General features: G+C 41.8%; 2 protein-coding genes across 2 annotated transcripts; both read right to left on the bottom strand.

Annotated features, from left to right (window-relative positions):
• Positions 1-29,485: 29,485 nt before the first annotated feature.
• On the bottom strand, positions 29,486-39,923 carry LOC124276711 (snaclec VP12 subunit B-like). The gene is made up of 4 exons (XM_046712355.1): positions 39,898-39,923; positions 36,301-36,476; positions 33,246-33,431; positions 29,486-29,700 (listed from the first exon to the last, which is right to left on the bottom strand). Exons 1-4 carry the CDS (start codon positions 39,921-39,923, stop codon positions 29,486-29,488), a joined length of 603 nt encoding a protein of 200 aa, XP_046568311.1.
• Positions 39,924-48,066: 8,143 nt separating this feature from the next.
• Positions 48,067-59,719, bottom strand: LOC124276710 (solute carrier family 28 member 3-like). Its single transcript, XM_046712354.1, has 11 exons — positions 59,260-59,719; positions 57,896-58,314; positions 57,314-57,458; positions 56,243-56,434; positions 55,392-55,553; positions 54,531-54,656; positions 52,819-52,949; positions 52,185-52,353; positions 51,013-51,270; positions 48,760-48,940; positions 48,067-48,144 (listed from the first exon to the last, which is right to left on the bottom strand). Exons 1-11 carry the CDS (start codon positions 59,371-59,373, stop codon positions 48,110-48,112), a joined length of 1,932 nt encoding a protein of 643 aa, XP_046568310.1. The 5' UTR covers positions 59,374-59,719; the 3' UTR covers positions 48,067-48,109.
• Between the last annotated feature and the right edge of the window lie 4,930 nt (positions 59,720-64,649).

Here is a 64,649-nt window from a genome sequence, read left to right as displayed (position 1 = left end):
TGCCGCCACAAAGTCAACGTCAACGAAAAGCGACTGATTCGACGCATATGCCGTTTCAGGTGAAGGGCGTCCGTTTCCGGCATCGACAGTGTTGAAGATATGTTTGGTCATTATCTTCGAATAAACGCCGTCGTTAAACGAACATTTAACGAAACAATAGAAACCGAAATAACTGTAGCATTTTCGTTGATTAACCGAGACAACCGTAATCAGCGCAAGTTGAACCATCTGATCAACATGCAGTTCAAAGAAAGCATATTTCAAATCATGTATTCGGCGAATACTTTGGTAAAGCACAGAATCAGCAACGACATCAGGTTGTCGGTTCGCCAGCAGGCAAGACTGGAAACGCTATTCATTAAAGTTGCCACCGATAGTTGCGGATAAAACCACCAGAGAAATAACGACGGTATTAAAGAATCGCGATGCCAACAGGAATAAACATGCATCCCGGTATCGACACGGCAGTGACGCAGAAGATGCCATAATTCCGTGTTGACGATAGGGCAATGGAGACAGCATATTTACCGGGAGCAGCATTTTGTTTCATCATTTTGTGCCTGACATAATGACTTTCGGTGACATCAGCATTTGGAAGAAACATAAAATCATTAATGGGGACAGCGATTTTAATACATTTTATTTGCCTTTATCATTTTCTGCCGAGGCACCACCAGTTAAGTCGTCTCGAAGAGTATACGTAGAATGCTTGCTGACTAATAATACGGTTTGTTGCCGAATCGCCCGGAGCCGTTTCAGAATCGCAACATCGGTATTGTTTGATAACGCATCTTCATCAGTATCAGGTACAACCAGTGTCGGTACTGATATCGTTCGATTAAACTCACACGCACGGGGCCTGCGTTATCATAACGAAATTCGATCAGTAGGGTAGCCCGAATTGTCAACATGCCGAAGAAATCAGCCCAATGAAACACTTTGTTCGCCTTCATCACTTCCGTTATCATTACCCAGAATGCAAGCATGTTAAAACACTTCGACCTCCATCAAACTCCGAAATTGATGGTGCTTTCCATCAACATACCGTCATCAATAGCCTGCAGTTCGTCTTATTTGATGGAACAAAGTTAACAGCAGCCAGACCGAAGATTACCGTTCGCCGTCGCCGGTAGCAGTTCATCATCGCCGTCCTTCATCAATTTCAAACAGCCGACAAAGATCATAGCAGCGTCTTCAGCAGATAATTTGATCAATATCACCATCGTTTGGTTATCCTCAGATTTCGTGACAACACGGCTCATCTTACCGAAATCAACGGACCACGAATTTCAGCCTATGCACCCGCAGTTTCGAAAGCCGATGTCCGAAAGGTTTATCATATTTCATAAAAACATCTTCGCAAAGCAGTTGACGGACCATATCATGAGCCAGCATTTGTTTCGTTAGTTTCCACAGCGTAATGGCGTCAATTGGTAAACGAAATGAGCCCGACCAGTATCATCCGGTGAATTACGCGAGCACATATTGCATACGCCACACTGGCTCTGGAATAGCGACATCATTCAGTGCTCATGAAAGATTTCGGTCTCGTCACCGACACGTCAGCAAACATGCAGAAAGTCATCGTTCCAGCCATACCGAGCCTGAACGCGCGAAAAACAAGAATGTTGTTCACCGATGCAACAGAAGCGTTACCGAGATTGTCGATGTTCATGCGCGTGGCACCAATTCAGTCACACGCGATTTTAAAATCGCTCACTCGAAAATGTCGCTGTTCGTTGATTAACAACGGTAACGTACGTCAAGAAATGAATAATCGGTTCCCGAAAGCCGTTCATAGTGACATTCGAGTCACATCACCGCGAAAACAACAACATTTACGCTGAATGGATCACCAGTTGGTTCACGTCGTCAATGTCGAGCGCGAGGAAGACGAAAGGGCAGACACGCATGCGGCACCGAGCAGTTCTTCGTTAATGCCTCGTAACAGCAAGAAAAGTTCCCAGACAACACTAAATGAACCGTTAACGATAATAAACCTTCAAGATTGTTCAGAAGGTGCACTGGTAAACACCGGCGTAGAACAGGTCCCTTCGAAGTTATCAAGAGAAAGTTGAAGCTCGTGTCGATCATTCAGCACAACACTGTTAACGTTCGATATAGTCGTCTGAAACTGCTTCATGCGCATGCATGTTCGGTACCGACATGATCGTTCGTTCGTAAACCGTTAAACAGTCTGCAAGATTTGTGTTCAAGTCCGACATGACGGTACCCCGCAGTTCAAATTGTTTAGTTCAGCATACCGTTCGACTGTTTTTTATTCACCAGTACGCAGCAAAGTCAGCAAATTGAGCCGCGTGACGTTTGTACCGCAAAAGTTCGAATATCTTCCTTCAGTCTGCGATGCTTCACCATTGTTCATCTGTCTGTTGTAAACGCGCATCAGACCGACCACGCATGCGATAACGTGGCAGCGAAGCTGACGGTTAACTGATGACGAGTGCGGGTTTATCGCTTGTTTCGTCCCATATCTATCGTCAGATTTTCGACGAAAACGAACAGTCCTCCATTTGCAAGCAAGAAGTCATTCACGGTTCAATTGCCGTACGGTACGTTGACGACGAGTCGTTCATCTTCATCATCATCATCAATCCGCTGATTACGGTTTTGCGAAAATGACAAATGGTGGCCTTCGTACAGACAAGAAATAAGGAAGGGATTTTAGAGAAAGGAAAGTTTCAGTCGCTACTGCCGACGACACCAATTCTGTCATCTATCACCGAATAATAACCGATTGTCAGCATACGAAGAAATTTCGCAAAATCGCCAGATAATGCCGGTGGAAAGCACCAGCTCTTCAGCCATAACAACCACCGTAAATAGACTTCCCCCAAAAGGTTTTTCATGTTCATTTTGAAACATCACGTAAGCTTTTGTTTCGGTCGAATATGCTAAAAATACCACCGGACGCAGATTTATCCGTCATTGTTCAACCGAGGAGTACATGGAGAGGGTGGTCTTCAGGTCTTTGTTGCTCAATGTCAGGTAAACAGATATTGCCGAAGAAGCCCGGCTGAGACATATGCTCTGGTTCAACCACGATGTTCCATCGGGTTTAAGTCCGGCGATCTTTAAGTCAGGAAGTTAATATCGAGCGTTGCGGTTTCGATGTGACGTGCCGCGGGGCTCAACTTCCGTTGAAATTGCAACTTCGGCGTTGAAAGGAGGCGTATGCAGGCTGTCGTTACTGGTTGAGCCGCTCAGGTTCCGGATCATCACCATTTCCCATGGCAGATCGCTCGTCATCATGTAACATCAAAGTCGGTATGTTCAATTCGCAAAGCGCGGAAGAAATGCTCACGACGTACCAGCACCGCAGCTCATCGTGTCGTTCAATATGACTATCACGAAATCATTCCATGCCAAATTCGGTATATCAACGTAAAGAGCAACATTGAAATTTATTGTCGACGATGACAGCCGTCGAAGACAGGTCAGTGTTCTTCGGCTATCAAACCGTGCCTTCGCCCCAGCCCGACGGTTCGTACAATCACGAAGATGGTAGTTGCTCGGATGACGAAGGTGACGTTCGACGTGGCGATCTCGGTGCCGCAGCATTGATACCTGCCGTCAGCGAGCGTCTTCTCCCAGAGCCGCGAAATGGCTTAAGTAAATACCATGTCGGCACCGCACCGCTGAGACGGGCCAGCTTCAAGCACCGCGGTTTCAAAGATGCAGCATGCCGCGCCCGCCAATAAACACAGTGACGGCATCAGCGACCCGTGACAGTTCATCGCCGAGACTGGCCTGATCCCCACCACGCGTACGCATGCATTCGTAGCCTTCGGTGACCATTGTCGCTTCCAGCTCGAAACATGCCACGGGTACGGGACGGTGTTTCGTCGGTGACGTTCTCAAACATGAGCTAAAGTCCCTTGCAATCACGCTCTTAATTCATCGTCATACGAAACCGCCACTTCAATACGCGCCCTGCTACATGTCATTCCAGCACCATCAACAAGCGGTTTCACCGACCTATTCCGCTCTGGTATTAGCAAAGTTTACTCGACAGATACGCAGACAAAACGCATTTATATCAGAATGTCAACACCAACGCGAACAACAACAATAATCAATTCATTTTCAGCGCCTAATCAACTGATGTCCTATCGCAACGTACCTGGTTAATGGTTAATGCATTTAAAAGATTTAGAGAGCGACAGTGCCGGAGCCGTTCCTTCCTCACCGATCCGTTCAACAAACAGCGCAAAGCGCGAAAGTCAATGTTCAACTAAACACACCGCAATCTTCGCAGCAACAGCAGCATCAAATTTGAATATGTCCTCCGTATACGCTCCGTTCTAAAACATTGACTTCAAGCACGTCATTGCCGGGGATTCGATCTGCACACACGATGGTTTTCATAACAAGCGGGTAGATTGTTTTCAGATAAGACTAAAATTCTCGCCTGTAAATGTACTCTATTTGTTAATACAACATATATTCCTTCTATGTCGGGGAGTCGCACTGACTAAGCAACCCGATGCTTCATCGTAAAAGGTACAGATATCGGATGGTTCGCACCGCGACTTCAACAATACGGCAATTCCGCAGACGACACCACAAGCCGACATTGAATAGTTCAGACCGACATACAGATCGCCGCGAAGAAGCCGGAATATTGCTGAGCGCGGCGTAAACAATGAATAAACATGCCCAGGCCAGTGTTTGTCATCAGTGCCGTCGGTTTTACTGCGGCGGGTCATTTGTTACAGCCACTCGTCTTATTGGCCTCCCGCAGTTACGGCGAAACACCGGCATTGATAAGTTTGAGCATTGCGGCAGTAAATAGTGTGTGCGTAATGCGCGTGTGCGTTCATTCGTTTGTTTATCACTGACGTCGTCATAACCCGTCGTCGTCATTGCAATATTGAAGGAAAGGTTATTGCAACGTCACGGCAATGGTCAAAAGATTAGAAATAACGGCCGAAGTCGAGGAAAGTACGATCAATTAGCGACCGATGCCCGGACCTCTGTGCTTCGTCATTGCCCAGAGTTCGTAAGGTTAAATTCAGGTAAAATAGATCACAAGAATGCGCCGACAGATAGGCAGCGAATTTCATTGCTTTTGTCGATCAGTTTCGATGTTGAACAACGAAGCCAGCAAGGAATGAGCAGCAGCCGCCAGGCTTCGACATTTCTTTCCAGTGACGGTAGTCGACGCGCCATGACAATGCGTTTCAAGAAAGCGGGAATGACGCACGTCATTCGTTTGAACTCGTGATCGTCCAGAGAATTGCAAGATCACAGTTCATGACGCTGACAGCATCGTCATGATATATGCAATCGCCGATCAAAATACCTTTGATGAAAGAAGATGAAGTATTAGAACGATGTTAATACCTGGTTATAAATCCTCATCTTCGAAATCTTTGTTACCATCTGTTAAAGTACGAAGCAAAGGAACAGTTCTGCAGCAAGGCGTCCAACAATCTTCGATTGTGCAGGAATGTTTTGGAATCGTCACGGGCAACTGACCATATCAGACCCTATACAACTTTCGTCATACGGTCTCACAAAGTCACCAGCCACGAGAAGTGGATCGAAGGCGAACATTCGTTGCCGTTTCAAAGGTCATTCGATTCAGGTCGTCAAATGATATTTGGTAAAATATTTCAGATATATTATCAATCTTTATTTTCATGTTCCAAGACCACAGAAGCAAAATCATCCTTAATATCGTTAATAGCGTCGAATCAATCGGTCAGTCGTTAGTGTTCCGCTGAACGTCAGGGTTGCCGTTGACGGTCGCGATTTCGATTTAACTTCGATTCACTGCCGAAGTTTGTTAATTTCAAAAGAAAACTGCTTTGAGTAAAACATATCTATTGATCCCCTTTCTACCGTTGAATACGACATATGAATGAATATCGTTTCAGCATTAACGAAACCATTTAAGACCAGGAATGCGTCGATCACGCATAATTAACGTTCATGATTTATCAATAAAAGCAATTTGTTAACCACAGAATACTGACGAGTAATTGATCATACGATCAAAGGTATCACCATTCAACACAGATCCGACAGACATTGGCGAAGAACTCAATACACAAACAATTGAAAGTCGAACCTAACATGATCAAAGACGATGACGGTTAACACAGGTCATTGATGAATCAAAGTTAAGCAACATTTCACAGTAATCTTCGTCGCCATCAGCCGTTGGTTCGATAAGACGATTTCTCTATCTAGCGTCAGCCGCCGGTCATGATCACGCTTCCGTTCGGCGTCATCAATGGTTTCTACCACTCGACAGTATTCAACCCTCTTACGCGAGGGCTGGAACATCGCAATGTAAAAATATGAAGCTCTGGCGGAAATGTAATTGTATTTGATCATCTCAGAATAGAATTCATCAAAGCGCGTATTGCCGCAAAAGTAGAGCATGTTGAAACGTTACTAAATCTGAAGTTCATATAACATCCTCACGCAGCAATTTCAGTTTGCGTCCATGGCCTGCACGGCGCATACCAGACGCAGCGATAAGATTCGAATCGTCAGTTTTATACCCTGACCATGATCCACGCATTTGGCCAATGTTTCGTCGAGCGTCGTATAATGATTCGTCAAACAGCACCTCTTCGTTATGCAACACTGCGTTGTCGCCGATGACGTCCTAATCCTGAAATGGAAGAAAACCACTTCCGTCTACCTTCGATAAGGGATGTCGATCTTCCTTCGTTCACCAAACACCGCACAAGTTCGAAAGCAAGTGCCGCGATCAACGCAGCAAGGGCGGTAGGGTAGTCGCCACGTCGAGTTCGCTGCTCATTTCATTACCTGTCACGATCTTCGCGTTTTTAACAAAGTTTGCCAGCCAGTCCCGCACAGCACATGCTCAAATCATCACGCATGTTCGTTCAGAAAGTATATTTAATAACCATCTTCGTCGATCGTCGCCATATTTAAGCCGAAATAAACCGATAACGTCAATGGTAAGCGACCCTTTCGTGACCGGTTTTGCGTTATCGCCTTTAGTAGCATGCTCTTTTATTTTAAAGCCGCGATTTAATGGACAAGCGCATGCTTTGGTTGTGCTGAATCAGTCAGTATTGTTTCGTCATTAACAGCAAACATTTAAATGAGAAAATCATCAATAAGCAAACCGAAAAACATCGTACCAATTTAAACAGTAAATAACCAGAGCTTCATTGGCTCAATTCGCGACAAAACTGCAATCGCTGCAGTTGAACTTCATCATCTAATAGATCAACATGAAGTCGAAGTGGTTATTGTTTTAAATCGCCCGGCGAATACCAATAGAACCAAGCAAATGAAGAATATCGCTGATGAGCAGATCAATCAACCGTTCACCACTGTCATCAATAAAGTTGGAGAAACCACCTGCAGAAAACAGATGCCGTTCGTGATGATTGATCTACCAGAGTAGACTTCAATCATACGGTGAACTCCAGACACGGCAGCGAATGCAGAAGATTTACATTATACTCTGCGCCGACATAGAAATCGTGAGATAAAGCATAATGGGGACAGTAGCGGTCATTACTCGTCGTTCATAATGACTTCGTCGCTGGGTATATCCTGAGAAACATTTGAAATTCGCCACGGGGATTGAAGCGCATTTTGCTTGTTAATAACATATTCATTTTCGACATCAATTCTTCACAGTGATGACTTCCGGGGCCAAGTTTGAAACCAGTTGTTTGTTGAAGACGGCGTTTATAGCATTAATGAGGCGAGGCATCGCATATTTTCATCTGATGCGCATGCGTATGCGTAAGCAGTGCCGTTAGAACAAAGCTCAGACCGAAGTTGCCGCGTTACCATGTCGCAGCACACCGCGATCACCGACCGGAACAAAGTTCCTGTACCTGGTACGAACGCCAGCGGTATATATCAGCACCATGGTTTTGCCCAAACTTTGAGATGTCGGGGACAGAACCTCGCATCAAAGCCTGGCGACGTTCTAACATCATGTCGACTATCGTCGTCATCATACAAACACAATAGTTTTGCGTTCCCTTCAGATGGGAACAGTACTGCGTTTGGGGACTGAAAGGCCACGTTGGCAGCCACGTTGTCCCGACATTACCTTTCCTTCGCGTTTATCAAAGATCAGCAGCGTGAAGTCAAAGCTCAGCAGATACTTCGATCATCACCTGACGTTTGAGCATTCGTACGAACGTTTTAAACACGGTTCATTCAACCGAAATCAACGACGCATTATGCGCACCAAACAACGAAAAGCCATCATTACCAAAAACAACTCGCCAAAACAATAAGTTACCGACCAAAATCACGGTCGTTATTAGCTTCAGCCTTCAGCAGTTCAGTTGCTCGACCAGACAATCAGCAATACCATGCGACAACAGAGCATGCGTTTGAGCGAATCACTTGAAATAGTGACGATCAATTAGTGTTTTGAAAGGCGCAAGCGTATTCACTGGTGACACGCCATAACATGCGCAAAGTCAAAGTCGTTCGTTCATTCGAAATACCCGGCGAAAATAAGCGAACTGCATATCGTATCATGAACTTACCGTAAACAGAAGCGACATGCCCGATTAACGAGACTTAACATGTTTATTCAAATACATTGCGATTGTACCGTTAATCACCTCTTCAAGGACCAAGTTCGCGTACCGCGTTACCAGCCGATTAATCAACGGCAAACGTATTGAAGCCCAGCCCCACCAGCAGTCACCATAGTGACGATAACCATAATCTCTGCGAAGACCAATGCCTGTCAACGTTGAATGGATCAATTACCGACAATAGTGGTGATATCGGTTACGCCGAACATCAATACCTGAAAGCGCAGAGCGCGGCGGTTCGTAAAAGCTCACGGAATGAGTTATGCTGTCATTACAATGCTCGGCAACAGCAAGGTCTGTTCGCATCAAAGAACGCCAGAATGACTCGATTGTTCGACTGGTACAAACGTTCAATTGTTCGCACGTTCGCCCGATGAAAACGAGTCTCTGTTCGCGCCTGCCCGTGCGTTCAATATCTCTCGTTCGCGCAGCCGCATTGTTCACCTGGTTCCGTTCGACCGTTGTAAACGCGACCAGACTGTTCCACGTGACAATGAGCGAACATTGAGTGGGGCCGACAACGCTGTTTTGTCTCATCAAGCACTAACGGCATTTGCCATCTTGCCAGGAGACATCTGAAGCTCAAAGTAACATTGAATGCCAAGACATTGACATGGCATGCTGACGAGACGCCAGCCGTTCATAGTTTGCGAACAGTTATAGCAGCCTGTTACGCCGAATCGTACGATTGGATGCCCTTTATAGCTTTCGACTGGTATAGCGGTATGAAGCATTCAGTCAGTCTGGTCGCCGCAATTTCGCAAGCTGAGCTCTCTTGTAAGAACGCCAGGAAAGCCGAGAGTTCCATCCAAACATGCCGAGATTTGCCAGCATCGTACCGGCATCCAAGAGTGTTGCCAGACCCGCACCACTGGTCATCATCAGCGCCACGATATAACCGAAAATGTCTGATGTTCAACCGATCACTTCCAGAAACCAGAATCAGCGAAAGTTAAAACTAAAAGAGCCGTCCGGTGATTTGGGATTTGAACAGATGACTTCCCGGAGGCACCAAAATATCAAAACTGAATATCGAAAGAAACTGATTCGTCGTTAGTCAATTACGGTGAAATATCTTATTCGACTAGATCAGAGTTCCCACTTAACGTAAAGTTACGCACGCAGCACACATAGAGCTAACATAATAAGAGTTAAAGAACACATTGCTGAATCAAAGATGAATAACAGCTCATCATTACGATTCACCACAACCACTATTATGGTCATACGGCAATGAAGTATCAAAACAACAGGAACAACATTCAGGAGAACGACCAATCGCCGACGACACGCTCATTGCTCCCATGACGATAACACCGAATAATACCATCGTACATACAGCTTACCGCACAACTACCGCGAGATACCAGATTCCGGGATCCTTCAGGCTATTAAATCAACCACCGGGTCAGCGGTTATTAGCATATGCTCAAGCGAAGTTGATCGACGACTTCATTGTCAAATCAATTAATAACGACAATACCACGCCCATGCGTTTCCACGATTAGATTTACGTTTAGAAAGTCGGCGTTCTTCCGTCGGTCGTCATTGAAACAACGATCACCAAATCATCACCTTCACGTTATAATAGTCAATTTCCGGAATCAGCCCTCCAGTGGACCGAAGCGACCGCTGGTACTAATCAACCGATGCCCGTCGAAGAGGCATCAAAGGATCGAATAAATTGCCGACTTCGGTTGATCATCGTCAATCATTCTCAACAATTAACACCGCCACGGTGCCATCATCCGAAGACAAAGCACACGCGTGCGTGTGCGTGTGCGCAGTAAATTGTTCGTTCGTTCGTTCGTTCAGTTCAACTGCAGAAATCGTTACTTCCGCAAACAAGTCGTCACGGTTAACGGTTTGTCAAAAGATTGTGAACAAAATACGAGCAATATCAGCTGAAGACCGACGCCCGTTCGAAAGCTTCGTCAACAACGACGAAACCGCATGGTTACCGGTCAGTAAGAACGCAAGCGAAATAGTTGTTAAATTGATTTATTTGTTTGCCGATTGATTGTCTTCAGCGACGTTAGCGACAATGTAACTCTTTAAATAGCGGGTATGATAATAGTTCGGTTGATTAAACCACGACGTTCCCGAATATAAATTAAAAATATTAGTTCATTAAAGACGGGTCACGATATACGTGGGATCAACAAGCGATGCAAAATACTATTTTGAACAATATTTAAGCGATTGCCAATAAAGAAAGCTCGACCATCGGTAGCAGTTATTTCAAATCCTCGTATTTTACGTGACTTCAAATGAAAGCCATTCTGATTACGCATCGTATCCGGTGTCACGTATACATAAAGAAGTTCGGCACCACGGTACAGTTCCCCGACGAGCGAATGCTGAATCATATATAATCAGATTGCGCGCCATCAACTATCGCGGGTCAAATTAGTAAGTGAAGCGTAGATTGTTGTTTGTTAAAATCAAGCCCGATTTCAGAAATTTCACCGATTGGTAGTGCCATCAATCTTTACTTTAATGCCAATCAATTTACCAGAAGCGAAGAAAGCATCTCTGAATACAAATATGTCGAATTCAAACGGTACCATCAGTTGCCTTTGAAAGCCGCTTTCGGAAATTTCAGTGCGTCTCCGGGAAGCGTGAAAGGATCACCGTCAGTTTCAGCGTTCAACTCCGGCAAAATGCGCCAGATGTTTAAAAACGTTTGCTCGTGTTTAACGGAAAGATTTACGCACCTTGATTCCATCATTAAAGCTTATACTTTGAAAGAAATTGCCTTCGGTGCTACGCACTATTGACGCCATATGAACTGAATTGTTTCAAACTTGTTATTCAAAGAATTAAATTTAACAGCGGCTTGCGCCTTCATCAGCCCATTGGTGATTCGATACGAGTTGCGAATCAACTCATCACGAATAATGATTAGCCATCACGATTGAGTCGAATAAAGTCAGCATCGATAAATAATGAAGAATAGTGTCATTACGACCGTTAAGTAACGTTCTTTGCTGGCAATTGGGTAAAGCCACCAGCATAACGCTATTGACGTAATGCCATCGGTATCTGATAACAACGACAATTTATCACAAATTTTCCACCATAAATTTCGACATAATTGCCCTGCGCGAGGGTTAATGTTCATCGGCAATGCAACAGCGACCATCCCCAGAAATAGAATCACTGTAAAGGCAATAGCTGTACCGAAAAATTCAGGCGCTCGCTGAAGTGAAAGACAGCCACCTTAATCTTAATGATGCGAACGAGAACATTCAAGCAGTATTTCGTAGGTAGTTTGCCTAGTATGCGCATGAGACGAAGATAAGATTCGAACACGTCGCCTGATCATGATTCCATTGAGTAATTTCGGCAATGTGCTCGTTTTCGTTTACGACGAGGCGCTCGTATAATGTCGACCTTTGGTCGTGACTACGGGCGATCTCCTTTGTCAGTTCATGCCACTGTTCGCCATCAAGCGTTCGACTTGTTGAGAAGCATCGTTTGCTTGAAGATGTCTCAACTTCGAAATGTACCGATGAGAAACCATTTCAGCATTCTTACCTCCATTACTGGAAATTGTTCCGATCTTCCGTCTGATTTCAAACCGATCGCTATCTAAAGTTCGAATTCGTCGCGACCAATCGCAGCCAGTAAGGAATTATTGGTAGCATCTTCGCTCGTCAATGCCGAAGTCACGGGTTTGCATTTGTTAATTCCGACACCGAATTGTTTCGTTCGCTTCATTCAACGCATCGCGCACCGTCGGGTCCCCCATGTCGTTTTCAAATCATCACGTACGTTCGTCTGTATATATTTACCGGTTCACCACTGATCGTCGCCATATGGCTGAAATAAACCGGATACGTCGGAAGTTGAAAGTTAATTATCGTATTTATCGTTCATTTTAAAGGCGGATTTTACCGGAATAAGAAGCGTTGTCAGTTACGGCAATGCTCAATATAAACATTAAATGAGAAAACATATCAGAGCAAACCCGTAAAACAGCTGCGTTCACTTAAATGGTATTAACTAGAAGAGGCCTTTAGATTTCAAGATAAACCGGCATCAGCGTAGTTGAACTATTCATCATCGAAAGCATTTAAATTACGTATATTCGGCATTTTGCGTTACCAGCGGTTCCGAAGTTGCAGAATGTTCCGAACTGCTCAATCATTCCAAAGTCATGTCGAATAGTTATAATTTGTGAGAACAGATGCTGCCATGATTGACGGCTTCAAAGACGCTAGACGATTCTTTTCAACATTGCGATCGATAATAAGAAGTGAATGTTGAAGATTTATATTCTGCGTACACTATAAAACCAACTTCAGTCTGGGCTGGTACAAGCAGCCGCACTTACACACACACGCATGCACGTCGTCATATGAGCGAAATATTCTCAAGCACGACGTTAAATCCAATTTCACCTCACCTCACCATGTATTAAGTATATAAACGCCGTCTCTATACAATAACCATCTCTTTGAGACAAACTTAACCCCAGAATCTTACCAACAGACAAATCACAATGTCAAAGAAAAATAAAATATGTATGTAATAAAATTCGCACTTTCTGTCCCATTAAGTAATTTTATGTTTTCTCCAAATGCTGGTATCTTAGCAACAGAAAGTCATTATGTAAAACAACAAAATGTGTGTAACAAAATGCACACTTTCTGTCCCATTAAATATGCTATGTCAACACAGAATTATATGCATCTTCTGCATTCACTGCCATTATTATCAGTCTGGGGTTCACCGTAACATTCCCATGTTGAAGAATCTGTTCTTTGTCCCCAGCCGTCAATCATACAACAGCATCTGTTATTTCTCACAAATTGGTTTCCTCCACAAACTATCAGGCGCCTGTTCTTAGCTGTGGGTAATAAGGACAGTGGGCAGAGTTCCGATTCCAGTCTGCCTGCTCTATCAGAACCGACAACCTATTCTTCATTTGCTTGAAGTTCTGTAAAAACACAAAATATTCACCGAATATACATGATTTAAGAAATATGCTTCCTTGGACTTCACATGTTGTCTATTAGATGATAGTTCAACTACGCTGATTGCAGTTTGTCACGAAGTTGAAATCAACCCCAAAATGCCTAGTTATTTTCATTTAAATTAATTTTAATGTTTTTACAGGTTTGCTCTGGTATTGATTTTTCTCATTTAAATGTTTATATTGTAACGTTAAGGCAGTACCGTTTATTTGATTCAAGGAATGTAACAACCAAAAAGCATATACTCTCAACTTACTGTCCATTAAATCAGTTTACCTTTTAAATAAGACGTATACCTAAAACGATAATTAACACAAAAAAATACATCAATCAGAGAAAGGGTCACTTACCATTTGACGTTGTATCAGGTTTATTTCAGCCATATAGCGACAATCAGTGAATGGATTATTAAATATACTCTAGACAGACATACGTGATGATTTGAAAACTGACACATGGGGGTTAACCCAGAACGGTTACGGTACGTGCAGAACTAAGGTGTAAAAATAGGAAAAAAACACACACACAAGATCAGTGTCAAATTAACAAATACGAACCCGTGACTTCGGCGTGACAGGCGAATGCCTTAACCAATAGGCTACCCCCACCGCCCCTTAACACATTGAATGCGGCACTTGCTTCGAACTTTCGTGCAGGAATCAGTGTTTGAAATGGACAGGAAGGTCGGTGATTTGGACAGGCATTTCCAGCGTAATGGGGAAGTAGATTGCAAAATTAAGTTTTCTCCATCGAGACATTTCCAGAAGTTAGGACATCTGTAAGCAAGCAGTAAAGAACCTTCTCAAACAAGTCAAGCACTTGATGTAGTGTGCGCATAGACAACAAAAAAGGAGGTCACTACAAGGTCACGACCAAGGTCGACATTATACGAGCGCCTCGATCATCAGCAAGAAACGAGAACACACATTGCCAAATTACTAAATACGTAAAGGATCCATAGTCCAAGAATATAAACGGCAGTGTTCAGATCTTATCACTGCATCTGGGTATGCACTGCATACCTAGGCCATAGACACCAAACTGCTTGCAAGTACTGCTTGAGATGTTCTCGTTCACTGGAGACATCATTAAGATTTAAGTGAAAGTTTCCAACATGCTCACCCTTTCAGCGAACACCTGGTGTCATCACTGATTTTCACTGGACAATCATTTGTGCAGCTATTTTGCCCTTTATACCAAGTGGATTCAATTTCTGGGGATGGTCAAATCTGGGTATTCCTTTGCACTTAGGCTTCATAATTTTACGTACGTGGAACATTTAGCCCCCACGCAGGAGGGTTGAATTAGTGTCAAAGTGGTAGAAACATTGTGATTGGATTGACTTATGACGGAAAAAATTTGTGATCATGGCCAGCCGCTGTTACCTAGATAAATCGTCGTTGTTATCAAGATACAAATGTACGTACGTCAATAGCGTTGTATTGAAAGGCGGCACGGACCTTGTAAACGTTACTTAACTTTGATTCATGTGGCCTGTGATTAGCCATTGTTTATCGATGCTGACCCCATGATAGGTTCGACTCAATCATTTGTGTATCGTAGTGTGTGGGGTTGTTCACTTTAATGTCTATCAGATCAGATCTGTGAGATACCTTTGATGGTGAGCCAGCCATGACCAAATTGATCAGATATCTGTGGTTAACAAACACACGTTTATTAGATGCATCAAATTCCCAAATTCCGACGCGGTAACCATATGAATCTTAAATGAGTTTGGTTTTAACGCTGAAACAGTAATTCAGTTCATATGTCATATTCAGCAGTTAGAAAAGGGATCAATAGTGCATGCTTTATAAAGAAACAATTTTCTTTTCAAAGTATAGAAACTGTGAGTAAAGATCAAAGTGCATCGAAATCTCTTTCCGTTAAATATCTTAACGCCCCTGAGCGTAAAGAACGTTTTTAAACATCTAACACTATTTTGCTGGAGTTGAACGCTGTAGGAAACTGACAGTGATTGACTTTCCTTTCACAGCCTTTGTTCCAAGGAACGCACACAAATTCCGAAAAATAACAAACAACTTGTGAGTGAACACCGTTTGTGTTGAATTCGACGCCACGTTGACTTAGTAGCAATATTAGAGAGATGATTCTTGCTTCTGGTAAGTGAATGATCATAAAAAATAAGGTGAGTAATATATCTGAAAATGACACTACCATCTATTTGAGGGTACCGCAAATCAGATGACCTTTAAACAACAACAAATGTTCACTTCAGTCCACTTACCTCATTAACAAAATTTGACTTATATCTTAAAGACCAACACCTGATAGAAAGTTGAGAACATAAGCGCATAGTCTGATTACTATATGACGATTCCAAAAACATTCCTCACAATCAGAAGATTGTTCGGACGCCTTGTTTTTCTTACCGTGAACATGTTCCAGATTCTTTTGCTCGTACTTTAGCCACATTGACACCAGTTACGGGCGTAATCAAAGAATGGTAACTCTGGCCTGTTTAGTTCAGAAGATCACATCATTACAGTGGGATTTAGAATATACTACCGATGTGAGATGAACTCTGTAAATTTATTAACATCCACTTTAACAAGTTCTAATACTTCATCTTGTTTCAAAAATAAAGGTATTTTGCGTCAACTTTATTTGATTACATATATCATGACAATCTTTAATGGTGCATCCATGAGGCTGTAATCGCACAATTTCATCTCTGTTCAGGACGATCATGGGTTTTCAACCCAACCAGAATGTGTGTATCGTACCCACTCTTTAAAGAGTTACATTGTCGCTAACGTCACTGGAGAAAGTTTCAGTGCGTAAATTCAACGTAATTCCAATTACTTTGAAGCTTCACGTTTTGTTCAACATCAAAGAGCCAATTAAAAACTAATGAGAATTTAAGCTGCCTATTTGCACAATCAGCGTTCTTGTATTGCCTATTCCCCCTGGAGCAACCGTACAGGTTTCCGATGGAACCTCATGTAAAGTATTTGACAGAAAGCAGACAGGTGGGAGTCTTTGGGCGTCAGTCGCTAATTTGATCATGCTCATCACGCTGGCCATTTTTGTTTCTAATCTTTTTTGATAAACCATTGCCATGACAACTGTTTGCAAATGGCACGTCCATCAATATCGCAATGACATTTTTGAAGTGACACGTTTCCTACTATTTCACTGCAGACAGACAGACAGACAGACAGACAGACAGACACACACACACACACACACACACACACACACACACACACACACACACACACACACACACACACACACGTGTGCTTGTCGCTTATCAAAGGATGCAGTAAAGCACCATGGCAGTGTTAATTGTTGAAATGATTGACGTGAATCAACCAAATCAGCGAGCCTGAACACCCGATCCCTTTATTCGCCTCTTACGACAGGCATGAGTTGCTGAGGACCAAATCTAGCTCGGATCTTTACGGGTCGCTCAGTTACACTTTCCCAAGAGTTAAGTTCAAAATTGACTATTATAACTTGCATGAAAGGTTTCAGTGTTTTATTCAGTGGACCAATTGATCTGAATTTGCATGCGTTTGTGACGGTTCCTATTGACGGAAAAGGATTTGCCGGCTTTTTCCTAAACGCCCATCTATTATCATTAAACACATGACGTAGTAAGTTTTTGTCGGTTATTAGTTGGTTGTGAAGGCGCTAAGTCGGTCAGTGCAGCCACTTGGGGCATAGCCTTTAATAACCTTATATTTACAGTGGTTGATTTATGCCTGAAGGGACCGGTGCTTCCAGGAATCTGCTTCACCGGCATTATCATCTGGTAGTTGTGCAGTAAACATACATGTGCTTCTGACAATCAGTTATTATTCAGTGATATGTCATAGAATTGTAGGCATTATCGTCAGCAGTAGTGATTTAAAACTTTCCCTTTCCTAGAATGTTATGTTTATTTCCTGTCTGTTTTTGAGAAATACCATTTGCCATTTTCACAAAATGTTCATAATAGTGGATTGTGGTGAATCAGTGTGGTAGGCTGTTATTCATCTGAGTTCAGCACAATGATTATGTTCTTTGCTCTTTGGTATGATTTATCTATGGTGTGCACACGTGCACATTAACTGCATTAAGTAGGGCTTTCTAATCCTAGTGGAACAATAAGATATTTCACAAATGAATTATTCTTGACGAAGATCCAGTTTCTTTCGAATGAAGTAGTTTTAATATTTTGGTACCTCAACTACAGGAGGGTCATGTGTTCAAATCCCAAATCACCCTGGACATGCTTTTAGTTTTAAGTCAGTAACTTTTCACTGATTCTGGTTTCACCAAACAGAGTGAGTGAGTGAGTCAGTCAGTCTGTTTGAAACATCTTGTTATTTTCAGTTATATCATGGCTTGCTTTCTTGGTGTGTGAGGAAAATGGTGCAGGTCTGAGACTTACAGCACTCTTGGGATACCTATGAGTACAGGTATGTCCCTGATAAAACTGGCAAAATTCTCTCGACGTATTTGGATTAGAACTCTCGAGCTCCTGGCGTGCCTAAGGGGCTCAACACTACACGCTGAATTGCGAAGCATTAGACGACTGAACATGCTTCATATATATATACAATCCAAAGAAACTCTCAGGAGTCGCATCCAACTACAATCAGCCACCGTACAAACGATTCGAACATGTAAAATGCCTCTTGTTTCACTCAGCCTATGAAACGATAGCGTCTCGTCGTATCAACGTACCGTATCAATATCTTAACATTCAATGTTACTTTGAGCTATTGTGAAGTCTCTCCTGAGGCCATGGAGTAGTAGATGAAGCGTCTGCCTAAAGGGTGGAAGGTTGGTTCGATCCTCGTTTTCGTCAAACCAAATACGTTAGAAGATGATACTTGATGGGACAAAACAAGCGTTGGTCGGCCCCGCTTGTGCATGAGTTGTTCATCAATGTTCAACTCCCGCATTGTGTCACATTCGTGAAGGCCAGTCTAGTGCACAGACAGACAGACAGACAAATGCATACACAGACAGAGAGATATTCAGACACACACACAGAGGTAGACACAAATAAATGCATACACAGACAGAAAGTCACTCAGACACTGACGCACACATGCAGACAGATAATCAGACCCAGACACACATGCACAGACAGACAGACAGACACAGACGCACACAGTCAGACAATCAGGTTTACAATACCATTCTTGAGTTCATTTAAGCGTTCTTGTCATAGACCGTTCTTAGCTGTTGCAGGCATTGTAATGACCAAGAATAGCTCAGTTGCCACATGCGTGCTATCTGCTTTCCGTGAAGGAACTTACAGACCGTCTCCCTCTCTGCACTCAGGTATTGATGTTGGCGTGACCGATCCAGACTATCTACCCTGTATCAGTGAGAGTGATCCATTCCAAGCGTTGACAAATGACATTGGTTTCACAGTTATAGTGCTGACATATCGAATGTCCACTATGAACAACTTTCTTCAGGTCAGGTTGATGTTTCTTGGCAATACGACACCGTTGATTAATCAACAGGTAGCATTTGCCCAGTACCAGCAGACAGGTCTTCTTGAAGAATTGGACTTGTTACACATCGCAATGTGATTTGGAGGCGGATTGCCTGTAGCACGCACACTCTAAACATGTCTAAGAATCCTCATTAATCGAGCATGTCCTTCCTTCTGTTTACAGTGATGCATCAGTGACAAAAGTTATGTCCGATGCAATTCCTTATTTTCACTTGCGTTCCCGAATTATTTCAGGTGAACAGATGACTTGACTTTGCACATGTTTATGACGCGTGTCACCAGTGGGGCAGGATACGCGCACCTTTCCGCAAACACCTAGTGTCATCACTATTTCAAAGTGATTCATAAACACATGCTCTGTTATCGTATCGCATGGTGACATTCACTGGATTGTCTGGTCCAGACTCGATTTGTTTACAAACAACGCCGTACAGCTGTAAGACTGCTGAAACAAATATATGCTTGGCTCATGATTTAGTCCAATCAACTCTATCATGATTTTAGCAGAGATTGTTTTATAAATATGTCGCTTTTATTTCGAGACCATGTGAGCTCAAGTACAGGTGCACATAAACAAAATTCGTATAGAAATAAGTCCGTTGATTTCAGTTAGATGAAACCATGTTTAAAACGTTCATTGCATCACGAATCCTGAAGGATGCTCAAAACGATGAGTGATGTGATCAAATTATCTGCTAGAGACTGACTTCACACTGCCATGATATTGTCAGTTGACAGGGAAGGGTAATGTCAAGGACAAGCGTGTAGTAGAGCTGCCAACATTTGTAGACAGTAATCACTCAGTCTAACCTTAATTGCTGTTCCATCATCATGACGGAGAAACAAAATATGTTTATGCTGATATTGTGTGTCGTCGAGGAGAAGCGCCATCTATTTCCGGAAGGTTCTGGAAGGTCAGAACAACCACATGCTTGCATTCTGTTCATGATAATATCTTGGAAATTAGTAAAGGAAAATGACTTTGAACCAAAGAAGTGTTTATTTAATTTGAGGAATGGACATCTGACAACTTATTTTCTTCGGCGTGACGAGCGAACGTTTTAACCATTAGGCTACCCATCGAACCTACCTGGTCAGATTTCATCCTGTGTTAGCACATACCGTACGTGTGGGTTTAATTAAGGCAGATATCCCAGACCTGTAACACTGAGACATACCTGAAATACTGATGAAAGATGCGTTGAATCAAACTCACAAATACCCGTGTGCAGTTCTGACAATTCAGACATTCAACCTTAAGCCATGTATTAAGTGACCGCCTCCGTGGTGTAGTGGTTAGAACGTCCGCCCGGAGCGCTGAAGGTCGCGGGTTCGATCCCCGACCGCGTCATACCAAAAGACGTTAAAATATGGTACTTGGTCTCTGCCTGGCGTTCGGCATTAACGGGTACAAGAAGGACTGGTCGGCTCGGAGTCAGTATAATGTGTCTGAGTGGCGTATTCATGCTTCACTGCGGCATGGTATCTTAGTGGGCTAGCACTATAAAACCAACTTCAGTCTGGGCTAGTACAAGCAGCTGCACTTACACATACACACGCATGCACGTCGTCATATGAGCGAAATATTCTCAAGCACGACGTTAAACCTAATTTCACCTCACCTCACCATGCATTAAGTATATAAACGCCGTCTCTATACAATAACCATCTCTTGAGACAAACTTAACCCCAGAATCTTACCAACAGAAAATTACAATGTCAAAGAAAAATAAAATATGTATGTAATAAAATTCGCACTTTCTGTCCCATTAAGTAATTTTATGTTTTCTCCAAATGCTGGTATCTTAGCAACAGAAAGTCATTATGTCAAACAACAAAATGTGTGTAACAAAATGCACACTTTCTGTCCCATTAAATATGCTATCTCCCATTTCCTATGTCAACACAGAATTATAATATGCATCTTCTGCATTCACTGCCATTATTATCAGTCTGGGGTTCACCGTAACATTCCCTTGTTGAAGAATCTGTTCTTTTGTCCCCAGCCGTCAATCATACAACAGCATCTGTTATTTCTCACAAATTGGTTTCCTCCAAAAAACTATTCGGCGCCTGTTCTGAGCTGTGGGTAATTAGGACAGTGGGCAGAGTTCCGATTCCAGTCTGCCTGCTCTATCAGAACCGACAACCTATTCTTCATTTGCTTGAAGTTCTGTGAAAACAAAATATTCACCGAATATACATGATTTAAAAAATATGCTTCCTTCGACTTCACATGTTGTCTATTAGATGATAGTTCAACTACGCTGATTGCAGTTTGTCACGAAGTTGAAACCAACCCCAAAATGCCTAGTTATTTTCATTTAAATTAATTTTAATGTTTTTTCCGGTTTGCCCTGGTATTGATTTTCTCATTTAAATGTTTATATTGTAACGTTAAGCAATACCGTTTATTTGATTCAAGGACTGTTACAACCAAAAGCATATACTCTCAACTTACTGTCCATTAAATCAGTTTAGCTTTTAAATAAGACATATACCTAAAACGATAATTAACACCAAAAAATACTTCAATCACAGAAAGGGTCACTTACCATTTGACGTTGTATCAGGTTTATTTCAGCCATATAGCGACAATCAATGAATGGATTATTAAATATACTCTAGACAGACATACGTGATGATTTGAAAACTGACACATGAGGGTTAACCCAGAACGGTACTGTACGTGCAGGACTAAGCTGTAAAACTTTATTAAAAAACACACAAGATCAGTGACAAATTAACAAATAGGAACCCGTGACTTCGGCGTGACAGGCGAATGCCTTAACCAATAGGCTACCCCTACCGCCCCTTAACACATTGAATGCGGCACTTGCTTCGAACTTTCGTGCAGGAATCAGTGTTTGAAATGGACAGGAAGGTCGGTGATTTGGGCAGGCATTTCCAGCGTAATGGGGAAGTAGATTGCAAAATTAAGTTTTCTCCATCGAGACATTTCCAGAAGTTAGGACATCTGTAAGCAAGCAGTAAAGAACCTTCTCACACAAGTCAAGCACTTGATGTAGTGTGCACATAGACAACAAAGGGAGGTCACTCAAAGTCACGACCAAGGTCGACATTATACGAGCGCCTCGATCATCAGCAAGAAACGAGAACACACATTGCCAAATTACTCAATACGTAAAGGATCCATAGTCCAAGAATATAAACGGCAGTGTTCAGATCTTATCACTGCATCTGGGTATGCACTGCATACCTAGGCCATAGACACCAAACTGCTTGCAAGTACTGCTTGAGATGTTCTCGTTCACTGGAGACATCATTAAGATTTAAGTGAAAGTTTCCAACATGCTCACCCTTTCAGCGAACAACCCTGGTGTCATGACTGATTTTCAGTGGACAATCATTTTCGCACCTATTTTGCCCTTTATACCAAGTGGATTCTATTTCTGGGGATGGTCAAATCTGGGTATTCCTTTGCACTTAGTCTTCATATCTTTTCGTACCTGGAACATTTAGCCCTCACGTAGGAGGGTTGTATTCCTCTCAAATTGCTAGAAACATTGTGATTGAATTGACTTATGACGGAAAAGATTTGTGATCATGGCCAACCGCTGTTGCCTAGATAAATCGTGGTTGTTATCAAGATAAAAATGTACGTACGTCAAAAGCGTTGTATTGAATGGCGGCACGGACCTTGTAGAACGTTACTTAACTTTGATTCATGTGGCCTGTGATTAGCCATTGTCTATCGATGCTGACCCCATGATAGCCTCGACTCAATTATTTGTGTATCGTAGTGTGTGGGTTGTTCACTTTAAAGTCTATCAGATCTGTGTTAGATGGTGAGAGACGCCTTTGATGTATCTGCCAGCCATGACCAAATTGCCATCAGATATTTCAGGTGGTTAACAAACACTTTTATTAGATGCATCATGAACGTTAATTATGCGTACTGCATATTCCGACGCGGTAACCATATGAATCTTGAATGAGTTTGGTTTAACGCTGAAACAGTAATTCAGTTCATATGTCATCTTCAGCAGTTAGAAAAGGGATCAATAGTGCATGCTTTATAAAGAAACAGTTTTCTTTTCAAAGTATAGAAACTGTGAGTAAAGATCAAAGTGCATCGAAATCTCTTTCCGTTAAATGTCTCAACGCCCCTGAGCGTAAATAACGTTCTTAAACATCTAACACTATTTTACTGGAGTTGAAACTGTAGGAAACTGACAGTGATTGACTTTCCTTTCACAGCCTTTGTTCCAAGGAACGCACACAAATTCCGAAAAATAACAAACAACTTGTGAGTGAATACCGTTTGTGTTGGATTCGACGCCACGTTGACTTAGTAGCAATATTAGAAGGATGATTTTTGCTTCTAGTAAGTGCTTGAACATAAAAAATAAGGTGAGTAATATATCTGAAAATGACACTACCATCTATTTGACGGTACCGCAAATCAGATGACCTTTAAACAACAACAAATGTTCACCTCAGTCCACTTACCTCATTAACAAAATTTGACTTGTATCTTAAAGACCAGCACCTGATAGAAAGTTGAGAACATAAGTCTGATATAGTCAGATTACTACATGACGATTCCAAAAACATTCCTCACAATCAGAAGATTGTTTGGACGCCTTGTTTTCTTACCGTGAACATGTTCCGGATTCTTTTGCTCGTACTTTAGCCACCTTGACACCAGTTACGTCGTAATCAAAGAATGGTAACTCTGGCCTTTTTAGTTCAGAAGATCACATCATTACAGGGATTTAGAATATACTACCGATGTGAGATGAACTCTGTAAATTTATTAACATCCACTTTAACCAGTTCTAATACTTCATCTTGTTTCAAAAAATAAAGGTATTTTGCGTCAACTTTTATTTGATTACATATATCATGACAATCTTTAATGGTGCATCCATGAGGCTGTGATCGCACAATTTCATCTCTGTTCAGGACGATCACGGGTTTCAACCAAACCTGAATGTGTGCATCGTTCCCACTCTTTAAAGAGTAACATTGTCGCTAACGTCAACCGCCGTCACTGGAGAAAATGTCAAAGCCTTAGCATGCGTTAAGACTTCAACGTCATTCCACTTACTTTGAAGCTTCACGTTTTGTTCAACATCAAAGAGCCAATCAGTAAAAACTAATGGGAATTTAAGCTGCCTATCTGCACAATCAGCGTTCTTGTATTGTCTATTCCCCCTGGAGCAACCTTACAGGTTTCGGATGGAATCTCACGTAAAGTATTTGACAGAAAGCATACAGGTGGGAGTCTTTGGGCGTCAGTCGCTAATTTGATCATGCTCCTCAGGCTGGCCATTTTTGTTTCTAATCTTTTTTGATAAACCATTGCCATGACAACTGTTTGCAAATGGCACTTCCTTCAATATTGCAATGACATTTTTAAACTGACGGGTTGCCTACTATTTGACGTCAAAATTGATGTCTGCAACAAACAGATAGACACACACACACACGCGCGCACGTACGCACACGCACGCACACACACACGCAAGCACACACGCAGACATGCTTGTCGCTTATCAAAGTATGCAGTGAGGCACCATGGCACAGGGTTAATAGTTGAAATGGCTATGTAACCAAATATGAAATGATTACCACAAGTAAAAACCGGTAACTTTGCAATGACAAACGCAACAAAGACATGTTTTATTCATTGTTTTACGCCGCACTCAGCAATATTCCAGCTTCTTCGCGGCGATCTGTAAATAATCGAGTCTGAACCAGACAATTCAATGTCAACAGCATGAGTATCGATCTGCCTAATTGGGATAGGATGCCATGTGTCAATCAAGTCACCGAGCCTGACCATCCGATCTCCTTAGTTGCCTTTTACGACAAGCATGGGTTGCTGAAGATCAATTCTGACTCTGACCTCTCGAGGGTCGCGTCTGTATTAACGTATGCTAAATAAGAATACACAGTGCACATTTACACAGGCGAAGTGTGAAGATTTTAGTCTTATCTGAAAAGCAAGAAATATCTACCCTTATTACAAAGCCATCGTGTATACGGATCGAATCCCAGCTAACTGTCACGTACTTAAAAGTATCGCTCAGTCAATGTTTTAGGGTAGATATACGGAGGACATATTCAAATTTGATGCTATAATTTGCATGCAAAGTTGCAGTGTGTTTTTAGTTGAACAATTGACTTGCCTTTGCATGTGTTTGTGACGGATGCTATCGGTGGAGAAGGATTATCCGGCTTTTTCTAATCGCTCTCCTACCATCTTTTAAATACATGCTCATGCTGTAGTACGTTTTGTCGGACATCAGTTGGATATAAGGGCGCTGAAAAAATGAATTGTTGTTGTTGTTGTTGCTGTTGTTGTTGGCATCCTTCTGTCTCATGCGACAATGGTGAATCTGCACGAAAATGAATATCCTGTCAGAAACAAACTTGCCCCTAACTTATCTCTCCTGGTAGGTCGGTCAGTGAAACCACTTGTTGATGGCCTTGAATAACCTTATATACTTTCCCAAAAAAGAAACGCATAATGAAAATAGCAATTTCATGTAGCAATGAATTAAAACGTGATTCATTTTACAAAAGGTTTTGCTCTGTTTATGAGTCCTATGGGGTTTATGTTTTGAAACATCACAACAAAACACACCATCCCTAAAATACCCGTATCAAACAGCATGATTTTCAATTTCGACGTGTAGTGTCACAGAATACACAATTCACATGCAATGCACGTGAAAGTTGGGGATCAGATAGTCTCAATGATGGGTATCACAGGTTGATCGCTGTCTGTCGATTATTCACTGTATTTGAAATATTGTTGACGAACGCAACATGCCACGTCTAAGTGAAGCCAACCGTCATATCGCCATTGGTTTGCTTGAAGCTGGCCAGTCTCAACGTGCAGTTGCCCGACGCATGAATGTTCACCAAAGCACCATTTCACGGCTCTGGGAGAGATATCGCTGGCAGAATGCGGTAGCAGATGACCCTCGTAGTGGGCGACCTCAAGCGACCACTGCGGCGCAGGATCGCTACATCCGGGAACATCACCTTCGTCATCGAACAGCTACGGCGACCAGAACCGCTCGACAAATACCCGGATTGAGGAGGCTTTCTCCACAGACCGTCAGGAACAGGTTGAGAGAGGCTGGTTTACGTGCCAGAAGACCTTAATTTGGCCCTGTGCTTCGACAACAATATCGTCGATATCGAGTTCAATGGTGCACCAACGTTCAGGCCTGGAACCTACCGAACTGGCATAGAATGTGGTTCAGTGATGAATCACGATTTCTATTGGAACGACGCGATGGAAGAATGCGGGTGTACAGACGTCGACGTGAACGTTTCGCCGACGCTTGCATTCCCCAGGTGGACATATTCGGCTGGGGAAGTGTTATGATGTAGGGAGCGATCACCTGCCGTAGGAGAAGTGATTTGGTGATGATCCAGGGCAACCTGACAGCTCAACGGTACTGTGACGAAATCCTACGCCCACACCTCCTTCCAATCATTGATCGCCAGAGGGAGTTGTACAGTTTCAACAGGACAATGCCAGGCCCCACACAGCACGTCACACTAAAGATTTCCTCCAGAACCACAACATCAATGTGCTCCCCTGGGCCCTCAAGATCACCGGACTTAAACCCGATGGAACATCTGTGGGATGCCCTGGACAGACGGGTGCGACGCCGTAACCCTCAGCCCCAGACTCTTCAGCAACTCGCACAGGCACTACAGGCAGATAGGGCTGCGATTGGGCAACAAGAGATTCTGAGACCACCACACGTCTCCATGTGACACTCAAACTGACTTTCCTCGAGTTGGTGCCAATGACGGATAAGTCTGCATTCCCAGTGTGCAATTTTGCTATATTTCATTGGCTCATAAAGCCTACATGATGTTTCAAAATGAACATAAAAATACAGTTGAAATTCCTATATGCGTTTCTTTTTTTGGGAGAGTATATTTACAGTGGTTGATTTATGGCTGAAGGAGCTGGTGCTTCCAGGAATCTGCTCCACCGGCATTATCATCTGGCAGTTTTGCAGAAAACATACATATGCTTCTGACAATCAGTTATTATTCAGTGATAGATGACAGAATTGTAGGTATTATCGTCAGCAGTAGCGATTTAAAACTTTCCCTTTTTCCTCTTTTCCTAAAATGTTATACTTATTTCTTGTCTATTTTTGAGAAATACCATTTGTCATTTTCACAAAATGTTCATAATAGCGGATTGTGGTGAGTGAGTGAGTGAAACGGTGGCGTCTCGTCGTGTCAACGTACCGTATAAATATTTTAACATTCAATGTTACTTTGGAGCTATTGTGAAGTCTCTGCTGAGGCCATGGAGTAGTAGATGAAGCTTCTGCCTAGAGGGTGGAAGGTTCGATCCTCGTTTTCGTCAAATCCAAATACATTATAAGATGCTACTTGATGGGACGAAACAAGCGTTGGTCGGCCACGCTCGTGCATGAGTTGTTCATCAATGTTCAACTGCCGCATTGTATCACATACGTGAAGGTCAGTCTGGTGCACGTTTACAAACAGACAGACAGACAGACAGACAAGAGCATACACAGACAGAGAGATATTCAGACACACACAGAGAGGCAGACACAAACACACACGCACAGGCAGAAAGCCACTCAGACACTGACGCACACATGCAGACAGATAAAAAAACAAATCAGACCCAGACACACATGCACAGACAAACAGACAGACACAGAGGCACACAGTCAGACAATCAGACCCAGACACAAATGCACAGACAGACAGACAGACACAGACGCAGACAGTCAGACAATCAGACACAGACATACATGCACACGCAAACAGACAGACACATTTATATGAACGTTGCTTTTAGTGGTATTATAATGAATCCGACGTTGAACTCAACTCTCTTGTCTTCAGAAGGAACCCTGTTTAACAGAATTTATCTACATAATTGTTTACCAAGTACACCTTCTGAACAATCTTTTGAAGGTTTACAATATCATTCTTGAGTTCATTTAAGTGTTCTTGTCACAGACTTTTCTTAGCTGTTGCAGGCATTGTAATGACCAAGAATAGCTCAGTTGCCACATGCGTGCTATCTGCCTTCCGTGAAGGAACTTAAAGACCGTCTCCCTCTCTGCACTCAGGTATTGATGTTGGCGTGACCGATCCAGACTATCTACCCTGTATCAGTGAGAGTGATCCATTCCAAGCGTGGCAAATGACATTGTTTTCACAGTGATAGTGCTGACATATCGAATGTCCACTATGGACAACTTTTTTTCAGGTCAGGTTGGTGTTTCTTGGCAATACGATACCGTTGATTAATCAACAGGTAGCATTTGCCCAGTACCAGCAGACAGGTCTCCTTGAAGAATTGGACTTGTTACAAATCGCAATGTGATTTGGAGGTGGATTGCCTGTAGCACGCACACTCTAGACATGTCTGAGAAATCCTCATTAATCGAGCATGTACTTCCTTCTGTTTACAGTGATGCATCAGTGACAAAAGTTATGTCCGATGCAATTCCTTATTTTCACTTGCGTTCCCGAATTATTTCAGGTAAACAGATGACTTGACTCTGCACATGTTTATGACGCGTGTGTCCAGTGGGGCAGGATACGCGCATCTTTCCGCAAACACCTAGTGTCATCACTATTTCAAATTGATTAATAAACACATGCTCTGTTATCGTATCGCATGGTGACATTCACGGATTGTCTGGTCCAGACTCGATTTGTTTACAAACAACGCCGTACAGCTGTAAGACTGCTGAAACAAATAAATGCTTGGCTCATGATATAGTCCAATCAACTCTGCTTTTCGCAGAGATTGTTTTTATAAATATGTCGCTTTTATTTCGAGACCATGTGAGCTCAAGTACAGGTGCACATAAACAAAATTCGTATAGAAATAAGTCCGTTGATTTCAGTTAGATGAAACCATGTTTAAAACGTTCATTGCATCACGAATCCTGAAGGATGCTCAAAACGATGAGTGATGTGATCAAATTATCTGCTAGAGACTGACTTCACACTGCCATGATCTTGTCAGCTGACAGGGAAGGGTAATGTCAAGGACAAGCGTGAAGTAGACCTGCCAACATTTGTAGACAGTAATCACTCAGTCTAACCTTAATTGCTGTTCCATCATCATGACGGAGACACAAAATATGTTTATGCTGATATTGTGTGTCGTCGAGGGCGTCCTGATCATTATTTAGAAGCAAACCTAAACTTTTATATTGTGCGAGAAATGTAAAACCTGTTTCAGTCACGAAATTAAATGTACGATATTTTCGATAACACAATTTTCACATCGATAATCATAAATATTTTTCTTATTTTCGATTATCGATACTTTTAGCCAGCCCTACAAATGATGTGAGAATGACACAGTTGCCACCAAAAAAGCAAACGAACAAACTGGGTTTTTTAAACTAAAAGTTGTGATAGACAGGAACACCTTAAAAACCTTTTTCGCAGATGAATTGGTTATCCGAATCGCAGTCATGCCCCTCGTACACCAGCCTATTATCTGCGAATGTGATTCCCAAGCAGTTGGCGTTATCCGATGCTATGTCCGCTGCCCAGGATATGGACGAATTGTCGTTGATCCATCTCCATGTGCCATCACCATTATAGTCTCTGCCGCCAAGGTACAAGACATTATCAGAATCACCTGAAAAAATATATACAGTATGAATCTACAACCAAAACAATATTTCGACATTTTACAGTTTGGAGTTTCATTGCTTACCGTCATAGTGATATCTGTGTAGTGATTTGCTGTTTGGTACATCACATTGCTATGTTGTTTCTTGGTTTCCGCCTGGTTCTTTTATGGACTGATTCCCGGTTCACAATTGAGATTGTACACGAGATTGGAAGGTCGGTTTATCATTATACTGTTTGGCATGAAGTTGACCATCATGGCATCCAGTTGGTATCAATTCATGGAAACTGGGTAACTTAGTTTCCTAATAGAATCCATAATAGATACTGTAAACTTATAGTTCCGGAAATGGAAACCATACTTCATACTTCAAAATGAATATGCCTGGGGAAGGAATAGCAGATTTTCATTTGAAAGAGTACATAATTTGTAAGATTGCTTAGATGAACAAGATGAAATGTACAACACTGCATAATAAATTTATAAATGTTGTATCAAGCACCATGCCTCAAAGTCGAAGATATGATGTTAATACATATACTGATTATTCACTGCTGTCCGATATCTCAAGAAAGAAGTTACATTACTTTATACAATATAAATGCCACTCAAAGAAGATGAAACACGATATTAGAAAGGCCACTCATTGTTAAGAGGCATACATGGACATGATGGGGGAACTAAAAAGGGGCTGAACTGATGGTTCTGATCATCTGGTGCAAGAAGGGTTGAGGGTTCAAAGACATTTAGGGAAGATCTATGCATCCTCTTATGCACGAATGGTGCTCCATGTCTTTCTCGACTGTTTGTTTATCGGTCGGAATTTCGGTATTGCAAAGTCGAAACGAGGTAAATTGGCCAGGACGTTCAACTTGAAGTGAAGGTATACTTATTACCTGGTTCAGTAACCATTTCCTTTCCATTGCTTCTCCCACCTGAACCAGAAACAAAGGTCACTAGTAAGACCACCTCGTCTGTTTCATATTGTAGATCTAAAACTGGATTTACTCATTAAATCCGGCTATTGAGGGAGTTTGGAATTAACAGTACTTTTAACGGTTCTATACGGTTCTCATACCACAGAGCGGATGTTGTAGACTTCTGTAACTTTGGTGAAGCCTACGTGAACGAAACTTAGAAACAGTCGGAAAGTAATGGCGTCGAAACCGGCAATCACAGGATTCAGCGAATTGCGGCGCCGTAGACGAATATGCCAACAGTATCTCTCGTTATTCCCTAAATAGTTAGGAAGGAGCTGGAGGTCTTGAAAAATCTGACAAAAGTATGGGAAGCCTAAGGGAACAGAAGACCATCCGTCTAAAACCACATCGTCCAGACTAGTAACTGTTGTCATGCCAAGTGTAAGAAGATGGCAGAGGTTTTGAGGCTTATAACTGTTATATTATTGAGAAATGGAGGGACTTGTATTTTACTAAGTTCAACATAAATCGTTTATCTGTCTTCCCACAGGTTAGACTAGAACCACATTTTCTGGTGCAGAGGTTCCATGCTGTCTCAGCAGGTGTGTTTGTTTGTTGTTTAATTGCACTAAGCCAATTTCAAGCTCTTTGGCGGCGGTCTGTAAATAGTCTGGAGCAGACAATGCAGTGATTGGGTTAAATCAGTTCGTTGTTTTACAACGCACTCACCAATATTCCAGCCATATTGCAGCAGTCTTATAATAATCGAGTCTAGACCAGACAATTCAGTGATCAACAGCTTGATCATCGATCTACGCAAATGGGATGTGTCAATCAAGTCAGCGAGTCATGGCATGAGGCAAACCAAATCAGCGAGCCTGACCAACAAGCATGGATTTTAACAAGCATGGATTGCTGAAGACCAAATGCAACCCAGATCTTCAGCAGCTGACCTGTGCATGGATTGTGAGCCTTTGCGGATCGATTTCGACGATACTGTTAAGTTCAGATATATACTGAACATCATTGAAAACGCACCACTTGTATTAGTTTGGATTTCCAAGAGCATAAATGAGCAATCGGTGTAAATTTTCCATACTTTTGTAGTCCAATGATTGGTAAAGAAAAGAAACAAGAACCAATCCAGCAAAACAGTGAAGTTTTAATTCAGCTGACCATGAAAGAAAGATGGAGTCAAATTGGAAAGTCAGTAACGTGTATGACCACCGTTAGCAGCAACACAAGCTGTGCAACGTCTCCTCATTGAACTGATGAGTCTCTGAATAATGTTTTGAGGCAATGCATTCCACTCTTGTTGCAAGGCAGTATCAAGTTTCCCAAAGTTGTTGATCTGTGGGCGACGTGAGAGGCGTTGGCCGATGTAATCCCACAAGTGTACAATGGGAGACAAATCTGGTGATAATGCAGGCCATGGAAGTAGAGGAATGTTGTTGTTTGCCAGAAACTGTGTTGCAACACGTGCAGTGTGCGCTCGAGCATTGTCCTGCTGGAATGTGTGCAGATCTTGATGTTGGTTAAAGAAGGGAACGACGTTGTTCTGAAGAATGGTGTCACGGTAGTAAAGAACATTCACTCTGCCACGACAAACTACCAGAGCGGTTTTGTGATGATAACTGATCACTCCCCACACCATAATGCTTTCTCCACCCCACCGATCTGTTTGCTCAACACAGTGCTGATGGTAACGTTCTCCCCGTCGACGCCATACCCGTAGACGCCCGTCAGCATTTCGCAACGTGAAAACGTGACTCGTCGGAGAACACAACACCATGCCAACGTCGTCACAACCACAAACGATGGTGTTCAGCCCATCGTCGGCGTTCACATCGATGTCTGTCAGTCAAGATAGGTCCAACATAAGGGCGTCGACACCATAATCCTGCCGCACGGAGACGGCGTCGGACGTCGGAAGCACTAATCAAACCACGTCGGTCTTGGACAGCGTTGGCTGTTCTGGAAGTCGGCAACTTACGATCCCGAATATGGCGCCGAACAATTTCTCGATCTTGACTAGGGGCGGCAACACGTGCCTGGCCAGGAGGTTGGCGGTCCCTGGCGGTTCCTGTTTGTTGGTCTTGTTTGGCAAGTCTTATGATGGTGGAATGATGGCAACCAAATCATCTGGCAATAATCCTGCTTGATGTGCCAGCCTGCAACATGCCAAACGCCCGTTCTCGTTCCTCTGTTGACAATCTTGGCATTGCAAAATAAACTTTATTGGGGAGGTACAGCTAAAATGAGAACATGTTTTGCCGACGGTCATTTATACCCCTAATCAGCATGTTTTAGACATGCAGTTTGTGCTCATCGTATGTGTTGTGCATGAATTTTGTTGTTGTCATGTGATGTGTTCCATGATGTGTTCGGGCAATCCTTTCTTTACGGTACAGCATTATGTATTGTCTGTTGTGTTATTAACAACATTTCCAACGTTCATTTTCACTCTCAAAACAATCCTATTACCATATTTCAAATTTACAGGTGGTGCGGTTTCAATGATGTTCAGTATATTTAGATATTGCATTTTACCTAGTTCAACCTGTATCCTAAATTTAACCCACAGTCATGCATTGATGTAAAACGGAATTGTTTGGAGCAGAATGTACCTACCATGCAGAACCACACTTTCAATGGCAGTTTTCCTTGTAGTTGTTTGGAGGGTGACGAGTTCAGCGTTCTCGCTGTGACATACACTCCGAGCTTGATCCCAATCCTTCTCCTCTGTATGGACCTTGTAGCACAGACTGGTAAGCTTGTACAATACATACCCGTCTGTATCTCTACATCCTGTGGGATCTGAAAAAACATTGTATATTATGGTGGGTTAGACGTTATTTTGTCTGATACTGATTCCATATTCACGAACGGTATTTCCTATCCAATAATTCATAGATACACATGTCCATTGTTGGGTTCTTTCAAGAACAACAATATGACACAGGAGTGAGGATTCGAACCTTGACCCCTTTTTATTCGGGACCCTTAGCACGTTACATAGCTGCACCGTACCCGGGTACTCGCATTAAAGGCACAATGTCACGCTTTTTTGTCAATATGTATATATATAATTGAAACTTCGAGGGGAACAGCTTCCGAACAGAGAACTCTTGCCAAATATGGAATGTAAACGATTGCTCCATACATCGAACACTGTCGCACGCGGTGTTGTCGGTGCTTGCCAAACTGGCCTCAATCACATATTGCGTTATAGGATATTTGTAAAGAGTGTTCCAAGGGACATAACTCTGTGGGGTTCGCTTGAGGGCGCGAGAGTCGATTTAATGCAACGTTGCACTAATTCATTCGAACTTTTTAATTTCATATTGTAATCTTAATGCGTATTTTTTTTCGGAATAAATTATATGGTATGCCGTTATTAATAAGATAGTTACGTAATGAATTTCGAGTAGTTACGGGACAATTTAGTAAAATGAACTTTGAGTGAGTGAAGGAACACTTAACGTCACATCAGTAATATGACAGCCATATCGTGACGAGACAACTTTCTACAATAATGTTGCATAACAATTCTGTCATCGAATGACAGAGTAATATCTAGATGATCACATTTTAAAAAATTTTTAAAAGTAATTTAAAATGCCATGCAATTACTAACACAGAATAAGGGGGGCAAGCGATCGCAAGCAACCAAATTTGGGACCTTAGTAGGGACCGTGGGGACTAACAGTTTTTCATAATATCGTATTAGTGATCTTTTATCTCAAGCAGGAATGACACTGAATAAGACCTATGATATTGAAAGTTGACAGAATCTGTTTACTAAATATAGCGGAGCGGTGGGGTAGCCTAATGGTTAAAGCGTTGGCTGGTCACGCCGAAGGCCCGGGTTCGAATCCCCACATGGGTACAATGTGTGAAGCCCATTTCTGGTGTCCCCCCGACGTGATGTTGCTGGAATATTGCTAAAAGCGGCGTAAAACCAAACTCAGTCTGTCAGTCAGTCAGTCAGTCAGTCAGTACTAAATATAGCCACGGCAGCAGCGCATTTTATAGTAAGCGCTATTTTCTGAACGTTCAATTGTTGCTACTGGATCTTGTGTGGGAGCATTTGGTGACTCCGGTGCTTAATGACAACAGTATATAAGAGATGTGTTGAGTATTGAAGGCGCTGAACGCCTGGAAGCCGAAGACGCGAACCACACTTTCAATGGTAACATTTTAATGTTTCCACATTTTCAGGAACAGCCATCAGTCACACATGGCATTCGTAGCAAGGCAACGTGGTACCACGTGAAATGATGCATGTAAATTGAGGAGAGTGTCATCGCCATAACAGAAGCCACTTTCGTTCGTGAAATTCAAAAGAAAACTCAGCCGCGTGGCGCTGGAAGCGATGTCTAAACTGTCATGTTCCTTACTTATCCATGTTCTCCTTACAGCGTTCCTTCCCAGTCGTTTCAGTTGGTGCTCTATCGACTCATGCCTTTCACTCGGTATCTTGCAGACTACAGGGCGGTAGGGTAGCCAGGTAGTTAAAGCTTTCACTCGCAGCGCCGAAGACTCGTATTCGATTCCCCACATGGGTAATGGGTACGGAACCCATTTCTTGTGTCCCCCGCCTTGATAATGCGGAATGTTGCTGAAAGCCGTATATAACCATACTCACTCTTGTAAATTACGAAAGCCAAAATACGCCGTGACCGTGAAACCATGACTACGCGTACCCCAACTTTAGTGGCCGTAACCTTTTCATCACCACTTGTACAGGCTACATAATTTATGGCTAGCGGGGATAAAATTGATTTTTTTGTATGGAGAAGCATGTACAATGTGAATGACACCCCCTAAAATTTATGTACAAAGTAAGTGACTTCCCCCCTCTCCCGCCCGCTCGTCATGTACAAAGTCAATGACACTCCCTTGTACATGTGTACAAAATTGTTGATCCCCGTACCTCCCAAAAACAAAATGATTGACCCCCTTAAAATCATCATCACATTCCCCACACACACCCACACCCACAGACACCCTTACCCCCAGCCATAAATTATGAATGTCCCTACAATCTATATATAATGGTCGCAAGTTCCTGCCCAAAGCATTCTAACAAGAACTGTCCTTGTCTTAGAGACATGTGGCGTAAGGCAAGCGATTGTTCTCATGAGAAGTCATTGTTCTAAATTGCAAGGGTGGTCCCACCCTGTGTAGAAACGTGACCGGTTTTAACTGTTTGTTCAGCTTGTTTGTTAGGCTGTTCGTTGTTTTATGCCGCACTCCCCAATATTTCAACTGAGAAACTCTATGCTCCGTTCCGATTTTAACATCTGACGGCCACTTATCTTTTACATCTACTTGTTCCTGGATTCAAAATGTTCGAGAAAGAAGCCGGGTTTTTTTTCTTGGTGTCTTTTGCTTGGTGTGCGTGCGTGCGTGCGTGCGTGCGTTTCAGGTTCAGGTTTGTCAGACCGTCGAATCTTGCCTAGTGCGGCGCAAAACAACAAACAAACATACAAAAGTCTGACTTATCAACAAACAGTGAAAATGCGACTGGCACAGAGACCATTCAACGATTTGGGACGAACATGACACCTTTACATACACATATTTTTATTTCATGACGGCAGAAGGTTGTAATAGTTAATTCGATTCTATAAACATTACGGCAAATGGCATGAATGATTTTGACAAACTGGTCATGTTTTACCTGGAACATCATAAGCGATCCAGTTAGAATGGTCAGCCGTTCCGTAGCCAAGGGCAGGCAACTCTTTGCGATGTAGCCGACAGTTCCTGGTGATGAAGTTGTAGAAGAAGCTGGCACAGTTTCCATTGGCAGCACAGTCAGAGGCACAGTGCGCAAGGTCATCTGACTGCCACTGCCTAATAAGGAAGTCATCTGTAGTCTCACAGTTACGTACTGGTAACTTCAGTGAAATGTTGTAACACAATGGGTTAGAAAGAATCATCAGCGGCAATAGTGAAAGTAGAAATGCCCTATATGACACCATATTCTTCAGTGAGTTACAAACACACCCATCAGATCCAAGGGGAAAAATCCCAAATGAATGCGTGTTAACTTGTAGGATGTACAAATATTACCACGTGACCAGTCTCTTATCAATTACAAGGCCGAAACGGTTTGGTTTTAGTTTCGGAATAGCAATATGTTTCTGTCATAGAATACATCAAATAAATGACATCACCTAAGATAAAACTAGATGGCAAAATGTATTACTATTAGGCTGATGACGCATAACAATTATAGCGTCAATACTTTCTGTCGTTAATCAACAGAAAAACAATCATCTCAAGAATTTGTTACAGTTGACTACAACAAAATATTAATTTTAAGTTATTGCCTTCAATTTTGTAGTTTTACGTTTACGTTCATTTTCAAGTAAATATGACTGATAAATAATAAACAAATAATTAATTTCATGCAACTATATTCAAATTGTGACGTTACTAAGATACGGTATTTATTTAACTGTGTAGATCATCTTGTCTTGATGGAGGTTCTTCCGTTTCAACCGTGAGCCATTTCTTATAACGATTTGTTTTATTCATAACTTGCACAAAGTGTTTAGTTTCTCAATAAATAGTAACCAACTTGTCTTGGAGTGATGTTGAGCGTTAAGGGTGTAATCGTTTCCAGGTAGATCTGATCAGGTAATATTGGTTTGCACTCAGTAAAAGCTTATCTGTTAATATTTTTAGTGTGCTACCTCAGTCGATTTCATGCTATTTCAGGCATGTTTGTTAAATATTGAATATATGTGTCAACCCAGGTGAGGTAAAGGTAAATAAATAGACATGTAAGGGCTATGTTCGACTTTTTAAAAATAGTTCAATTTTCACAAAATGGCGCAAAATGAAATATAGCTGCTCTGTGTATTTAGACATGAGATGATAAAACAAAACAGAGTCGGTTTGTCACATAGTCATCTTTTGCGATGAGCTAGTGAATATATATACTGCATATATATATATATATATTATTATTATACGCGTATTTGTCCTTCGAGGTGTCAACTTGACGTGCCTTTCGTGTGTTTGTGACGGGGGCCATCGGTGAACTGGATTAATAGTGATTCTGAAATACATGCTTACTATTCATTAAACGGACTTAGCTCTGATTTTCTTTCAGGATTGTGGTAATGATTCGCTATGAAATTGTGATAGTACCCTGCTTCTGGGACAGTACCCGTCACAAACACACAGACATGTCAAGCTGTCACTTGAGAAAACACAGGAACTATACACCAAATAGGGTGTCCAAATAGGGACTTGCTTCTAGAGCTGTGACGATATATCGTAGTATCGATAATCGTGATACTTCATCTAACGATAAATATATCGATACGCTTTTTTCGTATCGTTGACCTTAAAATTGTTAATTTTCACTAGATATTGACGGTTATGTCAAAATAAACAGTGTCACTTGCTATCAAAATACGATTTTTTAACTGACGTTTTACGCCGCTTTTAGCAATATTCCAGCAATATCACGGCGGGGGACACCAGAAATGGGCTTCACAAATTGTACCCATGTGGGGAATCGAACCCGGACGATTTTTTAAAGAACATAACTGAAGATAGCATTTCGTGATATGCATCGAATCGAATCGTATCGTTCCAAGATACCGTGATACATATCGTATCGTGAAATTTCTGTATCGTCACACTTCTAATTGCTTCGTACATGATTTCCTTCGCAGATGCATCAAATTTGGAAATTAAAATGTGTTTACCATGGTGATTTTGGAAAGATTCACTAAAACCTTGACCTGTGTAGGTCCGGGTTATGATTGATCTTCAGTAACCCAATGCTTGCCACAAAAGGCGACTATGCTTGTCGGAAGAGGCGACTAACGGGATCGGGTGGTCAGGCTCGCTGACTTGGTTAACACATGTCATCGTATGTCATTTGCGTAGATAGATGTTCATGCTGTTGTTCCCTGGATTGTCTGGTCCAGACTCGATTATTTACAGACCGCCTCCATATAGCTGGAATAATGCTGAGTGCGGCGTAAAACTAAACTCACTTACTCACTAAAATCTTGAACGTTGTCACCCCGATCGAAGAACTTTTGAGCAGGATCCATATGGCTCCATGAGAAACGTTCGGGCAAGCTGGAATCTCCTGCAAAACTTGTAGACAGCACATGCTGGAGAGGCTTGAATATATCTTAACGTGAATGAGCAATATAAACAGCATATTCCAGGTCCATTCAATTGCAATACTTTATTTATAGATAAAATCGAGAGAACCCCTTCAACAGAAGAGCTCCTACTGCACCAGTAGATGATATATAAGTAGATAATGAAGGCCATTACCGGCTCTCATGGTCGACCAATATGCTTCGTAAATATTTTAGTGGAGATTCGTATCTGCATCATCGACTATGTACGGCATGAAAATCAATAACAGATCTCGCGTAAAGGTTATAAAGTGTTTGTGTGTATGTGGTGTACAATGTGTGTGTAGTGTGTTTGGTGTGTGTTGTGTGTGCATGTTTTGTATGTTAAGGGGGTGGCAGGAGGTGAGATATTTTGAGAACAACGAGCAACGATTTTATATATATTTTATTTTTTTTATCGATTTTTATGTAGTGAATAAATACCATCGGTCATGCCATGTTTTGAATAATGGCCTCTTGGGCTATGTCTCGTACAGTTAAGGTAGAAATGATCCCGAGTGATTGGTATTGACTTCCACAAAGGCCAGCGCATACAATAGGTACAACTACATGTAGCATAGATTACTGCATCTGGCTTCAGGACATCGCAAGAACAGACCAGCACGTGGCGCATCACACGGGATAAGGTGTCTCGCCTGCCGCTGTGGTTAGTGCTGCCCACATTATTGCTTAGCTACAACTGTATGTGTTGAGATTATTAGGAACTATTAGGTTCATTGTTTGCTATTTATTCTCTACTGCCAGTTATTGTATCGAATGTTTGTGAGCGTTTAAGTGAGCGAGTTAGTGAGTTTAGTTTTAAGAGGCTCTTAGCAATATTCCAGCAATTTCACGGCGGGGCTTCACACATTGTAACACTGTGGGGAATCGAACACGGTTCTTCGGCGTGACAAGCGAACGTTTTAACACCTAGGCAACCCGATCGCCTCTCTCTTAAGAGCACCATTGCGTTACACGACTATGCGTGGGAGAATAAGCCTGATAGCATATTTACTGTATCATTTGGAGTTTATACGCTGCATTTGGTTACATGTAACTGGGAAAATCCTTGGTGATATCAATGGATTTAACCACCTTGTAAACTGTTCATATTCACTTACCACACGATCCTCTTCCCTAGGTACATTTCATAATTTTTGGTGATTTCGTATTTGATGTGTGGTTGTTCAAATATATACACAAAGAACTTTGCTACGCAACCCCTGACATATCTGACATGGTGGTTGAAAAGTCAGTTGGTTACTGGCATAAGGGTTGGTTGAACCACCCATTATGTCAGTAACCAACTAACTGTTCAACCAACCCTTTATGCCAGTAACCAACTGACTGTTCAACCACCTCTTATGCCAGTAACTAACTGACTGTTCAACCACCCAATATGCCAGTAACCAACTGACTGTTCAACCACCCCTTATACCAGTTACCAACTGACTGTTCAACCACCCCTTATACCAGTAACCAACTGACTGTTCAACCAACCCTTTATGCCAGTAACCAACTGACTGTTCAACCACCCCTTATACCAGTTACCAACTGACTGTTCAACCAACCCTTATGCCAGTAACTAACTGACTGTTAAACCACCCCTTATGCCAGTAACCAACTGACTGTTCAACCACCCAATATGCCAGTAACTAACTGACTGTTAAACCACCCTTATGCCAGTAACCAACTGACTGTTCAACCACCCTTATTCCAGTAACCAACTGACTGTTCAACCACCCAATATGCCAGTAACCAACTGACTGTTCAACCACCCTTATGCCAGTAACCAACTGACTGTTCAACCACCCTTATTCCAGTAACCAACTGACTGTTCAACCACCCTTATTCCAGTAACCAACTGGCTGTTCAACCACCCCTTATGCCTGTATCCAATTGACTGTTCATCCATCACTTATGCCAGTAGTTAATTGACTGTTCAACCACCCCTTATGCCAGTAACCAACTGACTGTTCAACCACCCATTATGTCAGTAACCAACTGACTGTTCAACCAACCCTTTATGCCAGTAACCAACTGACTGTTCAACCACTTCTTATGCCAGTAACCAACTGACTGTTCAACCAACCCTTATGCCAGCAACCAAATGACTTTTCAACCACCCCTTATGCCCCAACTGACTGTTCAACCACCCCTTATGCCAGTAACCAACTGACTGTTCAACCACCCCTTATGCCAGTAACAAACCGACTATTCAACCACCCCTTATGCCAGTAATCAATTGACTGTTCAACCACCCTTATGCCAGTAACCAACTGACTGTTCAACCACCCTTATTCCAGTAACCAACTGGCTGTTCAACCACCCCTTATGCCTGTATCCAATTGACTGTTCATCCATCACTTATGCCAGTAGTTAATTGACTGTTCAACCACCCCTTATGCCAGTAACCAACTGACTGTTCAACCACCCATTATGTCAGTAACCAACTGACTGTTCAACCAACCCTTTATGCCAGTAACCAACTGACTGTTCAACCACCTCTTATGCCAGTAACCAACTGACTGTTCAACCACCCCTTATGCCAGTAACCAACTGACTGTTCAACCACCCATTATGTCAGTAACCAACTAACTGTTGAACCACCCTTATGCCAGTAACCAACTGACTGTTCAACCACCCTTATGCCAGTAACCAACTGACTGTTCAACCATCCCTTATGCCAGTATCCAATTGACTGTTCATCCACCACTTATGCCAGTTATGTATTGACTGTTCAACCACCCCTTATGCCAGTAACCAACTGACTGTTGAACCACCAATAATGTCAGTAACCAACTGACTGTTCAACCAACCTTTATGCCAGTAACCAACTGACTGTTCAACCACCCCTTATGCCAGTAACCAACTGACTGTTCAACCACCCCTTATGCCAGAAACCAACTGACTGTTTTAACACCTAGGCAACCCGATCGCCTCTCTTTTAAGAGCACCATTACGTTACACGACTATGCGTGGAGAAATAGCCTGATAGCATATATACTGTATCATTTGGAGTTTATACGCTGCATTTGGTTACATGCAACTGGGAAAATCCTTGGTGACATCAATGGATTTAACCACCTTGTAAACTGTTCATATTCACTTACCACACGATCCTCTTCCCTAGGTACATTTCATAATTTTTGGTGATTTCGTATTTGATGTGTGGTTGTTCAAATATATACACAAAGAACTTTGCTACGCAACCCTGACATATCTGACATGGTGGTTGAAAGTCAGTTGGTTACTGGCATAAGGGTTGGTTGAACCACCCATTATGTCAGTAACCAACTAACTGTTCAACCAACCCTTTATGCCAGTAACCAACTGACTGTTCAACCACCTCTTATGCCAGCAACCAACTGACTGTTCAACCACCCCTTATGCCAGTAACCAACTGACTGTTCAACCACCCATTATGTCAGTTAAGTATTGATTGTTCAACCACCCCTTATGCCAGTAACCAACTGACTGTTGAACCACCCATTATGTCAGTAACCAACTGACTGTTCAACCAACCTTTATGCCAGTAACCAACTGACTGTTCAACCACCCCTTATGCCAGTAACCAACTGATTGTTCAACCACCCCTTATTCCAGAAACCAACTGACTGTTCAACCACCCCTTATGCCAGTAACCAACTGACTGTTCAACCACCCCTTATGCCAGTAACCAACAAACTGTTCAACCAACCCTTTATGCAAGTAACCAACTGGCTGTTCAATCAACCCTTATGCCAGTACCAATTTACTGTTCAACCACCCCTTATTCCAGTAACCAACTGACTGTTCAACCACCCCTTTATGCCAGTAACCAACTGACTGTTCAACCAACCCTTTATGCCAGTAACCAACTGACTGTTCAACCACCCCTTATGCCAGTAACCAACTGACTGTTCAACCACCCCTTATGCCAGTAACCAACTGACTGTTCAACCACCCCTTATGCCAGTAACCAACTGACTGTTCAACCACCCCTTATGCCAGTAACCAACTGACTGTTCAACCAACCCTTATGCCAGTAACCAACTGGCTGTTCGACCAACCCTTTATGCCAGTAACCAACTGACTGTTCAACCAACCCTTATGCCAGTAACCAACTGACTGTTCAACCAACCCTTTATGCCAGTAACCAACTGACTGTTCAACCACCCCTTATGCCAGTAACCAACTGACTGTTGAACCACCCATTATGTCAGTAACCAACTGACTGTCCAACCACCCCTTATGCCAGTAACCAACTGACTGTTCAACCACCCCTTATGCCAGAAACCAACTGACTGTTCAACCACCCCTTATGCCAGTAACCAACTGACTGTTCAACCACCTCTTATGCAAGTAACAAACTGACTGTTCAACCAACCCTTTATGTCAGTAACCAACTGACTGTTCAACCAACCCTTATGCCAGTACCAACTGACCTTTCAACCACCCCTTATTCCAGTAACCAACTGATTGTTCAACCACCCCTTATGCCAGTAACCAACTGACTGTTCAACCACCACTTTATTCCAGTAACCAACTGACTGTTCAACCAACCCTTATGCCAGTAACCAACTGGCTATTCAGCCAACCCTTTATGCCAGTAACCAACTGACTGTTCAACCAACCCTTATGCCAGTACCAACTGACTGTTCAACCACCCCTTATTCCAGTAACCAACTGACTGTTCAACCACCCCTTTATGCCAGTAACCAACTGACTGTTCAACCACCCCTTTATGCCAGTGACCAACTGACTGTTCAACCAACCCTTTATGCCAGTAACCAACTGACTGTTCAACCACCCCTTATGCCAGTAACCAACTGACTGTTCAACCACCCCTTATGCCAGTAACCAACTGGCTGTTCGACCAACCCTTTATGCCAGTAACCAACTGACTGTTCAACCAACCCTTATGCCAGTAACCAACTGACTGTTCAACCAACCCTTTATGCCAGTAACCAACTGACTGTTCAACCACCCCTTATGCCAGTAACCAACTGACTGTTGAACCACCCATTATGTCAGTAACCAACTGACTGTCCAACCACCCCTTATGCCAGTAACCAACTGACTGTTCAACCACCCCTTATGCCAGAAACCAACTGACTGTTCAACCACCCCTTATGCCAGTAACCAACGGACTGTTCAACCACCCCTTATGCCAGTAACCAACTGACTGTTCAACCACCCCGTATTCAAGTAACCAACTGACTGTTCAACCAACCCTTTATGCCAGTAACCAACTGACTGTTCAACCAACCCTTATGCCAGTACCAACTGACTGTTCAGCCACCCCTTATTCCAGTAACCAACTGGCTGTTCAACCAACCCTTTATGCCAGTAACCAACTGACTGTTCAACCACCCCTTATGCCAGTAACCACCTGAATGTTCAACCACCTCTTATGCAAGTAACAAACTGACTGTTCAACCAACCCTTTATGTCAGTAACCAACTGACTGTTCAACCAACCCTTATGCCAGTACCAACTGACCTTTCAACCACCCCTTATTCCAGTAACCAACTGACTGTTCAACCACCCCTTATGCCAGTAACCAACTGACTGTTCAACCACCACTTTATTCCAGTAACCAACTGACTGTTCAACCAACCCTTATGCCAGTAACCAACTGGCTATTCAGCCAACCCTTTATGCCAGTAACCAACTGACTGTTCAACCAACCCTTTATGCCAGTGCCAACTGACTGTTCAACCACCTCTTATTCCAGTAACCAACTGACTGTTCAACCACCCCTTATGCCAGAAACCAACTGACTGTTTTAACACCTAGGCAACCCGATCGCCTCTCTTTTAAGAGCACCATTACGTTACACGACTATGCGTGGAGAAATAGCCTGATAGCATATATACTGTATCATTTGGAGTTTATACGCTGCATTTGGTTACATGCAACTGGGAAAATCCTTGGTGACATCAATGGATTTAACCACCTTGTAAACTGTTCATATTCACTTACCACACGATCCTCTTCCCTAGGTACATTTCATAATTTTTGGTGATTTCGTATTTGATGTGTGGTTGTTCAAATATATACACAAAGAACTTTGTTACGCAACCCCTGACATATCTGACATGGTGGTTGAAAAGTCAGTTGGTTACTGGCATAAGGGTTGGTTGAACCACCCATTATGTCAGTAACCAACTAACTGTTCAACCAACCCTTTATGCCAGTAACCAACTGACTGTTCAACCACCTCTTATGCCAGTAACCAACTGACTGTTCAACCACCCCTTATGCCAGTAACCAACTGACTGTTGAACCACCCATTATGTCAGTAACCAACTGACTGTCCAACCACCCCTTATGCCAGTAACCAACTGACTGTTCAACCACCCCTTATGCCAGAAACCAACTGACTGTTCAACCACCCCTTATGCCAGTAACCAACTGACTGTTCAACCACCCCTTATGCCCGTAACCAACTGACTGTTCAATCACCCCGTATGCCAGTAACCAACTGACTGTTCAACCAACCCTTTATGCCAGTAACCAACTGACTGTTCAACCAACCCTTATGCCAGTACCAACTGACTGTTCAGCCACCCCTTATTCCAGTTACCAACTGACTGTTCAACCAACCCTTTATGCCAGTAACCAACTGACTGTTCAACCACCCCTTATGCCAGTAACCACCTGAATGTTCAACCACCTCTTATGCAAGTAACAAACTGACTGTTCAACCAACCCTTTATGTCAGTAACCAACTGACTGTTCAACCAACCCTTATGCCAGTACCAACTGACCTTTCAACCACCCCTTATTCCAGTAACCAACTGACTGTTCAACCACCCCTTATGCCAGTAACCAACTGACTGTTCAACCACCACTTTATTCCAGTAACCAACTGACTGTTCAACCAACCCTTATGCCAGTAACCAACTGGCTATTCAGCCAACCCTTTATGCCAGTAACCAACTGACTGTTCAACCAACCCTTATGCCAGTACCAACTGACTGTTCAACCACCCCTTATTCCAGTAACCAACTGACTGTTCAACCACCCCTTTATGCCAGTAACCAACTGACTGTTCAACCACCCCTTTATGCCAGTAACCAACTGACTGTTCAACCACCCTTTATGCCAGTAACCAACTGACTGTTCAACCACCCCTTATGCCAGTAACCAACTGACTGTTCAACCACCCCTTATGCCAGTAACCAACTGGCTGTTCGACCAACCCTTTATGCCAGTAACCAACTGACTGTTCAACCAACCCTTATGCCATTAACCAACTGACTGTTCAACCAACCCTTTATGCCAGTAACCAACTGACTGTTCAACCACCCCTTATGCCAGTAACCAACTGACTGTTGAACCACCCATTATGTCAGTAACCAACTGACTGTCCAACCACCCCTTATGCCAGTAACCAACTGACTGTTCAACCACCCCTTATGCCAGAAACCAACTGACTGTTCAACCACCCCTTATGCCAGTAACCAACTGACTGTTCAACCACCCCTTATGCCAGTAACCAACTGACTGTTCAACCACCCCGTATGCAAGTAACCAACTGACTGTTCAACCAACCCTTTATGCCAGTAACCAACTGACTGTTCAACCAACCCTTATGCCAGTACCAACTGACTGTTCAGCCACCCCTTATTCCAGTAACCAACTGACTGTTCAACCAACCCTTTATGCCAGTAACCAACTGACTGTTCAACCACCCCTTATGCCAGTAACCACCTGAATGTTCAACCACCTCTTATGCAAGTAACAAACTGACTGTTCAACCAACCCTTTATGTCAGTAACCAACTGACTGTTCAACCAACCCTTATGCCAGTACCAACTGACCTTTCAACCACCCCTTATTCCAGTAACCAACTGACTGTTCAACCACCCCTTATGCCAGTAACCAACTGACTGTTCAACCACCACTTTATTCCAGTAACCAACTGACTGTTCAACCAACCCTTATGCCAGTAACCAACTGGCTATTCAGCCAACCCTTTATGCCAGTAACCAACTGACTGTTCAACCAACCCTTTATGCCAGTACCAACTGACTGTTCAACCACCTCTTATTCCAGTAACCAACTGACTGTTCAACCAACCCTTTATGCCAGTAACCAACTGGCTGATCAACCACCCCTTATGCCAGTAACCACCTGAATGTTCAACCACCTCTTATGCAAGTAACAAACTGACTTTCCAACCACCCCTTATGCCAGTAACCACCTGAATGTTCAACCACCTCTTATGCAAGTAACAAACTGACTGTTCAACCAACCCTTATGCCAGTTATCATTTGAAAGGCCAACCACCTCTTATGCCAGCAATCAGTGGACTGTTCAACCACCATCATGTTTCATGGTTTTTGTGTTGATAAATTACAGAAAATGGTTCTTTATATGTGATTACTTTGATTACTTTAAATGTGGTCTTTGATCACAAAATCTTCAGGCAAGACTACATGACTCTTCAAGATAGTGCGAACAGAAGACGTACCGAGCCTATATACCTTAAATACTCAAGTTCGGCGGAACACATGATATTTTCGAGCTAATACCTCAAGGATGACCTGTACCTTGACCTTGACCTTGGATACCTGGATACAAATGATATAAGAACTACATGCTTAAGCGGTACAGTAAATGTATGCAGGACAAACAGAATTTGTTAAAATTGGCATACATGCTTAATGTCTTAATGTTATGTCCGATGTTGAACAGTGGCCGATCGTATATCCTTCTCAAGTTAATAAGTAAACGTTATTCTCAGGCTATGGATGATGTACATACCTTCAATTTCATCAAAACACTTGCAATGCATAATTCACACGAAAACCGTGATATCGTAAAGTCAGATTTAATGTCTTCTGGCATAATAAACTACAGGGTAACGTTCCAGGTATTTTTAGTTGGAGCTGATGTACACATTTGTTTCTATTGACCAGCCTGGCAAACCAATGAATCTGTAACGCAGAATAACACTGGAGAGGTTTATTCAAATACTATATACATTTGTAATATTTCTTCACTGAGCTACCATACCATCGATTATTAAAATACATAATTACGACTCTGATGATACAAGCTATATATTCATAATACAGTAAGCTGCGTTTATAACACGTTATACCTTATAACACTAAAAAAGACCACTCATTTCAGTTTGTTGAAACCGTATTTCTTTAAAGGCGTCTTCGTAATAAAAGTGGTTTACAGTATACATGGTATTCGTGATACTGAAACACTGTCAGCTATAGTTTCTGTTTATGGCGGTGTTCCAAATTTGAGAAATATGATACAACATGGACATTGTACTGGTTGTGTGTTCCTTGTTCAAGGTTCGACACATTGCACTTTCAAAGACGCTCACGCCGACTGTAAAGCCTCATCGTACAGCAAACCTGTTGGAAACAGAAAACAATCATTTAACATAAGCCTGAATGAATATAGTTTTATGATGCCTTTTGTAATTCTCCAGACTAATGACAACGGAAGAAGGCAACAAATGGCTCCAAACATTGTATCCATGTAGGGAATCGGACGTCTTAACAACCAGACTACACCAAGGTCATAAACATAGCCAAGTCAGTTTAATATGTACAAATTACATATACACTGTATTAGGGTAAAGTCACTCACGAGAGTTCGAATACCTACATATCTAACCATATACTGTGACACCCGTAATGGTGCAATTGGAACTCATTACGCCTAGACAAGCTTTGAGCGAAAAGATTTTATACTATTTGCCAAGCATACTTTGAATTTAATGTCTCAAATCTTGAAGGCAAATAATACGGGGTTTTTTAATCCACTAACGGTACCCAAAATAGCCCAGAACCTTATATATCTCGGCCACTTCTACTTCTCACTCGAGTAGCCTAGTGGTTATCGGTCGTTGCGCTGGAGACCAAGGTTTGATTCCCCGCATGGGTACAATTTCTGGTGTCCCCCCGCCGTGGTATTGCTGGAATATTGCTTAAAACTAAACTCACTCACTCACACTACTCGCTCACCTGCGATGCATGCTGTCATAAAGCAGGCCATCTGCCCAGTGATGTTTGCCCTCAGTACATATTTTGTGATGGTGGTCCTCCGTTCGGGGCACAGCGCGATCAGCGTTCCCATGGCAACACCAACTGCCCCTATGTGGTTGAGCCCACATAAGGCATACGTACCAAGCACCTCAGAACGTTTCTGAAATACAATGGAAGAATTAGAGTCTAGGAATTAGACATACGGATATGGGTGGCAGTCACTCGTGTGCATGTCATTTGATACTATTTACAATACTGCATTTACATTCGCAGAATTCACATATGTGTCTGTTGTCTGCACTCAGCACTATTCCACAGGGGCTTGTAACGAACAAAAAAACTGGCATGAGGTATATACAGAGACTGATGGAGTCTTGACACTTAATAAAATGCCCACTGTATATACCCGATGAATTATTTCGCATTTCAAGCCCTACAAAATGACACAAACAGCACAAGAATCAAAGAAGTACTTTGGGAGCTAGGGTCTTCGGAGCTCGATAAGTCGTGATTTCCCGATTGCGAGCTAAAATCCCTGCTCAGAATTTGTGCTAATAACTTACCAATTTTCTTGTTCATTTCACCGTATACACAAACATCATGCACTAAAACATGCTGAATTGATGTCACCTATCAGCGCACTAGTCGCCATGGTTTCGTAGACACTTACACCTAACTGTCAAAATTTTACATACATTTTATTCATCGCAAACAGGCCGGTGTTGCGCCCGTTTGCCATTGATGACCTTGGCGATCTGATGGGACAACTTTAAGTTTTAACCAATCAGGTCGCTAGCTCTTTTTCAGTGAGACCAAGTTCATCAATAGCGAACGGGCACGACACAGGCCTTTGGTGAACACGAAGAGCACTTCAGTCTTTATTTAACAAATAGTAACACGAACTTGACAGTTTGAAATATTCCTTTACATTCAAGCAATAGGGATATAGTTGTAACTGTGGAACTGCAGATTGGATCTTTTTCTACCACACGATCATAGAGTAGATTTAACGGACTGAAGGCTACACAACGTCGATAACATACCCGGGCTCTTTAAGCATACTTTGTTGTCATATGCTTCCAAGCTGCATTTTACGACTGTCTGGACATGTTGGTGAGTTTAATCCACCAATTTACTGTCCTAGTCATATATTTCTGCGCATGTCCTTTGGTGATTGATGTGACGGATGTGACCCTGACATTGAACGAGAAGCAGGCTTTCTCCGGATCCTGCATTAATGACCTTGTTCAGGGACGACAGTACTTAGAACGCTTTAGCTGAGACATCGATGCGCTTGCTGTACTTAAAAGCCGTCAAAAAACATTTAACAACATGGGCGATAGCGGAGCTGATTCAACAAGTAACACAGCAAGTCTTAATGCTGTAAATATACTTACGAAACAAATATCATAACTAAAGTAGAACATTGCTCCCTTATATTCTAATACTCGCTTGGGGTCCAAGCGATAGTAAAGTTGATGAAACAAATAACAGCGAGTTTTCAACCAAACCATCACATGTCTAATACTTCAAACATAAAGTGTGACACAGCTAATGGTTTGAAATATGATGACACCTTCAACTATCAAGGCTAACTTGACAGATGGTGTAGAAACTGAAATGGTTGTGGTGGGTAACTTGACAAGGCGCCAATAGTGTCACATGATTTTACAGGCAGAGCAGAGGCTCGTAGAAATTCTCTACGCTGCGGATAAAAACAACAACAACAACAGCAAATGTATCCGAAAACCGAAAATTACCGTTCTTCAAGCCGAACCATAAAGAGACAGAGAACGAATCCATGGATGCTACATTGAGCCCAGTATATCAGTTTGGACCTGACCATGGAACCCAAAGTGGGAGACAGATAAGTGTTTGTCTGTTTGTTTGTTAGCAATATTCCAGCTACATGTAGTTGTATTTCCTTTTGTTTGGAGAACGGTATCCATAGGATGATTTTCAAGGCGCTTCAATGTTTGCACGGTGACGTTAAAAGTATCGGCGTCACTGAACGGGGAAGAAACTTGTGTTTGACTGTTCTACCAGTGTCAGACAAGGGTGTCCACTTAGACATATCTCTTTCTCGACATTTCTCGAAAACAGTCTTGAATATTCATATTCCTTTCCAGTTAATTGAATTTAATGCTATATATAGCATCCGAGCACTCCTGTTTGCAGATGATATTAATTTGGACATGGAAATACATCTACAAGACAGGTCCAGATACTAACCTCAAGAATTCCACCGACCAATGTTACATTGGTTGCGTCTAATATTACATTGCCATCTTGCCAATGCCAGGTACCGTTGTGAACCAGCTGATATTGCTCAAGATCCTTCCTGTTGATGACCAGCCTGCCAAACTCCATAAATCCAACAAAAGAATTGGCAAAGATTTTGATGCCCATCAGTTCGCCTATCTTGAAGAGGTCGACCTTGGGGAAGCCCATTATGTACGCCAGCGGATAGAACATGTAGGAACAGAGAAGCTGTGGTAAAGAGAAGAGGGTCATCGAAACAGTAACGGTGACATTAGGGACTGCGGAACAATTCTTCACATTGTTTTACTTTGTATACGATTCATGGATTGATTGATTGATTGATTTTGTGTTTAACAACACAGTCAGCAATATTCCAGCTATATGGTGCCGGTCAGTAAATAATCGAGCCTGGGCCAGACAATTAAGTGATTAACATCATGAGCATCGACATACGCCGTTGGGATACGATGACATGTGTCAACCATGTCAGCGTGAATGACCACCCGTTAATTTGCATACGAGCAAAAAGTAGAATCACTTCCTTTCAAATAATATTTACTATTTAGCTCTGACTTTACTCTGCTGTATACGTATAGAAACATATACGATATGGACACATTCAGCTTTTTTTGGAACAATTTATCAAATTTACCAAACTCAAGAATGTCGTGTAATTTATTTCCAATTTTATTTCATTAATAAGTAAAGCTTATAAACAAACGTTGCTATGACACGCTTTTCGACTCAATGAAAACTTGAGAACTGAACTATGTTTGGATTCACGGACGAAATTGAAATAATGTCAACATTTAAAGATGTGGTATATATTTCATGATATTGTGACAGTTGAAAGGTAAAGTGTTTCAGTTCCCAAGTTCATACGAAATGTATTGATCTCATCACGATAACAAGTTCAGGTTTGCGTCGATCACAATCGACGAAGGTGTATAACTTAACAAAGTTGAATTAGACAATCCAGTGACAGACATCATGAGCATCGATCTACCACCGTTCACTTTAGTTGCCTTTTGCGACAAACGCTGGTTACTGAAAGTGTACTCTTATAATCAGAACGCATAAATGATTCGCCAATGCTATACGCCATCCCACTACGTCAGCTCCACAAAAGGAGGTACACATACCGAGAACGTCACGCCTTTCACTCCCACCCTGTGCCCAAACCATTGAAATGCGGTGTCTATAAATTCAATAGCGGCGATGAAGACGATCTGGTTGACAACGACGGTGGACGCCAGTGTGATGCCATCAACAGCGCCGATAGATATTGCTTCCAATACGCTCTGAAATTTCCTGAAAGATATATCAAGACACTCTTGTGAACATGTTATATAAAAATAAAAACATATGATAATGTCAGAATTTGTTGCGATAAACTGAGTGTATCTTCCTCCATCGGTGTGTATGGGACATCATTTGTCACAGACACTTCAAATTCTGCCATTAAACATTGTGAACGCTTTATTAGAACCTTGAATACGTACATTTCAAATTATTTAGATTTGTGAGCGTGTGGAGAAATTTTAATGTGAATATGCAATATGTTATGTCGAACACTTGTGTTTAGTGGTGACTTATAAATTCTTGGGAAAAAATGAACAATCATCAAGTTTGTCAAGGTTCTCGATGTGACCAAGCACATTGTTTGACATAAAATTACACCACTGCTACCCTTGTATGTGTGCATTGGACAAAGCGGCTGTTGGGTCTGGCATGTTTAATGATAGTCCATGTCTAGTGTAATCGATTCTTACTTACGCCATTGTTATATTGTAAGCATCTTCTGGTTTGACCCTAGTCCGTCGTGTCTCCGGCATGGTCAGTTTCGCCATTGCGAGGGCGGCGGGGGCAGACATCACAGACGCTGTGAGGAGGTGGTTGGCAGGAGCCTGCAGAGGGATGCTTACAACATGTAACACCATACAGAATCCCCTATCTAAGGAGTACATACATACAGCCAGCTGTATTCTGCACCATCTAAAGTCAGAGGGGTTTTGTACATGTTTGCAAACACCAACACCATAGGTGTCAAATTTTGAAGACAGTGCGATGCCAGGCGACAGACAACTCAGGTCTTGAATGGCATTTAGAAGTAATAGACTTCTTTATTATGAGGACATAACGTTTCGGAGCATATCCTTCCTCCTAATTCATCGCTCGAAGAAGTAAGAATATACTCCGAAACGGTGTGTTCCTCATGATAAAGAAGTTGACATCCATAAAAACTCTCTTCGATAGAGTGAGTGAGTGAGTTTGGTTTTACGCCGCTTTTAGCATTATTCCAGCAATATCACGGCGGGGGACACCAGAAATGAGCTTCACACAATGTACCCATGTGGGGATTCGAACCCGGGTCTTCGGCGTGACGAGCGAACGCTTTAACCACTAGGCTACCCCACCGCCCCTCTCTTTTATAGACAACTCACACACTGGTCATTGACATGATATTCGTATTTGTTTAAGAACTGAGAAATTCGGGGATCCATCTCTGAGCAAATATAGAACATCGATTGTGTTCATTCTGATATTGTCCTTTTGTTGATTTCAGTGACTTAAGTGTCAATATCATTAGGTATCAACAAACTGCTGTACAGATAATTAAAGGAATGTAGTTTGGTAACTATTGTTATTAATGTTCGTTTTGCTTATAAACCAAGAAGCAAGCTAAGTGAAAGTATACATTACATACATGAATAGATACTTTTGACACAGACACATTGAGGAAGCAGCAAAAGTTATAAGCAGTGAGATACAAATGAATGTTATTGGAACTTCCGTTCTGGCAGTGGTGCAGACACGTCGTACTTCCAATAGAGGCAGGAAGGTGAGGTGAGGTGAAATTGGGTTTTACGTCGTGCTTGAGAATATTTCGCCCATATGACGACGTGCATGCGTGTGTGTGTGTATGTGCGGCTGCTTGTACTAGCCTAGACTGAAGCTGGTTTTATAGTGCTAGCCCACTGAGATACCATGCCGCAGTGAAGCATGAATACCTCACTCAGACACATTATACTGACTCCGAGCCGACCAGTCCGCATTGTACCCATTAATGCCGAGCGCCAGGCAGGGACCAACAAGTACAAAATTTTAACGTCTTTTGGTATGACGCGGTCGGGGATCGAACCCGCGACCTTCCACTCTCCGGGCGGACGCTCTAACCACTACACCACGGAGTCGGTCAATAGAGGAAGGAAATATACCCTGGATGTTGCTAGAAAAATCGACAAAATGGCGTGTCAGACTAGGTGCTAGACAACATTGGGGTCATAACAGATGGGGGTAGACTAGATGCGGGTGTCATGTTAGTGTACACGAAATGGGGGTGTCAGATTGGATGTAGGAGACTAGATTGGGATATCAGATTAGACGGGGTAAAAAAGATGGGGGTGTGAGATTAGATAGGATAGACTATCACGCCTCTAACTATATTCAACTTGATAAAAAGTCATTGACAAGAAGATATAACTTACTCCAAAGTTCACAAGCATTCCAAAGACACTTCCGGAAATACTGGAGAAAGTTGCGACCATGATGGCATGCATCTCAGATGCAGTCAGTAATGGCAGGAATGGTTTGATAGCCATTGGAGCCTCAGACTGAAGTCGGAATATCAAAACAATCATGTGATGCAGCACAACTTGGCATAAGACGGTACAGGGATGATAACTGCATTCGCTATTTAACCCCACTTAGTAACGATCATATCCACGTGTTCCTACAACAACGACCGCGCCGCAAGAGCATGTTTAGTGTCGATACAAAGGGTGACGGAAAAGACCTGAGCTTAAATATGATGGTTCTTTAAGATATTGCTAACTCTTTCTTAACATAGTTATATCCAAGGTCTATGCACTTCACCTAATGACACCATGACCATCTGCATAGCTACGACATCTTTAGGATGGAGGCCATCATTGTACTAGTTTTCACCTTCTTCATTAAAGAATACCTTCGACGTTACCTTAACATATAACCTACATATAACCTGGTTGTATAAGTGTCTTTTAAAAACGCTCCCTTCAATCATTAAAAGTTTTACGGGTTTTACCCAGAACGTGCCACCCTGTACACAAATCTTGACAGCACAGTACATAAATTGTGACAAAAGGGGGCCGGTATTAATTGGTCATCCAGGATTCAAAGTTATTCGATAATACTATTGCAAACTTATGTATGAGAAACACGTTTGTCTGAAAATAGCTGAAAGGTTAACCATTATATATACAGGCTATGTTAAACACATCCTATGAAAGATATAACGAATCGTGAAGGTTTGGCTGATATCTCTAATGAAGGCTGGGGGAAGTGTTGAAAGTACTGTTAGTACTCACGGGACCAAGAAACATGTTGAAGGCAGCGTTGACAGATTCAACAGCGCTCGTACCCATACAGAAGAAGAGGAACTTCCCGAAGTTCTTGACAATAGCTTGGAGCACCCCGTAGTGGTACAGCATGTTGACTGTGGAACTCATGAAAATAATCAGTGGCATTGTCTGGAAGGAGAAATCCAATAATGTTATTACCTCTTTGGATGAACACGTACGATTTTAACAATTGGTATCTGACCACAATATATGATAAATGCATATACTAAGTTTACAGGTACTAAATGGTTCTAAAACTTTCTGTATCGATTCATATTTTTTAACAGTTTTTGAAATGATCATTTGATTTACGTTCCGAAGATATAAAATTGCTTTCAAGTTCATTTAATATAATCTTTCGACCTTGAGAGAATGTTTTTTGGCATTCCGATGATCATTATGATGCAAATATCGACCAAGGTTCTTAAGATCACATATTTGCTTGGTTGCTATTTATTACAGTTTATTCACTTATTAATAGTCACTTATTAAATACATATACATATAAAACAATACCAATTTCAATTGCAAGCTTTGGGCAGAACAATCACCTTACCACTGAGTGAACTGAGCAAACTGGTTGCCCATATTGTTAAATATTTGGAAAATTATGTTTCATTTTCAACTATTGCCCAATTAACGCAATGAGCAGGTGTTTGTTCGCACACTGCATGCAATTAGCAGGCTGAATTGCATATTGCACGCATTGGGAAAACGGCCTGCCCAAAGCACGTAATGGGCAGTTGCACAGATTGGGTGTAACATATCGTCCATTTGGATGGTAGTGATGGGGCAACTATTCTTGAGAACCAACGCACCACAAACACAAACTGGTGATCTCTGAAGCTGTCCCCAAACACAAACTGAGAACCTTTGTCTGTGTGTCTCATGTATTCTTCAAGCCTCTCTCCCAACCAGTTGAAAACGCTGTATCCAAATCTCGACCGGAGGATGAACAGCGCAAACAGAAACTGTGTTGTAATGCCCCAGAACACTGCATGCCAGTTGACCTGTAGGAAATGAGGGATGTCTGAATACGAATCTGGTTTGCTTTCCAGAACTGATTATATATATTTCCGCATTCCGTGTGTATAAGAAGGTTATAACTTTAGTGAAACCCATGATCCCAATCATGGATACTGTTGTGACAAGGAATAATGATTATATTGGATGCGAGATTCGAACCGCGACCTAAGGTTCTAGGCACGGGTAACTCAGCTCATTTACGTCTAACGCATTACATAAGGACAACACTCATTGACTGTATTAAATGATGTAATTATCATAAGCCTAATGTATAATCTTATTATCAGATCTTCACCAGAAGATCCGGGGTACAGTTGGTCTTCAGCAACATATGCTTATCGTAAGAGCCGACAAACGGGATCGGGTGGTCAGACTTCATATCTTTGTATACCAAGGTGCCGTTGTACAAAGCGATCTTAGCACTAAGGTGACCGTAACTCCCATGCTTTAACACTGACTTAAGGTAACCTTAGCACTAAGGTGACCGTAACTCCCATACCTTAACATTGACTTAAGGTAACCTTAGCACTAAGGTGACGGTAACTCCCATACCTTAACATTGACTTAAGGTAACCTTAGCACTAAGGTGACGGTAACTCCCATACCTTAACATTGACTTAAGGTAACCTTAGCACTAAGGTGACGGTAACTCCCATACCTTAATATTGACTTAAGGTAACCTTAGCACTAAGGTGACCGTAACGCCCATACCTTAACACTGACTAAAGGTAGCCTTAGCGCTAAGGTTGCTTTGAACAACGGCACCCTGATCTGTAGAATATTGATCATAATCAATCATAAGCGAATATAACTGGAATATTGTTTAATGCGGCGTTAAGGAAGGGAAAACAAACTAATATTACCAGGTCTGGGCGTTTGGAGAATATGTAACCGATAACTATGAAGAAGACCAGTCCTGCGAGGGAGGTGAAGTTCTTTGGACTTGTTTGTAGAATGGTTAGACACAGGTACGTGATAATGAACAAAAGTATCGACAAGTACAGGAACCTGAAACAGCAAACGGAAGTAATACAGTATCTTATTACATACATTTGTGTAATAACTAAATACCATATGCCAGCAATTACATAGTGATAAACACAATATCTTCACGAACTAATTAATTGAATGTGTCCAATCGACATTCAGCATGTCAAGTGTCATATTTAGATATTTAGGACGCTGGGGTGGCGTTGGAATGACATGGGGACAAATTGTTGTTGTTTTTTTATCAGGTTCGAGAAGAGAAATGTTCTCTAAAAAACAGGATAAAAAAGTGTTTGCCGATTTTCATATCTAAACAACAATAATAAAGGGATTTCGTTTTACGAAAACTTTGATTTTTATCAGTTTATAAAGAAGATAACTGTTCAAAAACAAAACTAGAACTGCAGTAAAACAAATACAAGTAGGGATAATGACTTCATCAAAGAGACAAATCATACCATCTGATTCCTTTTCGAACTATTGGCCTTCTCAGGGTCTGGCATCTGCAACCTTCTCTGATCTTCTGGAAGATTTTCCCGCTGAAGTTGCTGTAGCCAACAAGAAACAAAACAAAACACGTGCCCCAGACAAGCCTGACAGAGCCTTCATCCCCAAACGAGTAGTCTATGCAGAAGCCAAGATACACCAGGTAGACAACTAATATGACAGACCCAACAACGCGACCGATAATAGTCTTGTGTTCATTCAGTTTGTGTACGATTGCTGTTCTTGTTTGAGCCACTCTTCCTCCACACTTCAAATAGTACTCTCGAAACTCCTCCTCGTCTTCTCTCTCTTCTTCTCTTTCCTCCTCCTCGACTGACAGGTCATTTAAATGTGTCAGAAGTCCATGTTCCTCGAAGTCTTCTTTGTCAACCTTAATTAAAAATGGAGATTGAGATAACTTGTTTTCCTCATGTCCGTGAAATATGCATGTCCGGTTGATCAGAATGGATCTTAAAATAATTATCTGGATAAATAACCTACATATAAGTCTCATGACTATCAGGACAATGATGTGCAGCTGATGACTCAGGAGCCAACGCACCCATGAAGATCCGGGTTAAAATTGATCCTCAGCAACCCATGCTTGTTGAAGAGTCGACTAACGCGATCGAGTGGCCAGGTTCGCTGACTTGGTTGACTCACATCACCGTATGCAAATTGCGTTGATCGACGCTCATGTTGATGATCACTGAATTGTCTGGTCAGGACTTGACCATTTACAGAGCGCCACCATATAGCTGCAATACTGTTGAGTGCTGCGTTAAACAACAAGCCAACAAACGAGCATAACAGCCAAAGCGCAGATTTGTTAGTTTCTTGTTTAACGGGGCGGTGGGGTAGCCTAGTGGTTAAAGCGTTGGCTCGTCACGCCGAAGACCCGGGTTCGAATCCCCACATGGGTACAATGTGTGAAGCCCATTTCTGGTGTCCCCCGCCGTGATGTTGCTGGAATATTGCTAAAAGCGGCGTAAAACCAAACTCAGTCAGTCTTGTTTAACTCAACTATACTCAAGTTGTGTGACAGCGGTGTGTGAATAATCGAGTCTAAATCACACAGTCCAGTGAGCAACAGCATGAGTATTGATGCCAGCACCTAAGATGCAAAGATATGCAGCAACCAAGTCAGTCAGCCTACTTCTCTTTCGAGAACCATTGGTTGCCAAAGAACCGGAAACTTCATGGGCCGCCAACATACACACAATCTAATAATCAGCTTCATTGTGTACCATTGAAACCAATACCTCATTTCAAAGTGAATCAATAGTCTTGATCTGACTAACTGAACTTTAATCATGGAAGAAACAAGTCTACATACATCTGACTTTCCAGATTCTACAAGAGCAAAGGCCCCGCAGTTCTCTTTGAGTAGACCATTCTCGGCTGACATCTTCAATATAGCGGACCCTGTGACAAAACAAAACCATGTCATGAACAGAAAGACATGATGTTATTGTATTTCGTAAAGACATGTAGTGAGTGAGTGAGTTAAGATTTAAAGTAAAGATATGTAAGCTTTATACAGAGCAGTTAAGAGACAGGGACGAATAGGTTCGGTGACTTCGGGTAACTTCTCCACGGGGTTAATGATCGACTTCTGAGGAAGCACGCAGCCACGGATGAAGTAAAGGATCGTCAAACCGTCAAGACCGAGGATGACCAGTGACCGGGATGACCGGGACGCAGTTCGTCTGGCGAGACACAATCCCATGACCCATGACGTAGAACTGTTCATAGAGACTTACCGTTCGACTCTCTACCAGAACGAACCTGAGGGTTTGCCGGTCTGAGGGAACGTAGACATCAGATCTGGCCCCGATTTCTCAAAACAAACTGAAGTCTGAGTTTTGACTTAAGTTAGAGTTTTTACTCAAAATGCGTTTCCCAGAATGAACTGAAATCGATATCTTGATAAATGCTCTATGTGGAGTGCCTAGTATATCAACATGTCTGCCAACGCTTGTAAACATCAAAATGCAACATATGTATCTACGACATGCTCTGTGTTAAACGCAACATTGACAAGCACACAATTTTGTTATTCTTCGTGCCGAGGTTTTTTATTTACAGTGTCAGTAAATGAAATTAATGAAATATATATGTGTTTCCAAAAGTATAATTATTCCTAGTTATCTACCCACACACAGGAAAAAAGAACCAACTCGGCGTGTTTTTTTCTTGTTAGTAATACAGAAACTAATGATGTTTGTAATTCAAACGATGCTTGCAAACAAACTTGTATTAAAATACAATCATAGGAAATACACAATTAAACATATATCCGCAGCATGTCAACAACTAGCAACTTTATGGCAGATCTATGTGTAAGGCTGGCTATAGATACATATCATAGTGATCTATAATCGTTAACTCATTATCGATTGATTAGCGATAAACATTGGAGACGTAACAAAACTGTCTGAAAGAAATTGGTGGGGTGACATGTTATTGCATGAATTATTAACAAAACAGTGTCCTGGGCCTAGATTTTCTTAGCGCTAAGATAGTCGGAAGTGCCATACATTAACATTAACTCACCACTATCTTAGCGCTAAGAGAGCTTCGAAAATCTAGGCCCTGAACATAATTTAGAAACTGAGGTCCGCGTAAGTATCCATCTGTTCATAAAATGATTGATCTATATAATTGTTATGGACTAAGTACACTAAGAAAATTATCCAAATTGTGTAATTTTATCAAAAAAATTGTCAAAATCAACTGTTAGTTAAACATAAGCAGCCACTACCAATGTATAATAGTGAATGAGAGTTTATGTTTTACATCACAAGGGCAATCTCTCAGCCATAACGTGACGAGAAATTTAATGTAAGTATTGGATATAGTATGAATAAGAAGCCTGTATTTGATGGACAGTACTAGAATATCACAGATAGAAATGAAAACTAGCTGATAGCAGTTAAAAGAAAGAAATATTATTAATCAACAATACAATATAAAACAGGCTATGGATCTCCAACAACTGAAGGTAGATCACCATACTAGGGACCATGGGCACTTACAGTACCTTTCCTACCTGCATGGACACAAGTTGGATTTTCACCATCCCTTCAGTCACTGGCGACAATTGATGAGTTAAGCCAAAATTTGAAAGAACGAATATGCTTCATTTAAAAGCCTGGGCCTAGTTTTCGAAGCTCTTAGTGGCGCTAAGGTAGTCGTAAGTTAATGTGAATGTATGGCACTTACGACTATCTTAGCACTAAGAGAGCTTCGAAAATATAGGTCCTGGCTTGAATGTAGATACTTCGAATGGTATGGGACTTACATACTCTCTTAATGGAACAATAAACCAATGTATACTAGCTCTCTGTATAACCTAAGTATGATATGTATGGAGCCTTTAATACATATTTGTATTTGTACTCAGTATATCTATACACTGAGTCAGATTTGTCTCTTCTTCCAGACCCGTGAAGATCCGGGGTAGAATAGGTTGCCACAAAAGGCGACTATGCTTGTCGTAAGGGGCGACTAACGGGATCGGGTGGTCAGGCTCGCTGACTTGGTTGACACATGTCATCGGTTCCCAAGTGCGCAGATCGATGCTCATGCTGTCACTCACTCACTCTTCTTCCATGCATGAAATGAACTATAAATGTATGTAATCTTACCGTCTCCCTTCAATCGTGAAGATCCGGGTTAGAATTGATCTTCAGTAACCCATGCTTGTCGTAAGAGGCGACTAACGGGATCGGGTGGCCAGGTTCGCTGACTCAGCTATATGTCGAAGGTCTGTAAATAATCGAGTCTGGACCAGACATTCCAGTGATCAACAGCATGAACATCGATCTGTGCAATTGGGATACGATGACATGAATCAACCAAGTCAGCGAGCCTGACCACCCGATCCCGTTAATCGCCTCCTCCGACAAGCATGGGTTGCTAAAGACCAATTGTAACCCGGATTTTTACGGGTGAGGAGGACGATGATGATGGTGGTGGTGATGATGATGATGATGATGATGATGATGGTGATGATGATTATGCTTGTATATGCAGGTTAAATACACTGTTTTGGCATATGCACGTGACTTTCGATTCTTTTTCGATCCGTCAATCTGACTCTCAATTCTAACCCGGATCTTCACGCCGTATTTAAGCAGCCATCGCCCTACATTTAAACACCGAGATTACCATCCAGTGTATTTGGTTGCCTGACAACGAGCCTATATTGCTGGGGAACCTGTATTGTTATCTTAATTACCCTCAGGTCGTGAGTGGGCTACCATAGTTGGATACACCCTAGGACTGTATGGATCAATACAGAACACAGAATTTCATTCATGTCATAATAAATGATAAATACATAGTTACATACACAAGAGATAAGTTTCATACGGTGTTTCATACAGTTATACTCACATGTACAAATATATAAATGCACAACCACAGTTATACTCACATGCACAAATATATACACCCACAACCACAGTTATACTCACATGTACAAATATATACACCCACAACCACAGTTATACTCACATGTACAAATATATACGCCCACAACCACAGTTATACCAACACATGTACAAATATATACATCAACAACCACAGTTATACTCACATGTACAAATATATACATCAACAACTACAGTTATACTCACATGTACAAATATATAAATGCACAACTACAGTTATACTCACATGTACAAATATATACACCTACAACCACAGTTATAATCACAGGTACAAATATATACACCCACAACCACAGTTATACTCCACATGTACAAATATATACGCCCACAACCACAGTTATACCAACACATGTACAAATATATACATCCACAACCACAGTTATACTCACATGTACAAATATATACACCCACAACTACAGTTATTCTCACATGTACAAATATATACATCCACAACCACAGTTATACCAACACATGTACAAATATATACATCCACAACCACAGTTATACTCACGTGTACAAATATATACACCTACAACCACAGTTATAATCACAGGTACAAATATATACACCCACAACCACAGTTATACTCACATGTACAAATATATACGCCCACAACCACAGTTATACCAACACATGTACAAATATATACATCCACAACCACAGTTATACTCACATGTACAAATATATACACCTACAGCCACAGTTATAATCACAGGTACAAATATATACACCCACAAGCACAGTTATACTCACATGTACAAATATATACGCCCACAACCACAGTTATACCAACACATGTACAAATATATACATCCACAACCACAGTTATACTCACATGTACAAATATATACACCTACAACCACAGTTATAATCACAGGTACAAATATATACGCCCACAACCACAGTTATACTCACATGTACAAATATATACGCCCACAACCACAGTTATACCAACACATGTACAAATATATACATCCACAACCACAGTTATACTCACATGTACAAATATATACATCAACAACCACAGTTATACTCACATGTACAAATATATAAATGCACAACTACAGTTATACTCACATGTACAAATATATACGCCCACAACCACAGTTATACTCACATGTACAAATATATACACCCACAACCACAGTTATACTCACATGTACAAATATATACGCCCACAACCACAGTTATACCAACACATGTACAAATATATACATCCACAACCACAGTTATACTCACATGTACAAATATATACATCAACAACCACAGTTATACTCACATGTACAAATATATAAATGCACAACTACAGTTATACTCACATGTACAAATATATACGCCCCACAACCACAGTTATACTCACATGTACAAATATATACACCCACAACCACAGGTTATACTCACATGTACAAATATATACGCCCACAACCACAGTTATACCAACACATGTAATACAAATATATACATCCACAACCACAGTTATACTCACATGTACAAATATACACCTACAACCACAGTTATAATCACAGAATGTACAAATATATATACGCCCACAACCACAGTTATACTCACATGTACAAATATATACGCCCACAACCACAGTTATACCAACACATGTACAAATATATACATCCACAACCACAGTTATACTCACATGTACAAATATATACATCAACAACCACAGTTATACTCACATGTACAAATATATAAATGCACAACTACAGTTATACTCACATGTACAAATATATACGTACCAAATATATGCCCACAACCACAGTTATACTCACATGTACAAATATATACACCCACAACCACAGTTATACTCACATGTACAAATATATACGCCCACAACCACAGTTATACCAACACATGTACAAATATATACACCCACAACCACAGTTATACTCACATGTACAAATATATACGCATACAACCACAGTTATACCAACACATGTACAAATATATACATCCACAACCACAGTTATACTCACGTAATACAAATATATACATCAACAACTACAGTTATACTCACATGTACAAAATATATAAATGCACAACTACAGTTATACTCACATGTACAAATATATACACCTACAATACACAGTTATAATCCACAGGTACAAATATATACAACCACAACCACAGTTATACTCACATGTACAAATATATACGCCCACAACCACAGTTATACCAACACATGTACAAATATATGCATCCACAACCACAGTTATACTCCACATGTACAAATATATGCATCAACAGCCACAGTTAT

The sequence above is a fragment of the Haliotis rubra genome, unplaced genomic scaffold, assembly GCF_003918875.1.
Source record: "Haliotis rubra isolate DU_JTF1 unplaced genomic scaffold, ASM391887v1 Scf2117, whole genome shotgun sequence".
Classification (NCBI taxonomy): Eukaryota; Metazoa; Mollusca; class Gastropoda; order Lepetellida; family Haliotidae; genus Haliotis; species Haliotis rubra.
This window is presented reverse-complemented; position numbering and strand designations above follow the sequence as displayed.

What these genes read in the sequence shown, in the direction of transcription:
- LOC124276711 (XM_046712355.1), bottom strand. Translation starts at nt 39,923, where the DNA reads ATGTACCTAGGGAAGAGGATCGTGTG. An exon ending in GATCGCTTATGATGTTCCAG is followed by an intron (nt 33,432 to 36,300) that starts GTAAAACATGAC and finishes ATGTTTTTTCAG; the next exon opens with ATCCCACAGGATGTAGAGAT. An exon ending in TGAAAGTGTGGTTCTGCATG is followed by an intron (nt 29,701 to 33,245) that starts GTAGGTACATTC and finishes ATATTTTTTCAG; the next exon opens with GTGATTCTGATAATGTCTTG.
- LOC124276710 (XM_046712354.1), bottom strand. Translation starts at nt 59,373, where the DNA reads ATGACATGGTTTTGTTTTGTCACAGGGTCCGCTATATTGAAGATGTCA. An exon ending in TCAACATGTTTCTTGGTCCC is followed by an intron (nt 54,657 to 55,391) that starts GTGAGTACTAAC and finishes TTCCGACTTCAG; the next exon opens with TCTGAGGCTCCAATGGCTAT. An exon ending in TATGACAGCATGCATCGCAG is followed by an intron (nt 48,145 to 48,759) that starts GTGAGCGAGTAG and finishes TGTTTCCAACAG; the next exon opens with GTTTGCTGTACGATGAGGCT.